The sequence below is a fragment of the Papaver somniferum genome, chromosome 8, assembly GCF_003573695.1.
Source record: "Papaver somniferum cultivar HN1 chromosome 8, ASM357369v1, whole genome shotgun sequence".
In the NCBI taxonomy this organism is placed as follows: Eukaryota; Viridiplantae; Streptophyta; class Magnoliopsida; order Ranunculales; family Papaveraceae; genus Papaver; species Papaver somniferum.
Window position 1 is genome coordinate 169,736,417 of NC_039365.1, and position 71,838 is coordinate 169,808,254.

The following is a 71,838-nucleotide window of genomic DNA, read 5'->3' on the forward strand; positions in this document are numbered from 1 at the left end:
GATACGTATTTCGTTTTTGTAATCGGTCCGCGAGTTATAACCCCAAAGGTGTCACTATCCATATACAAAAGCTCCAACAAAACAAATTGTTCACAAAAACCCCATTTAATATAAACTGTCTATATTACCCTTCTAGTTTAAATCACCCCAACAAAAACAAAAATCAACCACACTTTAATTCTTATTATATTGTCACCCCCAACAAGAAATAAACAACCACCAATAAGCACCGCCGCCACCGATAACCACCGCCACCACTTCCGACCACCGCCGCCACCGCCACCACCTTCGACTACCGCCAACGCCACCTTCCGCCACCGTCGCCACCGACCACCGCCGCCACCTCCGACCACCACCTCCGCCACTGAACGCTACCGCCGCCGCCGCCACCGACCACCACCGCTCGCCGTCGCCGCCGCCGCCGCCACCGACCACCACCGACCGCCACCGCCGCCACCACCACCGCCGCCACCATTGACCACTGCCGCCACCACCGCTCCGCCACCGATCACCACCGCTTCGCCACCGACCACCGCCGCCCGCCGCCGCCACCGATACTGCGCAATTGCACCACCACTGCCAGCCACCCTACCATCCAGCACCACCATTGTCGACCACCACCGCCACCACCTCCGACCACCACCACCACCACCGATACTACGTAATTGCACCACCAATACCAGCCACCCTACCATCCAGCACCACCACTGTCGACCACCGCCGACCAAAACCAGCACCACGACCGCCCACCACCACCACCTCCCAAAAATACGATGAAACCAATTTTGGTTTCATCATAAATAAGATGAAACCGATTTTGGTTTCATCATAAATACGATGAAACCGATTTTGGTTTCATCTTGGTTTCGTGAGAAATCACCTGCAAGAATTTTTTTAAGAGGTATTATACATCTTCATGGATAGAAATACATTGTTGAAATACGATGAAACCGATTTTGGCTTCATCATAAATAAGATGAAACCATAATTGGTTTCTGCGCTTCAACAGCAATACCACCAGTCATGTCTCAAGACCCATTACTCAGCTTCACCTGGTATATCTTTCCATCTAGGTTTACAGGAAATTCCTCATTGTATTGCAGCACTTCATTGCACCTGCAACTACAAATTCACTTCAAATCCTATACCCACTGCATTACTGCCTTCCATTTCAGTTCAAGCTCATACCTGAACACCACAAATGCTCCATCTCAGGCTCAGTTTGATCTTCAACTGGACCTGCAATATCCATATTAATTCAACCAGAGCAACACCAGTTCCTCCATGGATTCTGATTATCACCAGTTGCAGTTCATAATCACCACCAACATAGGCATCTCAGTTCTTCTCTACACTCTCAACCTGCAACTGTACTTAAAAACCATTCTCAAGCATCATCTCAAGCCATTCTTCATAGAAACCAACTCAAAGCCAACACCAGTACCACCTTCTCTATAATATTAACTTCAGCTGCAACCGGAGCTTACTAGCAGCATCAAATGAAACTCGTCACAAGACCCTGTCACTGCAATAACCATATCAAACCCATCACTGCAATAACCATATCAACAATACCAGCAGCTACACTTGCACACTGCCAATCTCAAAGCAGCGGCAGCAACATCTCCTAGCTGACTCTACTCAGCTCCACAATCCAATTCACCACCTGCAATTGCTTCCCATTTCAATTCTAGCCATCATTTTTCTCTATAATCCAATCCAAAATTATAAGATGAAACCATTTCAGTTCCTGCAACTTATTTTTCTCTCGGCAATAGCGGCATCTCCCATCTGCATCTTGTTCAATTTAAGAATCTATTACAGCTCGATACACTGCATCCACTATGTATTTCACAACTGCTCCAGCTAACTGCATCCAACCCTTGAATCTCAAACCATACTTCCCTTCCAGTCTATCATCTGCAATTCAGACCTTTTTCTGCGCTTCAACAGCAATACCACCAGTTATGTCTCAAGACCCATTACTCAGCTTCACCTGGTACATCTTTCCATCTAGGTTTACAGGCAATTCCTCATTGTATTGCAACACTTCATTGCACCTGCAACTACAGATTCACTTCAATCTCATCCTTGGATTCACTGCAAACACACAAGTTCCACTCATTACATCTTCAGTTAACTCAACTGACTGAAACCATTACTCCATAGTTGTAGCTTCTGCAACAGTCACCAACTCCAGTTCCATTGCAACTGCAGCCAGGTCCTGTAGTTCAATTCTTGCAACTTTACATCTCCTGCCACAAACAAAACCACCTGCGATGCTTCCATTAAACTCTCCACCAGAAACTGCAATTGAACTTCAGGCCTGCACTTCTTTCTATCTCGCAATCCCTTCTAAACAACAACAACATGACAGACTATCCCGGCCTCCAAATTCTGCACATACTAACTTCCATTACATCCATTCTGCAACCACACTTCTTTAATTCAGTTCGACTGCTCGTCTAATGTAGCACTACCTCCATTTCAGACTCCATCAGCAACAACTTCAGTTTCAATTCAACCACTTGTAGCAGCAACTCCAACTGCCTGCACTTGAACATCGAACATATCCAGTTAAATGCAAGGATAACATCTCCTCCTTGAGATGTACCTACAACTTCACAACTGCCCCACCTCAGTCACAGATTCAACACCACCATCATCTGCCAATTCTTGTTATATGCCCAACCATCATCTCTGTAACATCACTGGTTCATTTCAGCTGCAGTTCTCTTTGCAGTTCAAAACCCATTAGATCCTGTAATTTTTACCTATCCTAACATACATTTAGGTTCAGGCCTTTCAAAGCACAACTCCTCCTTCTTGCAGTTCCATCAGTAACTCCAGTTCATCTGTGACTTCATTCATTCTGCTACTTCAGTTCAGCATCAGTTACACAATTTGCAAACCTTCTATTCCCTGTAGCTCATAACCATTACTCCATCTCAGTTTCTAGCTTCAGTCTCCGCCATCATTAGCAACATTATCTTCACCTTACTGTCGCCGCTGCTATCTCCATGTATTGTTCTCAAAAGCAACAGCATAAAAAAATCAAACCCATCTACAATTCTTCTCAATTGCAGCATTTCCAGTTTCAAATCTCAGTTCAAGGAAACCCTAATACGACCCCATCTTCTCTGAATCGAACCAAAATTTCCTTTGTTCAACTGGAAATCAAATCCAAGTTAAACCTATCTTCTAAATCTTCACAAACTCTTCGAATCGAATACCCATCTTTAACAAACCCATTTTCTCCTTTTCATTTTCTGATTTCTTCTCTGATATCCACAACAACAGAATCATCTTCTCAATCCCTTGAATTTCTCGGTTCAGAACTCAATAGTTCCTTCCATCCTCTCTCAAGATCGGACTCAATTTCATCTTCAATTTTCTCCTGCTTCAATTGTACTCATCAGCAGCAGAATCAATTCGTCACCAACCCATATATGTTCTTCTTGTTCTTCAATTGTAATTACAGTTGCAACCCTAATTTCACCAATTTCTTCATCCGATCTTACAAAATCATCAAAACATCACCAGATCCACCTGTGTTTCTTTCTGATTTTTAAAATGAAACTATGGTTAGGGTTTTGATTATGGTTGATGTGACGTGAAGAGGAGTTGGGGATGGTGATGTTTACGGTGGTGGAAATGGTGTTGGTGGTGAAGGAATTGAAGGAGGCGGAGGAGGGTGGTGGTAGTGGTGAGATACGGACGTGTAGTGGTGTGTCGGGGGAGAATAAAATTATTGTTGGTGTTCGTGGAGATCCGTTGTTGCTGCTGGTGATGATGGTGGTGGGAGAAGGAGACGGAAGAAAGAAGAAAAAAGAAATCAGAGAAGAAGAAGAAGAAAAGGTCAAAAGGGCATGTTTGGCTTTTTTTAAAGTAACAAAAACTAAATTTACTCATTATTATTTGACTTGGGGTTTTTGTCCCAGTTTTATTTGAAACGGTTTTTATTTGGTAGAAATAATATGACCTGTTTTTTCTTATCACTAATTTGTTCACCTAGGGGTTTTGTCACTAGTTTTGTTTTGTAATTTCAAATAAAGATTACTTTCTTGTTTCTGTCAGTGTACTATAATTTTAAAAGATGTCTCTCTTTTTTGCCTTTTTATGCACTAAGGCATTAGGTGGATCTCCTGATATATTGGACAGTCGGCCACTAGAGTTTTATCATCTACGGATTCTGAAGCTTTCGGGGCGGTCTTCAAGGGACTCTCTGCGTACAATATTCTACATGCTGAAGATTTCTCCTAATATAAAGGCTCTTTACCTAAGCTTAGGACCACAGGTTTCAACTGAACTTATCAACTTGATATTAGTTTTATTTTCCCGTGTCATTAAATTTGCTTGTTTTCACCTTAGAGTCTTTCCTTAACATTCAATAATGCTCTGCAGGATTCTTCCGATCCAGTGTGTCCATTTTATCATGAGGTATTCGTTAAGCACTTCATATGTTGTTTTTATCATTATCTGATTACTTGGTTAATTCTAACATCATTAATTGGTTATTATCTCGGTAAAGTTAAATTCAGAAGACATACAAGCTTTGCCATGCTGCATGATATATCACCTGAAGTTTGTGAAGATTAAATATCTAAGAGGAAGTGTCAATGAACTAAAGTTGCTTGCGAGTTTGTTGAAGCATGCCATGGTCTTGGAGAAAGTCATGCTGTACAGCCTTTGTATTAATAAGAATTTTATAGAAGGAAAAAAGAAAGAAATGGAGAAATTTTGTGAGATGCTGCTAACATTTCCTAGAGCTTCTAGAAATGCCGTGATAAAGTACTCGGTTACTCCATGTTTCCCCAAAAAGTGACGGAGTCTTGTAAACCGTTTGTATCTTAATTTCTTTGCCTTATCTTTGTTAATTTCTCAATTAAGCTCGTTCGTGTTTCTGTAAACCTCTTGAAGTTCTATAACTGTTTGTTTCTTTGTCTATTTTGACATAAATTAGCAATCCTTCTATAAACTGAAAATTTGTATCACTAGCTTCAACTGTGTCATAAATTTCTGCAGGTTCTGCTTCAAGCTTCCAGGATCTTCTGAAATTTAAAAATACATAGGACGGCTGCAAAACTTAGCAACTTCTAATTCTGCGAGTATTTGAGTATCAAAACTAGTGACATAACCCCTAGGTGAACAAACTAGTGATAAAAAACCGGTCATATTATTTCTACCAAATAAAAACCGTTTCAAATAAAACTGGGACAAAAACCCCAAATCAAATGATAATGAGCAAATTTAACTTTTTTTATTTTAAAAAACCCAAATGTACCCTTTCATCTTTTCTTCTTCTTCTTCTTCTCTGATTTCTTTTTTCTTTTTTCTTCCTACTCCTTATCCCACCACCATCATCACCAGCAGCAACAATGGATCTCCACGAACACCAACAACAATTTTATTCTCCCCCGACACACCACTTCCCTGTAAATTTAGTTTGTTCATTGAGAAACGGTTGTTGTTATTAAAGCCGAGAGATCTAAATCGAGAAATTCTTTTCTCAATCGTTCATTTCAAGTCCCTAAAACTGAGAAAGGAAGAAGCAGCAGCTGCCGCTGTTATCACCTGAAATTAGATCGAGATAGAGATGAAGAAGCAGAAAAGAACGGCGCTGATTCAAGAGATGAAGAATTCGAGAGACGTTTTCTCTCAATCATTAGTTCATTCATTTCCCTAAAACTGAGAAAAGAAGAAGCAGCAGATGCCGCTGTTTTATCACCTGAAATTGAGAGTAAATCTCGTTGTTGTTGATCGAGAAATAGATCGAGAATTGGGAGATGTGAAAAGGGTAAGATAGAGATGATGGATTTGAAACCGATTTAAGATGGGTTGAATCTGAGATTGCAGGAAATTGGATCTGCATCTCGTCTAGGGTTGATTCAGAAATTGAAACTCAGAGTTGAGTTAGATTGATGTGAAGATGTGAATTAGGTTGTTGCTGGTGAAATTGAGGTTCTGATGATGGAAATTGGTTAGGGTTTGGTTTCTGCTGCTCCTGTAGATATCTGAGATGAATGGAGAAAAAGATGGGGATTGGAGGAATTTATGGTTGAGAGAAGGCTTACAAGGAAGAAGTAGAAGAACTGAAGTTGTAGCTGGTGGTGATGATGAATTTGCAGAACCAGTTGCTGCTACCACGACGAATTTGATATGAAATCGAGGTCTTGTTGTGATGAATTTATGAACAGGTTTTTCCTGAAATCGAAGTATGGAAGAGGATGATGATTGAATTGAAGTGGGGGTTTCTATAACTGAAGAATTATGTGATGTATGTGAACTGATGGTGCTATGGGTTAGGCTCTTGGATAGAGTTTGTCATAGAGAAGATTCAGTCGATGGAGGATTTAGAGATGGTTTTGGTGCAATGGAGTTGGAGAATGGCAGAAGCTTGAATATGAGATGTTGCAATGAGTAAGTTGTGGATGTTGTGCAATGAGTTTGTGGTTGCTGTGTGATTGTTAACAGGTTTTTGAGGCAGCAAAGAGATGCAGGTGGAAGTGGCCTGAGTTTGAAATGCAATTGGTGTTGTATATGAATGAATTGCAGGTTACTTGGTTACCTGAGCAGCTGCAGGTGGTATATGCAAATGGGGTTGTGCAGGCGACTGAAATGGTGTTGGTCTGTGTTGCAGACAAGGAAATGGAATAGAAGATGGCAATGTTGGTTTGATGGACAAAGGCTGTGACTGAAGAAAGAAATAAATTGAATTGATGGCCTGGTGGTTGAAAGAATAGAATGAGGTTGTTGATACAATGATGTTGGCTTGATTGAATGATTGAGAAGATTCACAAATAGATGAATGCTAGGAAAAGCAGGAAAGTATTGTGGAGTTGTGGATTATAGGGTTGGAATTGGAAGTGCAGGTTAAGATGCAAAGAATAGGGCCTGGTGGATAGTGCAACTGGAGTTGAAGCAATTGAAGGTGGATAGTGCAGCTGGGTTTTGCCTGAAAGTAGAGATGTTTTTATGTAGAGCTGTGTTACAAGAGATGATGCTGTAAATTAGAGAAGAAATGAAGCTTAAATGAAGTGCAACTACTGATGAAACCAATTATGGTTTCATCGTATTTATGATGAAACCAAAATTGGTTTCATCTAATTTTTGGTCAATGGTGGTGGTGGTCGTCGGCGGGTGTTGGCGATGTTGTTGGTTTTAGTCGGTGGTGGTCGGCGGTGGTCGATAGTCGTGGTGCTGACAGTTGATAATATGTGTTTGTAGCATAGAGCATGGATCTGTGTTGTTGCTGTATCCAAGACAACTGCAACATAAGATCCTTGTTGAATTTTTCTTGTAGTTGAATTCTGATGAAACCAATTAGGGTTTCATCTTATTTTATGATGAAACCAAAATCGGTTTCATCGGATTTGTGATGTAACCAAAATCGGTTTCATCTAAATTTTGGTCAGTAGTGGTGGTGGTGGTCGGCGGCGGTGGCGGTCGGAGGTGGTGGCGGCTGTCGGTTGGCGGTGGTGGTCGGTGGCGGCAACGACGGTGGTGGTCGGTGGCGGTGGTAGAAGGTGGCGTTGCTTGTTGGTGGTGACAATATAATAAGAATTAAAGTGGGGTTGATTTTTGTTTTTATTGGGGTGATTTAAACTAAGAGGTTAATATAGACCAATTATATCAAATGGGATTTTTGTGAACAATTTGTTTTGTTGGACTTTTTGTGTATGGATAGTGACACCTTTGGGATTTTAACTCGCGGACCGTTTGGGCATACACTAAAAAACTGGACAAAGCAGTAAGTAAGCAGAAGGGTGAGCAAAAATCTTCCCGAAACCAAGGATGACTCGTTTTGAAAGACAAACAATGGACTGATGGAGTGTATCTGTTAGCTTTTGTCTGCCTTTCTAATAAAGTTGAGATCCTACACATGAAGTATCTCAGTCTCTAAATTGTCACCGAGAACCATCAAGAACAAAATCAATCTACTCATTGATAAATGATAATTTGTACTCTTTGTCTTAGGTTCTAAAATAAAAACGAAATGGAGCCGTCGATAAGGACAATCAATCCCTATGTACGTACTTTCTTGCTGCTTGACTTTAAGGTCTCTAAAAAGACGTTATACCGTCCCGGTATAACCAAAGATAGAAACCACTTGCTTGGGACCGGAGGATTCACATATGGATGCGTTTTTTTGCGGAAGTCTAGATTAGAAAGAAACTTCTGCAGACCGGTTATCTGGTGAGAATTAGCGCATCCTGCAGGCAATGCAAGGTTTGGATTGATACGTATTGATCTATGTACCTTGGTGACTATTATTACAGATGCAGAATTCAGAATAATAATAGACGAAAACTAGAAAACAGAACACACTAGAAATCAGACTCGAAGAAAAATATCTTCTCTAGATTATGAACAAGAAAACTGTTACAATTCTCTCTTTGTTACGTTCACAATTTCTCTAAACAGTAAATAACTTTTAGTTGTTTGCTAAACTTGCTTTTACAATAAAATTATCTCACAAACTTATCTCTAGGTGATTTGTCTCACAAACTTCCCTTCTTTGATCTAGGTGAGTCTGTATCACAAACCACATTCTAGATGTCTTAGTTATGAGCTAAACATCTCTATTTACAGCTTTAACGGTTTCCAAAACCTTCTAGGAATCTATTCCTTATCTAGGAATAATTCCTTTTCTAGGTAAATTTCCTTATCTAAGAATATTACCTTGTTCTAGGAATAATTCCTTTTCTAAGTATATTTCCTTATCTAGAAATATTACGTTGTCGTAATATTTCCTTATCTAAGAATACTATCTAAAAATCAGTATTCCTTCCCAAAATAGAAGTCTATCCTCAATATAATTTGAGGATTGTTAAGTTCCCAAAACACCAAATGAAGACGTAGTCTTTTTCTTCGCCTTCGGCTTGGGTGTATGAGATTGAATACTTTCAGTCAATTCCTTAAAGGTAGTTTGAATCAATTTCATGTCTATTTGTAGCGTAGCCACCTTTTCTTTTGTAGTTTGTGGTTCGCTAGACTTAGGATCGTCATCTGACTTACCCATCTTTTCCCCTTGTTCTCCTAATGTATTCCAATTTTTGAGTAATTCACCAAGTTGTTTGTAGAGAGATCTAGTGAAGACCATAAACCACATGAATCTTTCCTAAAAGAAACGAACCTTGCTTTGACACCAACTTGATAAGTATTGATCTTTGTACCTTGGTGACTATTATTATAGAGACGGAATTCAGAATAATAATAGACAAAAATTAGAAAACAGAACACTCTTTCGAAGAAAAATATCTTCAATAGATTATGAACAAGAAAACTATTACAATTCTCTCTTTGTTACTCTCACAATCTCTCTAAACAGAAAATAATCTTTAACTGTTTGCTAAGGTTGCTTTTACAATAATAATTATCTCACAAACTTATTTCTAGGTGATTTCTTTCACAAACCTCCTTACTTTGATCTAGGTGAGTCTGTATCACAAACCACGCTCTAGATGTCTTAGCTATGAGCTAAACATCTCTATTTACAGCTTTAACAGTTTCCCAAACCTTCTAGGAATCTATTTCCTTACTTAGGAATAATTCATTTTCTAGGTAAATTTTTGTATCTAAGAATATTACCTTGTTCTAGGAATAATTCCTTTTCTAAGTTTATATTTCCTTATCTATAAATATTATCTTGTCCAGGAAATATTCCTTTTCTGGGTATATTTCCTAATCTAGGAATATTACCTTGTGTAGGAATATTTCCTTATCTAAGAATATTGCCTAAAAATCAGTATTACTTCCCAAAGTATAAGTCTAACCTCAATATAACTTGAGGATTGCTAATTTCCCAGAAGAGGAAAGATACACCTGTATCACGGATTCAGATGTCAGCAAGAGTTCATTTTTCGACAAATCTCTTTGAATTTTTTCTAAAGAAAAATGAAATCAAATTTAATTTCTTACTAATTTTATTTTCAAAAGGGAATATGACCCTGGGCATGAAATTTTTTCTTACCAATTTTTTTCTCCACAAACATAATGTGCGTCGAATTTATACTGTGACCATTTTCTGTTGTTTGACTCATTATTTACGCCTGTCACGTCATCTGTGGTATTAATTCACCATTTACTCCACCTCCTCATTTAGGCTATATATACCATTCTTCCACAGACATATCTCTTCATACCAGTGTAGTCTTCTTGCTGCATTTCACTATGTGCATTTTTGAGTATTTTTTTCTTTTGAATTTTTTGCTTCCAATCTTGAAGGTAAATTTTGTTCGTGCTACATACATTCTGTGACAACAGTTCTATCCTAGACAAGCGCTCCGTGAGTTATTAATAACATCACACTTTTGAAGTATCCCAGAGCAATATTATATTAGGGACATTTTGTACAAAAGTGGGTTTATATTTCCGGGCTTTTATTCATCTAGTTCTGCAGTGATTAGTTTTTAATGATTAGAGTCTTATGACAACCCATGGATTCCTTCTAACAACTATTTCGTAACAACAGACATTGTGATCCAATTTTTCTACTATGGGTTTTGTCTAATCTTTATGGGTTATTCCAACCTAGTGAAGTATGTAATTTTTCTTTATGTTTTGCTCGACAGTCTTTTTTTTTTTAATCTTTATCTGCAAAAGACTTTGTTAAATCGGTGAATGACACCTTTTCTTGGAGGGTTGGATGGGTCTAATATGGATGGTTGTTCATTTGGTAATCCGGAAAGTAATTGCATAACATTTAGTTTTCATTCTCTGTTCTCTAATGTCTTTGTCTATTGGTCCACGTTTGTGGTTGTAATTGCGCCAGCCTGTTAGTCTTGCTAGTCTGTCACTGCCTCTCTATCTCTGTGTAATAAATAGAGCTCTTGTCTCTATTCTCTGTAATAACTTTATCCATTCAATATATGTGATTGTTTTCATTGTCATTATGGTATCAGATGATAGTGCTTTCGTAATATTTTTCAGATCTTGATTCTTCATCTTCATCAATTTTTTTGTTTTTCAATTGTTTCAACAATTCATCTATTCTTCAATCTCACAGATTTTTTTCATCATTATGAATCATTACGAATCAAGAATTTCACATGTTCATATTAATCAAATTTTTGTTATTACTTCTTACAAGCTTAAGGAGGATAACTTCTTAACCTGGAAATTACTTCTTCCTCCTCTTCTCAAACGCTACAAAGTTTCTGGATTTATTGATAGATCTATTCCCTATCCTCCATATCTTCTCAACGATGAAGTTAATCCTGCTTATTCTGCTTGGCATGATGATGATAATACGCTTATTTTGTGGATTCAACTATCAATTTCAGATACAGTGATTTCTTATGTTGCTGGTGCTGATAATTCAAAGGAACTTTGGGAAGCAATTGAATCAATATTTGCTCGCAGCTCATCCACACATTCAACCCAACTTCATCTTAAGCTACAATATCTACGATTAGGTTCAGGTACGGTTTCTTCTGAAGAATTTTCAAATATACACCTACTTCTACTACTTTAATCTGAAGAATTTTCTATGGAAAAGGTATGGCTCTATCACTCACATTGGTAATGTTATCAAATATACACCTACTTCTACTTTTAATCTGAAGAATTTTCTTCTAGTGCCAAAGTCTGCACATAATTTTCTCTTTGTGCATAAATTTACAAGTGAGAACCGTTGTTCAATTACTTTTGATTCAATTGGTTTTTGCGTAAAGGATCTCTTATCTGGGTAGATCACTTTACAAGGGTAGCATAAGAATCGTTTATATCATATGCAGTTTCTCAACAAGACAACTCAGCATACAAATTTATCAAGCATTTCCTTTACAACTTCTGGTAGTTCTCCTTTTACAGCTGTGTGTACATCAACATCTACTTGGCACCAAATATTAGCACATTAATTTTTTCAGGTTCTGCAAAAAGTTTGTAATGTCTTGAATAAACCTCAAATTGTTAAGTCTCCGAGTTGGGAAGAATTCACAAGTTAGCTTTTAGTCTCCTGTAACCTATGTTAATGGCTTCAAGTATTATGTCAATATAATTGATGATTTCTCAAGATTTTGTTGGATTTATCCATTATATGACAAAGCTAAATTCTGAACAATTTTTTTTATTTCAAGAACGTAATTGAGAATCAGTTACAATGTCCAATTCTTACAATTAGAACATATCGAGGTGGAGAATTTTTTTAAACTGAACTCAAGATCATTCTAAGCACTTATGGTACTTCACATGAAGTAACCTGTCCTCATACTCCTGAGCAGAATGGCTTATCAGAGTCTAAACACATATACGTAGTAAATGTAGGTAGGACTTTTCTTATACAATCAGGATTATCAGATGCTTTCTGGGTGGATGCTTTTCAGACAACTAACTTTGTGATTAATATACTATCTAAGAGAAGTCTCAATTTTATTTCTCCATATCATACTCTTTTTCATCAAATTCCATATTACATTTTTGTAAGATCCTTTGGTGCTTCTTGCTTACCATGGCTCAGTCCTTATGCTTCTAACAAACTTCAACCCAAAAGCATTCATTGTGTGTTTATTGGATACAATTCTGCTCATAAAGGTTACAAATGTATTGATCCTAAAATTGGAAGGGTCTATATCTCAAGACATGTGATATTCAATGAGACTGAATTTCCTTTAAAAAATCTTCCCAGGTTATCTTCTTCGGTTTCAAACTCTACGTCTGATACATTATGGGCACCTTCAGCTTCTACAACAGTATTTAAAGTTTCTGCCACACCATTTGCATCTCCTACTTTTATTATTGAGTCAGTGCCAACTATTTCAGCTATTACTTCAGATATTATTATCTCAAATGCACATCAAATGCAAACAAGAGGCGAGTCAGGTATTTTCAAACCTAAAGTATTCAATACTCAACATGCTTTGTCTGCTGACTTAGTTAGTAAAATTCCAGAATCCGCTCCCTCTTGTTTTTTTAAAAAGCAATTAAAATTCTAAAATAGAAAGTCTCAATGACTTATGAACATTATGCTCTTAAAGAAGCTGGCATATGGATACTAGTAGATTTTGATCCTTCTTACAACATAGTTGGTTGCAAATGGGTTTTAAGGATCAAATACAATGAAGATGGAAAAGTTTCAAGATATAAATCTGGATTAGTTGCAAAGGGTTTTCACCAACAGGAAGGGGTTGATTACTCAGAAACATTTAGTATTGTTGCCAAACCAACAACCATTAGACTGTTTCTTCTTTGGCAGTCAACTTTGGATGAGAGATTAATCAATTGGATGTGAGTAATTCCTTCTTAAATGGTGATTTAACTGAAGAAGTTTATATGCAACAACCTCCTGGTTTTGTGATGAGTCTAAGCCCAATCATGTATACAAACTTCACAAGTCTATTTATGGATTAAAGCAAGCTCCTAGAGCATGGTATGACAAGCTCCACACTTTTCTTGTTTCTTATGGTTTTAAAGCTTTTATGGATGATTTTTCATTATTTGTTCAGAAAGGTGGCTTAAGAATAAAAATTATATTAGTATATGTTGATGATATTTTACTAACTGGGAATTCTGCACTATTCTGCAATGAGCTTGTTAGTCAACTTTAAGGTCATCTTCCTTTGAGGAATTTGAGTTCCTGGCACTACTTCTTGGGGATAGAGGTTATAAGAAATGCTAAACATTTTTTTCTCATTCAGACAAGGTATGCTATGGATTTATTGGAAAAATACAATATGACAGGTGAAAATCCATGTTCAACTCCAGTTTCTCCTTCATCTTGAATGTCCACTACAGATGGTACTCCTCTTAGTGATCCAACTGAATTTAGATCTCTAGTGGGTGCTTTGCAATATCTCACCTAGACAAGGCCTGAAATTGGCCATGCTGTTGATCAAGTTTGCTTACGTATGCATTCACCAACTTATGTTCACTTTATTGCAGCAAAAAAAATACTGAGATACATCAAACACACTGTCAACTATGGCATACTTTTTCTCTTAAGGACTTTTAGCTATTAATGTTATGGTGATGCTTATTGGGCTGGTTCCATTGATACAAGAAGGTCTACTGGTGGGTTTTACATATTTTTTGGTACTAATCCTATTTCTTGGTCAAGTAAAAGGCATAATGGGGTAGCTAGAAGCTCTACTGAAGAAGAATACAGATCATTGGCAAACACTGCTGTTGAGGTTGTTTGGGTATGTCAGCTTCTCAGGGATTTGCACTTATTTATTCCAATACCACCTATTATTTCCTGTGATAACATTAGTGCAATATCTATCACTTCAAATCCAGTTTTTCACAGTAAAATGAAGCATTTAGCCATTGATTTCCATTTTGTGAGGGAATTGGTTCAAAACAAGACTTTACAGATCAAAAACTTATCAACTATAGATCAGGTTGCTGTTATTTTTAACAAAAGGACTAGCATGACCCAGATTCTCTTTTCTCAGAGACAAGCTAAAGATTGTTCCTTGTACCACCCTTCAGCTTGAGGGTGGATAATTCATAGCATTTAGTTTCCATTCTCGGTCCTATAATGTCTCTGTCTATTGGTCCACTTGTGTGGTTGTAATTGTGCTAGCCTGTTAGTCTTTCCATTCTGTCACTTCCTCTCTATTTATGTGTAATGAATAAAGCTCGTGTCTCTATTCTCTGTAACAAAATTCATTCAATACATGTGATTGTTTTCATTGTCACTAGACAGGTCTGCGTACGTAGTGGTTCTTTAAAATCATTTGGAGTTGATTATGGAATGTTTTGCTTTACATTTGAGATTGATACTTCAGGGATAAATGGATTTTCGAGTTTGATTCATGTTTTTCAGGAATGCTATGAGTATAACATGAGGCACATTTAGATTGAGTAATAGACATCTTGCAATTGGTTACAAGAATTCAGTGCTGTCGCGTTTTGAATTTTGTGGGAAATTCTCTTTACTTTCTTAGTACAGTTTAGTTTAGATACTCCATATTTATGGAGAATGTACTGCATGTGCTGAAATATTGGAGAAGTGGAGAGCATACTCAGAGGGTGGTACTCGTCTCCAAATTCTTTTACCCGGTACTCGTCTCCAGATTTTTTTTACATTCCATAGCGGGAGCTGATAAAAATGATTGCCAACAAATCATTTTACATAAAACATTATTATATTTTTATTCTTTATTCATTTCCCATTTGTTTTTGCTCTATATTCTTCATTTTCACAATTTTCAGCTTTATTAATAATCTGGCTAGTTTGGGGCCTAGTCCAGTTATTTGAGGCCTATCAAATTCCTCTCCCACCTTTCACAAATGGCTATGGGGTATCAAATTTGATAAAAAGACTAATTTAGCTCCAAATTAATTCCTAAAACTAACACATAAATACTAATTCATTACCATTTTCAGAAAAAAAAACCAAAAAACCAAAACGAAGTTTGTGTTTGCTCAAAATTCTGTTTTGAAATTACAGGCAAACAATCGGGCTATAAAACTTCTGACATACCGATTGTCTAGGTTCCATCATGTAATTGGTTTATGCGGGGGTCAGTATAATCCGATTCCTCGTGCCTCATATTTTCTTTTCTGTATCTTTTTCTAGTGAGAATCGGATTACATGTGCAAATATATAAACTGATTACCTTCGGTGGAAATTTAAATTTTGTACATGCGCATAATCGGTTTATGTTACCAATTATAAAGACCGATTCTAATTGGCATGAAAGCATAATCGATTGTTATGGAAATTCGGTAAGACCGATTGTTCCAAATTATTTCACTTTTTTTCGAAAAAACTAGCAGTTGGGGTCTTCCTCTATATATAGAGACTTCATCCTTGGACCCATTTTGCCCCAAAATTGCTCATTTTATCCCCTCTCACTCCATATACTCCACAACAACTCATTTCATACCTCCACATACAAGAAATGGTACCGTTTGACTCCGCCAAAGATTTGGAAATCACCAAAGCATGGTTCTCCGAAAGTCGAGTTGATCACTCCTCGCCCGAGACCTTTTGGGCGAAGATATATAACAAAATTTAGGCAAGATTATGGGAACCCGAATAGAAGAAGTCTTCAACAATTCCATGATATGCACCAAGTCATCCTAGATGTGATAGTTGCTTTTATAGCTATCCAACAACAGATTTTGAACGCTAGCCACTTTAGCATGTCCCTCCAACAATTTGTGAGTTTTTTTAATGTTTTTTTTTCTACATAATCTACTTTTATCAATTTGTATATAACAAAGTAAGTTTGCATGGTGTTTTTGTAGCATGAAGCTGTGAAAGCGCGCTACCTGGAAGAAAAAGGGGAAGCATTCACATTTGATGCAAACGATAACTTCATGGGATCCAAAATTTAGTAATACGGGCCAGACTTTATGGTGGGTGAGTCGGACTCGGATTCCTCGGACGAAGATTGATGATTTTAGAGGTTTTTGTGTATGTTTTGTGGGTATATCTCTATGGAAACCCTCACGAGACTATAACTCGTCCACTAGGATCACCTAGGGGTTCAAAGGCTTGATGCATGTGCTAAGTGCATTCGTGATTCCTGCGAAAAGGAGTAGATTTGAAATGAATGAATTTTTATTTCTTACGAATATGAAACAATCAGTTTATATATGACGCCAACAAAGACCTATTATGAGAATCGAATATTATCTACACTACCATCAAACGATTCCTGGTGTCCTCCATGAATACCAAAGAACACTACCATGAATCGGTTTACAAGTGCATGAACTTAAACAGATTCTGGGTAGTGTTTTCAAAATTTTCGGTTGTTCAGCGTTTTGAAAGGTCGATTTGTATTAGTTGATCTTACATCTAACATGATTAATTAACCCTAATACAATTAATTAACGCTAATTAATCAGGGGTAAAATAGGTAGTAAGAGAATAGTTGGATAAGGGGTTGTGTAAAATTTATTTCTAATGACCTTTTTTGTCATCTAGTAACAGACCCCAAATAACTGTACTAGGCCCAAACTAGCCAGGATTAATAAACTTTCCTTGAATGTGGAGGCAAAAAACACGTTAACGCCGCCCTCCAAGACAGCTAATAGGGCGTATCAAACTCCAGGGGTTAATACCAATCCTATACTCAAAGATACTTTGATTTATTTGGAATTTGGTATTGTCATATCCTCTCCTTGTGTAATATGACATAGCTTATCTGGAGAGTTCCCTTAGTAAAGTCTAGAGTTGTACTTAGCCCTTTCCAGTGTAAATCGTGTGGTTGACACGATGGCTTGGCAAATGTCGTCCATATACTAGTCTTGTGGTTGTTGGTGAGAGAGGGAGAAATGAATGGATGAATTCTAGTTTTCTTCTGAACCCCTCCTCTCTTTCCTAGCTTCTCTTCTCGACCTAATACTCTTGTTCTTCTAATTATTCTTAACCTAATTCAACCCTTGAGATGTTCTGTGAATCTGTTGTAGCCTAATCTCTACAAGTGGTACCAGAGCACTCGATTCTGAGTGACCTTAACCATGGTGAGTAAAACTGAATTTGAAGCTTTAGCCAAACAATTGCAATCAGTTATTCAATCTAATGAGAATCTTGCAAAAGAAGTGTTAGAGATTAAGGAGAAGCAAGATATACGTTCTACGGTAATGATGTCTACTTTGATGGAGTGTTTTAAATAAGAATCAAGGAAGCTACTAGAGGAATATCGTGAGAAAAACCCTAGAAGTGGGGATGGAATACTTGAGACACCAGTTCAATCAACTCGTATGGATCGATCTATTGGAGGTAATTTTATACAGGGTGAGAATTCTAATTTTGCTCATACACATAAACTTAAAGTCGACTTTCCAAGATTTGATGGGGTGAATCCTAGGTCATGGGTGCGTAAATGTACCAAATACTTCCAATTACATCCTATGAATGAAGAACAAAAAGTATATGTTTTTTCAATGTATTTAGATGGGAAGGTAGATGTATGATTCCAAGATTACCACGTGAATAAGGATATTATCAGATGGGAGAAGTTTCTGAAGGATGTTTGTGCTAGATTTCAAGAGCTTGGGCATGATGACATTGTGGCAGAGTTTAATAAGCTTAGTCAAATGGGTACAGTTTTGTAGAACCAAGAGATATTTGAAGAAATAAAAGCATTGATGCTAGCTAAGAACATGCATCTTACTGAGGGGTACTTCACATCCAGTTTTATCAGTGGGTTAAAGGAGGAATTAAGGATTGTTGTGCAGATGTTTTCCCTAGATACACTAGAAAAGTTCATGTACTTGGCCAGAATGCAAGAAGTACTTCTAGAAAGCACTATTAAGAAGGCTAAGGCCAACAGACCACCACCATTGTTCATTCCTCAAGGCCACAGAAGTGTTACAACAAGTCCAAAATCCACCACTCCATCTCCAAGAAGTAGTTTGTCTTCCAGCCCAAAGTTACCCCCCATAAGAAGACTTACTTGTGCTGAAATGAAGGCTAGGAAGGATAAAGGGCTTTGTTACATCTGTGATGAAGAGTTTAAGGCTGGACATAAATGCCTCAAACAACAATTATTCATGTTGGTAGCAGATGAAGAAGAAGTTATTGTTCCTGAAGAAGATTCATCCTCCAATGCAACTGCAGTACAAGAGGTGTTTGATGAGGAGGTTGAAATATCAGTTCATGCCCTGACAGGTAACACTTCCCCAAGCACTATTAAAATTCATGGCATGACCTTAAACAAGCATCCCATTACTATTTTGGTGGACAGTGGTAGTACACACAGTTTTTTAGACCCTGAAATAGCAAAATTTAGTGGGTGTTACATTGAGCCTACAACCACCTTCCAAGTTGTTGTAGCTGATGGAAACAAACTTGTGAGTTCTTCTAAGTGTCCTGGCTTCAAATGGGAAATGCAGAGTAATAAATTTCAATTTGATATGAGGGTCTCACCCCTGAGGGGTTGTGACATGGTGTTAGGAGCAGACTGGATGAAGGGAATCAGTCCAGTACAGTTTGATTTCAAAAAGTTGACCATTACCTTTGATAAGGGTGGAAAAAAAGTAGTGTTGCAGGGCAATACTGATGCTGCCAGTATATCCCTTATGACAAGAAAGGATTGTAATAAGTATATGAGGAAACATAAGCATGGGTTAATTGGACATCTTTATGCTGTTTCTGGAGAAGATAAACAGACCTGAACACCTCCCTCCCTACAACCTCTTTTGAGTTCCTTTCAATCCATATTTCAAGAACCAACTACCTTACCTCCCACAAGAAACCATGACCATCACATTCCACTACAACCACTATCAAATCCTCCTAATCAAAGACCCAACAGAATTCCTTACATTCAAAAAGATATTGTAGAGAAATTGGTGCAAGAAATGTTAGCCGCTAGAGTTATCATACCAATCCATAACCCATTTTCATCCACAATTTTACTTGTTAAGAAGAAAGATGGGAGCTGGAGGTTCTGTGTGGATTACAGGAGGCTAAATGAGATCAATATCAATAACAAATATCGAATACCAGTCATTGATGAGATACTGGATGAGCTCAAGGGTGCCAAGTTTTTTTTCAAAAATAGACTTAAGAGTTGGATACCATCAGATAGGGGTATACCCAACTTACATTTATACGACAGCCTTCAAAACACATCAAGGTCACTATGAGTTTTTAGTGATGCCATTTGAGATAACCAATGCCCCTGCAAGTTTCCAGGCTTTAATGAATGATATATTCTAGCCTTATCTAAGAAAATTTATACTTGTATTTTTTGATGATATACTCATCTATAGTCCTGATATGGCCACTCATATGAAGCATCTTTCTATCACCTTGGAGTTACTTAAAGAGCATTCCATCTTTGCTAAGATTAGCAAGTTCTCTTTTGGTCAGTCACAAATTGATTATTTATGGCACATTATATCTGGAGATGGTGTTCTGCTGACCCAGAGAAGATTGCTTGTATGACCAAATGGCCAGTACCTGCTACCTTGAAGGATCTCAGGGGTTTCTTGGGTCTTACTGGGTATTATAGGAAGTTTGTCAAAGATTATGGCCTCATCTGTAAGCCTCTGACTGAGCTACTGAAGAAGAAAAAATTTCAATGGAATGACTCTGCACAAGCAGCTTTCCAGCAATTGAAGGAAGTTGTTACCACCACCCCTGTATTGGCATTACTTGACTTTACAAAACCCTTTGAATTAGCCACATATGCATGTGACATGAGTGCTGGAGCTGCATTGATGCAAAACAGGAGACCAATAGCCTTCTTCAGCAAAGGTATGGGGATTAGATTCTTAGATCTATCTACTTATGAAAAAGAAATGATGGTCATAGTCTTAGCCGTCTCAAAGTGGAGGACCTATTTATTGGGCGCTAAATTTACTATATACACTGACCATCAGAGTATTAAGTATTTCATGGATCAAAAGGTTCACTCAGTCTTGCAACAAAAATGGCTATCAAAACTACTGGACTACACTTATGAACTCAAATACAGAAAAGGGGCTGAAAACTTAGTAACAGATGCCTTGTCAAGAGTCAAGCTGGGTGAAGACTTATCATGCCAATCAATCAGTTAAGTACAACCATCATGGCTACAAGAAGTGCAGGACATCTACATGAATGATCCCACTGCTCATAGGTGGATACCACAGCTTACTGTCAGCAGTCAAGAGTTAGAGGGCTATACTTATTAGTCTGGAATTTTGAGGTACAAGAACAGAATATACATTGGGCTGAATGGTGACCTAAGGAGGACAATAATGACTGCCTTACATTCTTCTCCTACTAGGGGCATTCAGGAGGACAAGCTACATACCAGAGAGCTAAGCTTTATTTCTACTGGGTTGAAATGAAACAACAGATTCTAACTTGGGTTAGGGAATGTGATATCTGCCAGCAACACAAGAACTTCAACACCCTACCAGCAGGGTTATTGCAACCACTAACCATCCCAAATCAAGCATGGGAACACATTTGTATGGACTTTGTCACAGGACTACCCAAATCAGAAGGAAGAGAAGTTATACTGGTAGTGGTAGACATGTTTTCCAAGTACAGCCATTTTATTGCCTTGAGTCACCCTTACACAGCTGCCACAGTGGCCAAAAGATTTATAGATACAGTTTTAAACTACATGGTATTCCTAAATCCATTGTGTCTGACAGGGACAGTGTTTTCATCAGCAACTTTTGGAAAGTGCTTTTTGCTAAAGTGGGAACCTCTCTGCACTTGAGCACATCTTATCATCCCCAGACAGATGGGCAGACAGAGAGGGTAAATGCATGTCTAGAATCCTATTTGAGATGTATGACCAGCTCTAGGCCTACCAAATAGGTATCCTGGTTATCCTTAGCAGAATGGTGGTTCAAAACCTCTTATCGTACAAGCTTGAAGCTAACTCCCTTTAAGGCTTTGTATGGGTATGCACCACCAAATTTTGGCATTCTTTCTTCTCAAGCAGGTATCCATGCCATAGTTGAGGATTATTTACAACAGAGGCAAGAGATGGGGCATGTTCTCAAGGAAGCACTAGAGTCTGCACAACACAGGATCAAACAACAAGCAGATAAGAAGAGGTCTGAGAGATCATTTAATGTTGGTGATTGGGTGTACCTAAGGCTGCAACCTTATAGACAAACAACTGCGCAGCTGAGGAGAAACTTAAAGCTATCTGCCAAATTTTTTGGTCCTTACCAGGTAATTGCTAAGGTTGGTGCTTTTGCTTATCAATTGAAATTACCAGCTGGCTCAAGAATCCATTCCACCTTCCATGTATCTCAACTGAAGCCAAAATTTGGTGTTGGGGTGGTAGCTCAAACTGTCTTACCTGCAACTGACAGCAATGGACATCTCCAAATGGTTCCAGACAAGGTCATAGCTACAAGAGAAATTATTAAAAATCAGCTGGTTATATCTCAAGTGTTGGTGAAATGGAAGTGTCTGACCAATTCTGAAGCTACATGGGAGGACAAACATTTAATGAAGACACATTTTCCAAAGCTGATCCTTGAGGACAAGGATCCTTTGGAGTAGTGGGTATTTGTCATATCCCCTCCTTGTGTAATATGACATAGCTTATCTGGAGAGTGCCCTTAGTAAAGTCTAGAGTTGTACTTAGCCCTTTCCAGTGTAAATCCACACGATGGCTTGGCAAATATCGTCCATATACTTGTCTTGTGGTTGTTGGTGAGAGAGGGAGAAATGAATGGATGAATTCTAGTTTTCTTCTGAACCTCTCCTCTCTTTCCTGGCTTATCTTCTCGACCTAATCCTCTTGTTCTTCTAATTATTCTTAACCTAATTCAACCCTTGAGATGTTGTGCGAATCTATTGTAGCCTAATCTCTGCAGGTACACACCCCTAAGCAATCTGGTACGGTTATTAGCAATAATGCCGCCCTCGAGGCTTGTCGAGGGACCAAAGGTATCAACCAGGTGGTGTAGGCTCTGGCTCCTATCTAAGACCGAGCCCCAGGCTTAACCAGTTTTGTTACAATTTTGTACTCAACCACTGCACACTACCTTTTTACCGAAAAACAATCGAAAATGAAACCAGTGTACTGAGGTTTTTCCCTTTACCCCAAAGCACAAATCCTTCAATTCAGATTCCGGTCAGGCTCAGGTTTAGGTTTCATTCTCTCTCTCTCAGTCTCTTCAACTATTCAATTTCGATTTTCACATAAAATTTGAAAACCCTAACTTAGGGTTTCTCTATAATCATCATTTCACATTCAAATTTCTTCATCAGGGCATAAAATCGAGTCAATATTATCGATTCTTTACTGCCCTAATTCAAAATGAACAGTGGGGAAAACTCAAGTTGTTCTGTAAATGAAGATAGAATCAGCAATTTACCAGATGCCTTAATTCATGAAATCCTAGCTTTCATAGATATGAAATATGTTGTTAAGACTTGTGTTTTGTCTAAAAGATGGAGATATATCTGGACTTCTCTCCCAAAACTACGCTTCGTCTTCTACGAAGAAACAGACGAAGAGGAAGAGGAACAGGATGAGGAAGATATTGATTCGGACCTGGTTCAAATGCGCTTTGTAAATCTTGTCAACAAGGTACTCAGTCTTCATGACAACTCTGATATACATACGTTTTATCTTGATGCTTACCGAAATTGGGAGATTACACTTAGTGATATGTATAGATGGATCGCCACTGTTGTCAGCCATAATGTTCAGGAGTTATCTATTGATAAAGGCATTGACAAAGATTTTGAGATTCCTGCTTGTTTATGTGCTTGTAAATCGTTGACAAAGCTGGAGCTGAGATTGGAGAATGGTTCGGATTTGGACCACAAGGTTATTCTACCTAGTGCAGTGAGTTTACCTCGGCTTAAATCATTGAGACTGAACTTCGGAGGATTCTGGTTTGATGATGAAAAATTAACAAATAAGTTCTTTTCAAGTTTACCTACCTTAGAGTCGCTGGTAATAAGACAGGGTGGACTTAATAACATGAACCTCAATATGTCTTTCCCTAACCTTACATATTTTGAATTTTATCATCCAGTTGACCAGAGTAATAATGTTGAGGTCAAGCTGTATGTTCCAAGTCTTACATCCATCATTTTAAAAGGTTACATGCCAGCAATTTTCTTTCTAGAGGATCTTTCATCTTCAGTCAGTGCTGATATGCACATATGGATTAAGAGAAAAAATAATGGGAAAGGGGTATTTTTAGAGATTCATGCAGAGAGGAAAGAAAGTTATACACAGCTTGTGTTGAGATTTTTGAGAGGGCTTCATAACGCTCGCGTCTTAAAATTAAACAGTTCCTTCTTTGAGGTATGAAATCTAACCTTATTTTCTGTGTAAATAGATGAAACACAATGTATGTGGTCATCAGGGAATGGCTTTTGACACAGTAATCATCATTGTAAACCCATTTTCCTATGCGCCTGTTCTATGTTAGTGCCAGGGTGCAGGGCAGGATGCCCAGCCCATGGATCTGCATATGCTTATGAATATATATAATGAAGCTTTATTTGGACACGGCAGATTGCATCAGTATAATCCAAGAAGAAAAATATGTGACATAAAGCAGCATAGACAATCCACGCTTTTTATTTTTTACCATATTGGTTGTGTTTTTATTTTGTTTTGAATCTTATGATACTTATATGGGTTGCTTACTTGCTTTAGTATCTCCCAATTCACCCGTGCTGCCCCGTAGACGAGTGCCTAGGCGCACAATGCTTTAACTCAAGAAGGGTTGCCTGAGCACATTGGCGCCGCCTAGGCAAGCCCTTTGATAACATAGCGCCTGCATTTCTAGAACCCCTGTCTTATTTAGTTGCTACTGATGTTAGCCTACTAGTTCAACCTCTCCTCTGTACCTGCTAAAAAAGATGATAACTGGATTCATTGCTATCTAACTGAACCAACATATTAGAAGAGGGTGGCTACTGCAAAATCAAGTCACAATTGCATATCTCAATTTAGCATGGAATTAGCTTATATCGTGCTATTTTTCATTATTGTTTAGGTCTTTGCTATGTTTCTATGTAATTAGTTACCAAGATGCTTGGTAAGTAACTTATAAAGGCATCTTTTATAATAGATGTTTTAGATTGTCCCCCAGTAGATAGATGCTTAAAGGAGGGCATCAGCCCCACAGGATCACCATAAGATTTCCTTTCTGTTTTTTTAACAAATTTCCTGTTTCCTCTTTGTGGCAGTGTTTGTATAATCTAAAAGATGCATCTTTTATTTTCCTTTATATGCACTAAGGCGGCATCATCATAAGATACATATTTCCTTTTTGTTATTTTAAGTAAAATATTAGTTTTTTGTTTTTGGCTGTGTACCTATGATCTTACAGATGTCTCTCTCTTATTTGCCTCTCTATGCACCAAGGCATTAGGTGGATCTCCTGATATATTGAAGAGTCGGAAACTTCAGTTCCGTTATCTAAAACTTTTGAAGCTCTCGGTGGGCCTCTCAAGGGACTCCATGCGCACAATATTTTACATGTTAAAGATTTCTCCTAATATAGAGTCTCTCTACATGAGATTAGGACCAGAGGTTTCAACTAAACTTTCACATGACATTATTTTATCTTCTCTTGGTATTAAAATTGCTTATTTTCACCTTAGTGCCCATCTTTAACGTTCAATGTTTCTATAGGATTCCCTCGATATTTCAGTGCATCCATTTTACGATGAGGTAATCCGCGAGCACTCCATGTGTAGTTTTCATCATTTTTTGATTACTTGGTTAGTTCTAACATCATTAGTTGGTTATTGTCTAGGTAAAGTTAAATTCGGAAAACGTAGGAGGGTTGGGTTTGCCAGACATGGCATATTACCTAAAGTTTGTCGAGATTAAATATCTCAAAGGAAGTGTCAATGAACTGAAGTTGCTAGCAGACTTGTTGAAGCATGCCACGGTCTTGGAGAGAGTGGTATTGTGCAGCTTTTCTACCAAGGAAGAACTGAAACAGAAAGAGAAAGAAATGGAGAAATTTTACGAGCTGCTTCTAACATTTCCTAAAGCTTCTACAAACGTCATGATATCATACTCAGTTTCTGAGGTCACGACTTTTTCCACTGCTTGATGACTGACCACGAAATGAGACCCTAAAAATACCAGATTCCAGATTTTTATATAGATGATATCTCTTAATTTCTTTGCCTTGGCTCTGGTAATTTCTCAATTAAGGCGATTCGTGTTTCGATATACCTTCTGAAGTTCTAGTGCTGGTTGTTTATTTGTCTATGTCCATATAAATCAGCAATTCTATAAACTGAAAAAGTGTATCACTAGCTTCAATTGTGTCTCGTACGTTTTCTGCAAAAATGAAAATTCTTATTATGTCAGTTCACATAGATTTAGCAACTTTAGCAGAATGCAGCCTCCACTACATATTTTTGCGATCTGATAAGTTGTTTCCCTGACTAAACCCCAAGAAGTGATCCCCTTGACCAGAACAAGGGAAGGGAACAACTGCTGCCAAGAGTGTTGTGGCTTCAACAAAGAAAGACGGCAGGAAGACCCAAAATGACATCAGAAACAGACATAGTGACACAAGCTTCCACTAGAAGATCAACATTGAAAAATTTTAAGCATCATATTGAGTCGGTAATAAGAATTCAGAAGATTATTCACATAAATTTTCAATCTCCTTGCACTGAATATACTCAGCAATTACAACCTATAAGAAAGACATCCTTTACTCAGTGTATGATTACAAGTGGAATCTGTGCCACTTTCTTTACTTTCCATTCACAAAATTGTTAACACATTCTACTTTCTAAGACTAGCTTTCTGGTCTCCCCCAGTTGTATGTGGTAACAAACATTTGGCAAATACCAGTAAAAGGTTACAGGGAAGAAGTCATTCACCCAACTAAGAGAAATATATAGGTCATACACGTTGTCGGCTGCCAGAGTTGGTTCGGGTTGGATAAGCCACCTCCAGATAATCGTCAGGCCCATCTTCATCGTCGGAAGATAAAAGGGATGAACCCATCCATGTCTTGAAGCCTTCATTCACGCGCCTCTCCACTTCTGGAGTCACCTCCTGAGGGGCTGCCTCCAACATCTCCAATCCAAAATTTCGACCTGCAAAGTCGCCCTCGTCAAGAATAGTAGCTGCCTTTCTTCTCAACAAGAATGCAGTTCCTCCATAGAAAATGACCAGACCCCATGAAGCAATCTCGTAACACCAGAACAGGGGAAGGGTACAACTGCTGCCAAGTGTGAGGAGGCTTGAACCAAGAAACACAGCGAGAAGACCGAAGATGATGGCAAATACAATGTTGAGAATAGATAGACAGCGAACTCCACCTGTTAAATGTACTAAGCCAATTAGCATATCTATGTAAGTAAATATATGAACAGATTAAATAATCCTGTTCCAGATCAAACTAAATTGAAAAACAATAACGCCAACATCCACGACTACTTGGGAGGCCCTAGGCCAGAGTTCAACTTTATAACTTTTCATACGAAGGACTAAGAAGGGGCAGACTTAAAGACAGAAACGACAACCTAGGAACTTCATATGAATGACTATGTTAGGTTTATTGACTCTCACAGGACATGAATCCCACAGACAAATGAATTGAATAGGCCAAAACACAAAAATATTTATTCCGAGGGACAAAAAAGGATGTGGCTTTCCACTGAGATAAATCGTTCCTTTCGTCATTTTGGACATCAGTAGACAGTAGATTCCTGAATCCAGTTGATTTAAATTTGAAAGTACAAGTAAACCTATACGCTAGAGATTTCCTATTCAACATGTGTTGAGGAATAAAGGAAATTTAAATTTTCGTACAAATAATAATAATAACTCGAGGTGTTTTAATTGGACTATAAATCCAAAGGGGTAAAAATATTAAGTGATGATCAAAGTCCCATCTAACAAAGTCTAAAACCGATGGGCATATGGGTTGTTTAGTCATTGCGTTCCCTGACAGTGCATAATTTATAAATTCTTGATTTCCCTATTGATAGTATCTTATTCAACACTATGTTAGTTAGATGGAACAACAGGTGCAGACAGCTAATGACGTATACCCGGTAACTTGTTGATGAATAATATACACTACAGAGTGAGTCACATAATTACTTCATCACAACAAAAAGATAGAACAACAAGTAAGCAGAAACAATGATCCTTTTAGGTATAGAAAATTGAAATGATATAGTTATAAAAGGCGGGGCATAGGCTCGCCATATTTTTCAGATGTTTGGGCGCCTATTCCCCAATTTTGGACGGATTTTGTAAAAATCTGCTAAAAATCGGCCTGCGTCAGGGCGCCGCCTTAACCCAATAAGTAACCTTAGCCAAGGTTTTAAGAAAACACAGGAGTCAGGACTAAATATTTCTTATACCCCTAGAGTTTTCTAATCTAACTTTCCTTATTCTTCTCCCATTTCTTTTCATGCAACCATTTCTTCTCCTCTACTTTCTTTTCTGTTTTTTATCTCCTCTTCTTTCTTTTCTGTTCTTCTACTACCAACACATCAAGCACGGTACCAATACCAGAGATGGTAAAGATACAGCATGGGAGTTGGGGGTGAACATAGAAGCTAAGCTTCTAGTTACAAAGTTTGGTGTAAAGTTTGTAACTAGAAGCTGTCAGGGGGAATTAATAGGTTGAAAAAACATCTTGCTCAGAACTGCCATGTTGTTGTTTTAGGTATTTAGAAACTTAAAAGTAATGAGTAACATAAGTATGAGTCTAAGTAGCAAAACTTATGTATTATTGAATGCTATAGATTTTAGTACATGGTTTATTTACCCCTCTATCTTTTGCTAATATCATGTGTGCGTAATATTTGAATGCTATAGTTTCTAGGCCTTACCCAGCCGCCTGACACCAGCCTAACGACTTATTATTCTCTAAGTAGATTCCTACCTTTAGTCCTCTGGAGGACAAGAAAACAGAGCCCACCAGAGAGGTTCACTGAGTTTCCTACTTGCTTTAAAGTTCACAATATATTGGAAAGTGACATATATCTGTTTGGGGAGTCATTAGGGATCCTCACCGAGCAAAATTATCATAAACAAGCACAACAAGAGGTGCTGCCTTTCCTCCTTGCTTTAAAGTTCACAAATAATTGGAAAGTGACATTTTTCTTATTTGGGAATCATTGGTCATCCTACTGGATAGAAAAGGAAACATATAAAGGGACATATTTTTCCTGATTGCAAGAAGGTACAAGATCTAACAGATCACTTATGAAAGCATGAAAAGAAAGAAAATCAAACTGAAACTACAGGTGCTAACATGTCGAAGATAGTTGTATGTATAAAATTGATAGATCCTTAAATGGGTGAAACACCAGACAAAGTTGTACTATGATGTTTTCATTTTTGGAGTATGTATATTAGGAGTTAAGCTAAGATGCGAAAATATGAGTAAGTCACACGTACCCCTTTTTGAGGCGCAATAGTTGTTTTCCACAACCCTTAAGCATCCGTTTCTTGTTGGTGCAGAATATGCAACAGCCATTCCTGTGAAAAAAACATAATTACATTAAAAACATAAGTATCAGTGACTAGTGACAATAGTAACTTTAAATCATGGTAACTGGAGTAATGCTGTTCTTTTCTTTGTAACTTCTGTATGATGAGCCTACAGCAATCAAACAAAGGCTTGTGACTTAAAAACTTAGTAGCAAGTCCCATTTTATCTAGATTACCATAGCATAATGGTGATGTGAAACCTGGGTTATAGTATACTATTTTCAGGCTTATAAACTCGGTGATTAGTCACTTCAATAATTATGATGGATGGCACTTGTTCCCATACCCATAACCAACACATCGATCTAAAATACAAATTAAGCTTTCACTTTACAATTCTTTTCTTATTCGTTTATTGTGACTAGTAAAAAGTTGGTTTATTGGAAAAGATTGATCAGTAGACTAATTCTAGAAGTGCAGGCCGTCGTTGCAGAATACACTTTTATATTTCACACGACATATCAAGACATTTTATAATAACAGGTCGACACTTTTTGGTAATAACAGCTAATTTTTGGTGAATCATTTTCACTAATGAGAGATGATAGATAGCAAAACCACACTAAACTACAGAGATATGACACAGTTTCATTTGCAATAACTATGAGGTGCAATTATTTTCCTATTGCATTCTCAGAAATGTTATAAAAAAACTTACGCAAGCATAGTTGGTGAAAGAAATGCTTACAAATGCCACAATTGAATTACATAGCAAACTCTAAGCAGGTGAGAGTTGAAACAACAGCTCATTGATAAACAGGGATGCCGGTGTTTTCTTCATCTACCCACTGTTTACATCTAAAACTAATCATGACTCCCTTTATGAAGTTGAAAACTCCCGAACTCAATTAACACAAGTCACGGTGTCCACAACGTTAGAACACATGTCACAGGTCAACCATACAGTTCCCCTGTACATCAAGTTGAAACAGTCCAAACTCAATTAACACTAAGGGGCATCCACAAAGCTAAAACACATGTTATAAATCAGCTATAAAGTTCTTCCTGTATATGGGGTTGAATCATTGCAAACTCAATTAACACAACTCAGGGTGTGCACATAGTATAAAAAATCAACTGTAGCGTTCAACATTCCGTAAGATATCACTGTTCAAAGTGAATTTGCTGCACGCAAGGTCATACGCTGAACAAATTAGAAGTTACAATCTTACTAACTTCCCTTATCCCTACCACACCCACGATACCCATCTAAATCACAAACTTAAAGAGAACCCTTGCACAGGACAAGGAACCCAAGCAGCATTAAACTTATGGTTAAAAACAGAAGTAGCAGTTGAACAACATCTTACTCTCACGAACAACTAAGGCTTGAAAGAAAAAGCCAAACAAAAATCAATGTCAACTGAATCAAATAATTACCCCGACAAACTAAACTAAATCAAACCAGGTATAAAGGTAAGATATTTCAGCTGCAATAATTATCCTAAGTTCTTAGCTTTATAGATTCCAACCAAATTGCACAGCTTTGTTAGGCATCACATAACACTTAAAAACTTAATTAACATAGTTTCATACCAATTCAGGGAGTTCAATCTCGCAGTTAGGATTCGTACAGATAAGGGAAACTAAAAACAAGACTCATCAGACAAATCCATACTAAAAATGAATCTACAATCTGAATGTACACTACTAGACAATGTCAATTACAATTAAGAAAAAAACACCTCCCTTTTCCTCCCAGTCACTCCTCAACCACACTTTTCTATCCTACTTCCCTTTGTTTACTGTTAGCCCAACTTCCCTGGTTTCCATAAAAGTAGTCCTAAACAGCCCTCATAAGCACAACCGAATAGAAGAAAGAACTTGGTTATATTAACTATATCTACAGTTCTCAGCACTAAATCAATAGCCAATTTCACAAAATGTGTTGTTACTAAATCAAACTAGGAACCAGAGTCCGATATTTAGTAAAAGAACTGCCTGATGTTCGGCACTATAGTTACAGATCACACTACCAAATAACACAACTTGGTCAATTAATAATAACCCTCAAAACCCCCAATCGACAAAATTGCAAATTAATTAGTGGAGCTTCATTTCACAACTAAGATTCAAATGGAGTCCAAAACAACACTCATAGCCACACAGACACTAGGATGAACTAATTTAGCAAACACAAGCTAACGATTATCTCAGCATTCCATAAAACAACCAAATTTCACAATGTTTCATACAATTCACATCATTCAATGTCCTAATTAGGTCATCTACAAAACTAATTAGCACAAAAAACACAAAATCAATACAAAAATTTGCAAAATTACCTGCGAGAAGATAAACCAAAGACACAACGAAAATAATCGCAGAAGGTATAAACACAACCATCCAATAATAATCAACAGCTTCTTGTTCAGTCAAATAAAAAGCCCCAGGAAACAAATCTGATTCTCCACTCCCTTCTCCTATTACTCCATTATCAGTAATCTGAACCCTTTGATGACAAAAGGGTCTATTCCCAATATCAGATGGAAACACAATATTTAAACTAATTGTAACTGAGGTTAACACCATTAAACCTAAAATCACTACAATAACTAATACAATAGGTCTCTGTATACGACTCCATGCTTTTTCTTCTTCTCTTAAACTTTCGTATTCATGTTTTGGCATAAATGCTTGTCGTAGTGCATCACTAATTATCGCCATTTGTCTGGGGTTTGTGATCAGATCTGTGTCTAGCCCATGAAATCTAGGGTTTGTTGGGAAAGGTAAAATGAAGAATCTAGGGTTTGCTTCTTGATTGAGATTAGAATGATAAGTAAGAACCCTGATTGAATCAGTTTAGTAGGGACTACTACTTGGATTCGCTCAATTTTTTTTATGGATTTGGTTTTTGTTTTGTTTGGGGGTTAAGAAGAAAGAGAGCATTATCTGATTTGGCGGGTATTTCACGTTTTGTTAGTGGTTTTAACGTGCATAGTTGGCGATGTAAAACGGACTTTCCAACTTTTGTTGTTGTGTCCCATTGTTTTTTTTTTTTTTTTCGAAACAAAATAATTTTAATTCACAAAAAGTTTACATTTTTTTTTTGTTTTTAAAAATGATTTCGAAATTCGATACGTGAACTGACGTGTTGTTTTTTGACTCTTAAAAATAGAAAAGTAACTTCTAAGTGCACGTCCTCTATTATTTCTTCGATGACTTAAAAAAAGATTTAAGTTCTGAAAAATGATGTCATCCTATTTCGTACGGAATAAATTTTGGGATTTAGTTTTGGCCGAATGCAGAGAAAAAAAACAACGGCCATTTCGACTTCCGAAAAAACTCTTTCAATCTAGCATTTCCGGATTCTTTTAGTTCAACGCATGGAATTAATGTATGCCGTCAACGAGTCCAATACTGGCCGGTTATGGAACCCGAACCGAGTCAGCCGATTCTGGTTTATTTTGGTAATTGGGTATCTATCGACAGACCTACCCAAACCTCTTGGACCAGTAGGTTAGATTCCCGGGTTATTTTTTTTTTCTTTTTCTTTTACGTTGTCCAGTAACTTTGCTATGTACTAGTTCCCTTCAGCTTTGATATCCGTCTCAAGATAAATGATTTCTCTGTGTCGCCAAGAAGAAACATTTGATAGCTCGTGCTAAATGTTATCGCAGCAACGTAACACCATTGGTACAGTCGCAACGTTCTTGTGTTCGGGAGACATTTTTAATAGTTGAGACCCAAACAGATCAACGGACAAGCATTGAAAGACCCATAAGCAACATTGCTAATAGGGTGCCAGATTATTGTTTTTTTTTATATAAATTTTGGTACCTCTCCAATAAATTGGTACCCCGTACCCGTGCCCAGAAGAAGCAGTATCAAACTTAGGGCCCTAATGCATATATATATATATATAGTATACTATCCTGAAATAAGTCACTCCACCATAAAGCCTCAGAAAGCAGCATCGCCCGTGTTGGTACATGCAGTGATGCATGTGTAATAAGTTTCAAGAGCTTGTTCTACTGTCAAACCTTGCCGCTCCGCGCCTACCAGTCCTAAAACCCTAGACAGTACATTCAAAGGGGGTTTTGAAGAAAACGCGGTGGAGTTGCAGTAGCTCGTAGGCGGTAGAAGATTTAGGTATTGATTTTATATTGTTTAGGGTTTTTCACCCACCACTGTGTAGGCTTTGTACTTTTTTAGATTAGATGGTGGTTAAAGTTAAAGACACAGGTTAAATTTAGTTGGCGTACTTTCGTTGCAAGCTCTTTGTATCCGTAACTTTGCGTTCACTTTCCACAAACCTTTTTTTTTTCTTTTCAATTTAATTTTACCGATCAAAAAAAAAAAAAAAAATTAAAAGACACAGGTTCTTCTCGCGAAATCCTCCGCTGTAAAATGAAAGCTTTAAAAGCTGAGAGACAGAAGCAAACATCTACAAAAATTGTTAAAAGAGCTTCAAAACAGCCACGGACAAGTTATAATCTGCATGAGGATTGCTCATCTTCTACGGCTGATGGAGATGATTGCTTGAGGGAAATTCTCAGGGACAATTACAAAAAACTTCCGAAGAAGGGGGAGGATTTAGAAGATACAAACATGAAAGTTGAAGTCGAAAATAAACCAAAGAAGAATACGAAAAAAGGAACAGGGAAGGAGAGTGTATCGAAGAGTGTCATCACCACAGATGGAGGACTGAAAAGTAATGGTGATGATGTGAAAGTGAAGAAAAGACCCAGGTTTGAGGATATCGGAGGAATAGAAGTGGTTTTAGATAGGATCCATGATGAAGTGATTGATCCGCTTCGTTATGGACATCCAGTATTGGACAAGAGGCTGGGAATTAAACCCTCGGGTGGGATTTTGCTGCATGGACCACCTGGATGTGGGAAAACCAAGCTTGCTCATGCCATTGCTAATGAAGCTGGAGTTCCTTTTTACAAGTTAACTCCTGCTCAAATGTTTTCTGGAATCCCAGGTATGAAATTCATTCCCTACGTTTTTTTGTTTCGCTATTCATGACTGAGACGGCTGTTCCAGTTTGCAGTAATATGCATGTGTACAATAGGAAAACATGGAATACCACCTAAACAAACCAAAAGAAAGACTCTGATAGTTAATCATCAACCGCACTGTTGCCAATGCGAGGCTAGGCACCCCACATTAGGAGTCTAGAAAGTGCATCTTGCACATGGATGCTGTACGAAATATGACTTAATCAAGCTAAATACATGTAGTTGTTTAATATGAAATAAACAAGCAATGCATCCAGACGGCAAAAGGAAAATAAAATAGGAATTAAGCAAGCTGGTGGATGTCTGGATTTAATTTGGTTTTGGGACTGCTTCATAGAGAAGTGGATCTCATTCTCTTAATGTATGTAATAATTCAGGTAAACCTGAAAGGACGATACAAAATCTGTTCTCAGAAGCATACAAGACGGCTCCTTCAATCATATTCATCGATGAGATTGATGCTATTGCTCCCAGCAGGGGAAGAAGTTCACACGGGGATATGGAAACACGAATTGTGACACAACTTTTGACATGCATGGACGAGCCCCAAATCTTTGGCACGTCAAATGTACATTCAAGCTCAACAACATCCGAAAAAACAGCTGGTTATGTTCTTGTAATTGGAGCAACAAATCGACCTGAGGCTCTAGATTCGGCTCTCAGGAGGCCTGGACGATTTGATCAAGAAATTGCTTTGGGTATTCCTAATGAAAATGCACGAGCCGAAATCCTATCTCTTTTAACACGTAATCTGGAACTTCTCGAGGACTGTAATTTAGCGAAAATTGCCAGAGGTACACCAGGCTTTGTTGGAGCCGACTTGTCGGAATTGGTTAATAAGGCTGGTAAGATTGCAAAGAAAAGGATAATTGCTATTACAAAATGCAATAATGAAGTGCCCAATGTGCAACCGCTGGAAGCATGGGAAATGGAAGGACTTGGCATTAGCATGACTGATTTTGAGGTAATTTTGACTTGAACAACCTTGTAGTGCTTAATGGGAACATTTTGTGTATGCTACCTATATATTCAAGCTTGTCCAATTCTACTAGGGTTACGAAGCTACTAACATCATGTAGCTACTTTCTTAAAAGCATATCTGCCAGTGATAGGATTCATGACGTTACTAGCTTTCTTTTGTTATTTTTCATCTCTCTGCCAAGATTTAGACATGCTTTTTCGTTTATCGAGAGGTCCTGTTTCCTATTTTGTATTCTCTGCAATATTTTATGTATCAGTTTTCTTGTAAATATGCAGGACGCATGTAAAATGGTTCAACCATCTTTAAGAAGAGAAGGATTTTCACCTATCCCCAATATCAAGTGGGAAGATGTCGGTGGTCTTGACTTCCTGAGGAGGGAATTTGAAGAATATATTGTCAATCGTATAAAGTACCCCGAGGATTATGAGGTAATTAAGTCATCAGTGACGCTCTATATTTCATCCTAGAATTGATTTGTACACGTTAAAATGTAACGTAACTTCTACTTGTGATATGCTTTGGTTCTCCAGGAATTTGGTGTAGGTTTTGAGCAAGGTTTTTTGCTATACGGGCCTCCTGGTTGTGGTAAAACTACAATTGCAAAGGCTATAGCAAATGAGGCAGGAGCGAATTTCATACACATTAAGGTCTTGGTCTCTCGTACTCTCTGGTTTTCCTTTTGTTCCTGCAGTGTTCACTATTCAGTGTTTGACTGTAAATAGTCACTTAATAGCTATGGTCACCATATAGGGCCCTGAACTTCTGAATAAGTACGTGGGAGAGACTGAGAGGGCAATCCGGGAATTGTTTACTCGTGCTAGGTCATGTTCTCCCTGCATTCTTTTCTTTGATGAGGTACGTGGTCTCTTCTTACACCTTGTCATTCTGCTTTTATATCTTTAATGCACAACTCCATCTCGCTGCACCATTTTATCATTACATTGGAAACTTTTAGAAGGTGTTGTCTTGCTTCCCAGGTGGAAGCAATAACATCAAAGCGAAGATATGAAGGGAGCACCGGGTCGCGGGGTGTTGAGAAACTTTTGACCCAGGTCACGTACATTTTGCAGAAAGCTCTGTTACTGCGTTCCCCTATTTTATTTCATAATTTCTAGAACTTTGTATGGTGTTTGAATTGGATGTTTCTCTTGCAATTGTAGTTACTCATAGAGCTAGATGGGGGTGACAAGCGGAATTGTGTTTTTGTGATTGGTGCTACAAACAGGTGCGCATTATTCCCTGTTTCTTGATCTAGAAAATCAAAAAATAATTAACCAATCCATAAGAGAAGGAGAGGGAGAACGAAACCCTCCTCTGCTGATTTAGGATCTAAGAAGCTGCTATATATGTCATGTATTGGTAGGCCAGAGGTTATGGATGAAGCTGTCAAAAGACCTGGTCGGCTAGGGAAACACATTTACGTCCCCTTGCCAAGTCCAGAAGAACGTGGGTTGATATTAAAAGCCCTTACCAAGAACAAACCTATATCCGAGGATGTAGATATAGTTGCCATCGGTAGGAAGAAAGCTTACAAGAATCTAAGTGGAGCTGATCTTGCTAAAGTGGTATGTATCCACGGCTTTAAAGAAACGCAGCCTATTATATCTTCCACCAGTTCTGAGCTTCAGAGATATGACTTTGCGTTTACAGGCTGACAAAGCTGCCATGATCGCCCTAAAGGAGAAGCGGGTGTGGCGAATGTCAGGTGAGTGCAGTCACGAAACAAAGAAATGGACGATCAATGAAACACACTTTGATCGAGCAGTGGAGACGGTCTCACCATCTGTTACAGACGAGGTTTTTATTTCAAATTTTGTTGTTATTAATGTTATTGCTTAATTATGCGCGTGTTAAGTGAATCTAATTCGTCTTTTGTTTTCATGAAAGCGCAGCAGCGGAGATTTTACAAGAGACTACATGCAAGTTATTCAGCTTAGGAGAATATTTCCACGGAATCCATCGCTGCCATCACCAATCAAACCTTTTTCAACTCTTTGTATTAAAAAAAAATCACCAACCACATGCGGTTTAGTTCCTTTGCCACATCATGTGTATTAATATGGGATGTAATATCTATACGTATTAATGACATTACGATGACATTTCACCATATTTACTCTCTGCAACGTTTAAAATTTTAGGTTACGAAAACTGCAAATTAGTAGGTTTGGGGCCTTAAAAGCTTAACCACCCTGCACCTACTAAATTTCACTATATATGTGCAGACATCATTAGACTTCTTGTTAACAATTTCTTCCACTTCGAATTAACTTTGTACCTCTTCTGGGTTCTGTCCTCAAAAATGTTGGTCACTGTGCGTTCTCATTGTAGCAAAACACATAACATGCAATTATATTTCAAAGAAAATTAAAAGTTCGGTGTAGCAATAAATTTTCTCTCCTAACGCGTCAACTACCTTTTCATTAAAATGCATATATCAGTTTCCAGTACTAGTACTACTTGAATCATATCATACAACTCACAATCTTCTCAAACTCTAGCTATAGCTATAACTTCATATTATCAGTGGTATGGAGGACTTGGAGTTGGTCGAAAAACATGTCATTGTACCTGAGACATTGTTGAATGGTCGCCGTCTTTTCTTATCAAACATAGACCTCACCCTTGTCACTTACTTAGAAACTGTATCATTCATCGAACCGACATCAAATGATATCAGTTTTGCTGAAATTTGTTCTAGTTTTTACCGTTCGCTCAGACGGATTTTAGTTTCTTACGATTTCATGGCTGGAAGGCTTATTCATCAAGCTGGTGAGGGAGAGAATGCTGGTCGGTTTGAGATTGATTGTAATGGTGAAGGTGTTGTAGTTGTCGCAGCAACTACTAGTACTAGTAAAATGAGTCAACTCGGTGAGTTAAGGTGTCCAAATAAGCCTGAATTCAAAAAGCTGGTTTCTTTCTTGCATAATGAGGAATGGATGAATTTGGAGATCAAAGATAAACCTCTGTTGCTTTTACAGGTACAGTAGCTATAGCTAGTACTTTATATGTGCATGCCTCCACTTAACTTCATGTATATCTGATAAAATCGAATTTATCTTTGCAGCTAACTCGGTTTCAATGTGGAGGTGTAGCTCTAGCTTCTCTATCCAATCATTGTACCCTAGACGGCACCGCAATTCAAGAATTCATCGTGAATCTAGCTTCGTTGACACGCGGAGATGATCTTGTTATCCAGCCAAACTCAGATCGTAGCATCTTTAAAGCACGTAACCCACCAAGAATCAGTCACCCACACTTTGAATACTCAATACCCAAAGTATCAGACACATCCTTTAGTATCCCTGGGAGTATTCTCATTCCAGCCATAATCAAACAACCCTTTCTAAAGACTACCACCAAGCTCGTTTACTTATCTGAAAGTTGGATTTCCAACTTAAAATCTTTAGCACAGAGAGACGGAAAATTTATGAAGTACACGACATTCCATGTTTTAGCTGCAAAGTTATGGAAAGCAAGAAGCATTGCAACACAAGTACCAGATGAATGCATTTCGACCGTATTATTTCCCATTGATGTTCGCCGCAAGATAGTTCCACGTGCACCGAAAGGGTTTGCAGGAAATGCACTAATTCCTGGCTTTGCTCGTTCGGACATGAACCGGATTAAAACCGAGAAGTTTTCTGCTCTTGTTGATGAAGTTCACAAAGGAGTTGAGAGAGTTGATGATGAATATGTCAAGTCTAATATTGATTGGTTAGAAATGAACCGAGGAGTTCCATGCAGAGAGAATAGTTTCTCTGTGGTTGTTTGGTCTAAACTTGGATTTGAAGGGGTGGATTTCGGATGGGGTCGTATTACAAATGTTGTTCCGGTTGAGATTAAGCCTGGTTTGGTTATTGTTTTGCCTGGTGATAAAGAGGGAGGGGGGATTTACGTTTGCCTCGAATTGCCCTCGGAACAAATGGAAGACTTCTATAAATTAATGATGGCCAAGGAAGAAGAATGATTTAAGAGATAATTATCTGTGCTTTTACATTTTCCTCTTACCACAGATAAGCAATATATGGGTTGGTTATGCTCCACCAACTAGTTTAATCATATTTCTACAGTGATTTTCATCCTATAATGTAATGTCAACAACAAACTACTGATTAAACTTCAAGGTTAACAGGTTACTGTTTATTTTGTAATCAAATACTCGAAAACCGTTGTACCAACTTAGCCAAACTTTAATGGGAATCAAATGCTATCAAACAGTGAAAAGTCTCCGGCCCTTCTTGTATTTAGATACTGAAATCGCAAATACAAGCAAACGACCAACTTTATATTCGTACCTTCTCCAAGAACTACGAAAAAGAAAATAAGGATGTGCATGATTTATGAAAGTAGGAATTACCGGCTAGTCCAGTTCTAGCAGACCTAGTTAATGGCTAGTCCACCCGTGGAAAAAATTTACTCTCTAATCCAAAAACATGTTTTTGGACTAGATTATTTACTCTCTAGTCCAAAAACTTCGTGGAGACTGTAAAGTGTATTTTATAAATTCCTAAAACACCCTTTCAGATCTAATTAGTATCAACACATGTAAATGTTACTAGTATTATGTTACTAAATACTAGTAGTATCAATACGGTGATACTGCATATTAATATGTACTGTACTAGTAGTAACAAAAATATCTTATTGTCACTAGTAAATTATGTAACTACTTTACTATACTAAACTAGTATACTACTATAGTATAGTATACTAGTAAACTAGTAGTAACTAGTACTAGTAGTAAAATATGTAGTATCAATACATAACAATTCTTTTTGATATGTAGTATCAATATATAACATACTACATATCAATATGTAGTATCAATATATAACATACTACATATCAAACATACTAAAAATATCTTATTGTTACTAGTAAATTATGTAACTACTTTACTATACTAAACTAGTATACTACTATAGTATTGTATACTAGTAAACTAGTATACTAGTAGTAACTAGTACTAGTAGTAAAATATGTAGTATCAATACATAACAATTTTTTTTGATATGTAGTATCAATACATAACATACTACATATCAATATGTAGTATCAATATATAACATACAACATATCAAACATACTAAAAATATCTTATTGTTACTGGTAAATTATGTAACTACTTTACTATACTAAACTAGTATACTACTATAGTATAGTATACTAGTAAACTAGTAGTAACTAGTACTAGTAGTAAAATATGTAGTATCAATACATAACAATTTTTTTTGATATGTAGTATCAATACATAACATATGTAGTATCAATATATAACATACTACATATCACATAACATACTACATATTGACATGTAGTATCAATACATAACATATTACTACTAGTATACTAGTTACTACTAGTGTACTAAATATGTTATTACTACATACTAGTTACTACTAGTATATTACATACTACATAATGTTATTACTACATACTAGTTACTACTAATTACTACTAGTATATATACTAGTAGTAACTATTATACTACATATGTAATATGTAGTAACATATGTAATATGTAGTAACATATGTATTATTATACTTAATGTTATATACTAGGGTTAGTAGAGTAATTCTATTCTTTTCAAAACTTTTTTGGACTAACGAGTAAATATTTTTTGGCGCTGGACTAGCCAGTAACCCGGATCGGATTTTCTGGACTAAACAGTAAATCCCTCTTTATGAAAACTGGCGAGATCGTTCAAATAGTATCAGCTGAGTAAATTTAAATTTTGGACAATGGAAATGTGGCCCTGTGGACTTGCAGGGGACCACTTGTTGAAAAGTAAAGTTTGAAAAACACAACCATTTTACACCGTGAAATGCACAACGAGGGCAATGGACGGTCCCGATGCGCGTGCTTAGCATCGGGATAGGTGCGTACAGAAGTGGTCCCCACCAACCCCTCTCACATGCAATGCTTCGGTGCGCCTCGCGGTATAAAATCACGGTGTGTTAATCATTTCTGTTTGAAAAGCCTCAGAAAATCCATGTTTGGTGCAAATGGCCGTGAGAGGTTCTTTTCTTTTAAGCTTTTTTGATAGTTTTGATAGTTAATTTTGGTCAAAACTCTATTGAGTAATCAATCTGTAATAGTAAAATGTCTGCAGGTGAAGGTGATATCATCTCAGGGTAAGATGTATCCAAAGATTGATTAGAGAGAAGTATCTGTTGGAAATATATTTTTAAAACAATATTTTATTTCTATTTATCATTCTTATTAAAATTATTTTTAATAGTTATAATTGTCTTAATTAAAAAAATTTATTATGTTATTAATCCCTTGACCTTTTTTATTTAGGAAAGTTAATGGTGTTAATTTTGTGATAATTAAGTGTCATTAATTATTGAAATTTTGAGTACAAAAATCCGATTTTGGTAGGAAAACAAAGAAAGAGTTTTTCTTAATGTTTTTGAGTTTAAAAGAAAAAAAAATTTGAAAGAAAGAAAACTAGTGTATCATTATCACTTGTTTTCTACAATTTTGATTATGAGCAAGAATATAAGTGTACAAAGTATCACGTACTCTCAAAGTGCAAGAGTGATTGTGAAAGAGATTTATTCGACTGTTTTATCCTGGGGACGACGCAACATGGAAGAACTGCTTGCACAATCTTGGGCAGAGCCACGAAACGTCTTAAAGAGAGCGACCTGGTCGTGACTCAGCCATAACAATTTTTATTTGTTTGGTTTTTTATTTTGCGGGCTATGTTCAGCAATTGTTCCAACAATTTCAAGACGGTTTCTTCTGCCATTGAGATCAAATGAGAAACTATTGCTGAAAAGATGATAAGTATTATCGTTTATTTTTTTTTATTGAATTACTATGGTCTAATCTTTCATTAACGATTTAACATGATGTTTGGATTTTAGATTTCTTGATAACTATAAAATTGAGTTTTGACGTCAAATCTTAATAGACGATAGTTGTAACATGTTATAGAGTTTTGTGGATCTCTTAAAGTAAAATGAATTTGGTCTAAATTTATACCATATATATTAGATATCATGAAGATAATTCCTGTAAAATTTCAGAATTTTTGGAATCCGAAAAGTATTTTTAAGGTATTTTACAAAACCACATAAAGTTGCTGAAAATTTTCGACGAGTAGAAATTTAGTTCTGAATAATTTCATTTTTTTCTGATCTTTATGTTGTTATTTTGAATTCGTGTATAACATGAAACTTGAAGATCATGAACTTATATTCAAAACCCATTTTGAAATTTTCTATTTAGATTTTCGGTTTGAAAGATGTTGTGATTTTAAAAACGTTGTGTTTGTATGTCCAATATATGAGTCGTGATACTTGAGAATAGAGTTAGAGATGTAAGAAATTGCTTTAAAGATCATGTTTTGATTTTAGTACTTCATACTCTTATTTTACTAATGAAAATAAATAAATAAGATCATCTATTGGAAATCAAATCAGTGCACACCATATGTTTGATAATATGCTTAGTAGAAAGTTATAATCTATCACGTTATAACTATAAAACTTTATTTCTGTTTGATAGTTGGATTACTAATTTTCATTTGACTTTTAAGTAATTATATATGTGCATACCTTACTTATTTTTGGTTACAAATGCTCACATTTAAATGATTGTGACAGGTGATAATTTCACTTACTTGAGCAAGTTTTTTGTTTCCCAATGAAGACAAAAATTGCGAGTAAATACTAGAGACTAATCGACGTATGGAGCAATGGTTTGCTGATTTCTTTGTTGGTGTGGAAAGAGTGGACGTTGGTTTATGACCAGTTGAGATTTCAAAGCAAATGAGGTACGTTTGATGAACTATTTTTAGTTATTGTGGTGATCAAATAATTGCATTCTAGATTGAAATAAATTGATTGTTCAATCTTAAAATGAGTTGTACGGAAACTAGATATTGAGGATTATTGTTTATGACAATAAATGTGTGACTCATACAAGTTTGGAACGTATGAGATAAAATTTGATACCAAACCAAAACCGAAAGAATAAGAAACCTAGTCAAAACAAATACGAATACCAACTCTCACCAAGAAATGAACATAATTTTAATTATGAAGTTATTTGATATGTTTGCATTCGGCATTGCAAGAGTATCAAATGTTATTAACAATGCTTTTCAAGCTTAGTTAATGTGAAATGTGGATACAGTGAGAGGTTGGTATACATTGGTGTTTTACACCGTGTTTGTTTTGATGGGTTATGGTTCAAAAGTTGAACCAAATCGTTTAAAAAGAAAGTGATGTTGAGTTATACTCAAATCTCTAGGATTCTTGGTATTGATATGGTCTCAAAAGTTTGCTTCGGATAGAACTATCTTGTTAAAGATGTTCATACCACCAAAATGAGAAAGGATCTAGTTTCCCCATATCTTGTTTTTAACAAGATTAAGATTAAAATTTTGTCGAAATTGATCATTGCACTACTACAATAAGTTATCAATGGAATGTTTGAACCAAATATTATATTATTTATATGATATGATAGAAGCTTTGAATGCTTGAAATATGTGATTTTATCTTAGTTCTATGAAATTTTGAAGTTAATGATGAGTATGAGCATGTTGTGTTTCCCCTAAAATTTCTAAGGATTTTTCAAGTAACATGTATAAAATTTAACCTAACACACCAAAGCATGCAGAATCTCAATCTTGCTAGTTTTTAGAAGCGTCGGATAAAATAAAATGTTTGAGACTTTTATAAGATATTTTTGGTGTTTCACGTAGTCTAACTTGGTGACTAAAACTGATCTTTTTAGTAGTGAATTTTACAATGTTGTCTTCACGAAAAATATTTATTTGGTCGTTCACTTATTGTGCCAAAAGTATTTTGAAATTGGATCATTACTTTATTAGTTAGATGAGCAAGAACGCATAACGCGTCAAATGTGAATTTAGAGAAATTATTTGCGCTTAAAAAAATTATTTCTAATTTTTGTAAGAATGAGGAAAAGTTTTTCAATTGGTATTAAACACCAAAATCCGACGTCTAACGAAGTCTATAGAAATTTAATAATGAACGTGTGTAGAAATGCAATTTGCATAAGTAACTTCTCAATTTTAGATATTTTGGTTTTAATTTGAAATTTCATTTTGAGTCGAAAATAGTCGGGGTTGTTTACCCTATGGTTGTTTGAACACTAAAGCTAGATTAAATAACATTGCTAGAAATGGAGACCATAAGGTCATTGAGAATGAATTTATACCTATGTAAGTAGTAAGACTAAAAAGAATTTTAGTCATAATTAATTATTACCTTGTTTGAGATACTTAGCTCCTCATAATTTTTAATCTTTGAGAATAAAAGGTTTTAAGAACCAAATGTTTGAGTTTGACAAATAGAGAAAGGGTAACTAATTTTGATACTTGGTTTCATGTCGCTGGATTTACATTCTTGATTGGTGATATTGTTTCTACGATGCGTAATTTGTTGTATATCATATGTAGAAAAAAAGAAAAATTATTGAATGAATTATATGTCGAATCTATGTAAATCAAGCATGAAAAACTTTGTAGTTCCCATAAGAATGAAATGCATATAAATTTGATAAGTCATTATTTATTTTGACACAAGCTCTGAAGCAATTGAATTAAATGGTTTCAAAAATTGACTGACGTGACAAACGTATAAGATTGTTTGCTATATATGCATAAGTGGATTCGTTGAATTTGTATTCTAACTCGCACGATGTTAATGAAACTGAGAACATGCTTAGTTTATTATTTGACATGAAAGACTTGGATGAAGACAGTGTAAATTTTGAATTGAAACATTTCTTTTAGATCTATTCCACTACATTGAAAAAGATTTATAAAGAAATAAAAAAATATAGTCTTTATGATCACTAGTTTTCACTCATTTCGTTCTAGTATTATAGTACTTGTGATTGTGTGTGATTGAACTAGAAAAAGAAAATGAGTATGGTAGCATGGCATTGCTTCTTGCTACATGATGGACTATATGTATATTACTTCTATAGTGGGGTTACATATATGCATATTTACTAATAATCCATGTATGGATAATTAGTAAAACATTGAGAAGGTTATGAGGTGCTTGAAAAGAACCTTAAACCTAGAAATACACTATCTAAAAATGTTTACCGCAATCCTTTAAGGATATTATTGCGATGATGATTGAGATATCCTCTCAAATGAATCATTTAAGGAATAGAATGATTCACTCCTCTACTATATAGAGGAAGAACAGACATATTAATCCAATGCGATAGTACCGCGGCTATTACAAGAGTTGAGAACCGTTAATTACAATGGTAGAGTCGACATATAAGGTGATAGAAAGCATTTTTGATGCTATGAGAATGGATTATATATAGTTTGAAAATAGTTATCGTTGATCCTTTGACGAAAAGATTAATAAGGTGTGAATACATCTTATGGGATGATGTTGATGCCCATTGAGAATTGAGTCATTTGTGATGGATACCCACCTAGAAATAGATTCAAAGGGAATAACGATTCACAAATGATATGAACATAGTTGTTCGTGATGGACACCCAACCTATAACTCAAGGTTCCAGAAGTAGGTTCAAAAGGTAATCCCTACCTATGAATGGAGATCCCAAAATGTAGGTTCAAATGAGGTTAAATCACGAGTAATATGTAGAGACACATAATCATGCTTTTGAGAATTTATCCCATGCATGATATCCTGAAGCGAGTTAAGGTTGAGTTTTTTGTTTCTAAAAACTCTTAATGATGTATATATCTCTATTTAGAGTGGGGTACTTAGATACAGGAGTACTCTTGATAAATTCACCTATATGGATGTGAAAGTGTGGCCGCTTTCTATGAGAATATGGGCAGTTCTCTAGATCATTTATTAAACCGGGATTTTAGCACAAGGCCGTAATGTGTTGAGTTTATACTTTACACTAGTATAGTTTTGTGTGTGTTAGACAATCTTCTTATCTCCTAGAGTTCAAAGACTTGTGTTCACTCTATGGTTAGATTTTTCGAGAGCCTAACACTATGTAAAGGTTCAAAAACGAAAGATACCTTTACTTATGCACATCACTATATAGATCTTGCTCAATGTTTTAAAAAAATATAAGTGGGGGATTGTTGGAAATATATTTTTTAAAATAATATTTTATTTCCATTTATCATTCTTATTAAAATTATTTTTAATAGTCATAATCGTCTTAATTAAAGAAATTTATTATGTTATTAATCCCTTGACCGTTTTTATTTAGAAAAGTTAATGGTGTTAATTTTGTGATAATTAAATGTCATTAGTTATTGAAATTTTGAGTACAAAAATCAGATTTTGGTAGGAAAACAAAGAGAGTGTTTTTCTTAATGTTTTTGAGTTTAAAAGAAAAAGAATTTTGAGAGAAAGAAAACCAGTGTATCATTATCACTTGTTTTCTACAATTTTGATTATAAGCAAGAAAGAAGTGTACAAGTATCACGTACTCTCAAAGTGCAAGAGTGATCGTGAAAGAGATTTATTCGGCTGTTTTATCCTGGGGATGACGCGACATGGAAGAACTGCTTGCACAATCTTGGGCAGAGCCGCGAAATGTCTTAAAGAAAGCGACCTGGTCGTGACTCAGCCATAAAATTTTTTATTTATTTGGTTTTTGTTTGTTTTGCAGGCTATTTTCAGCAATTGTTCCAATAGTATCAAATCAATCCTTAGTCTCAAACGGTAAAGAGATATCTATCGCACCCAAGTGAGAAGTAAACACGTGTAAGCTTGGGTCGCATCTAGAGGTGTAGCGTGAATCGGGAGATAAGGCACTAAACGCCACTGACAGAGCACGCGCGAGGAACATAAGGGTCAAGTCAAGACACGGGGTTGGCAGGTTCGGCTCGGATGTGATATTTGTATCGAACCAAGATACATCAGAAGCATACTCATCGGGTGAAAGAAGGATCGGGCATTTTGTATTGGGATAAGTTATCAGCATCCATCTAACACGATCATCAACATTTATAGAATAAAGTAACATTGTAGTCTTGTTGTATGTGCATCTTTGCCTATAAATACACACCCATGTATTTGAGAGGAGCGCAATTCTGTAAGTGAGTAAGTAAGGAGATAGACTAAGTGTATTGATCTTCGGGTAGTTCACCTAGTATCACCACACTTTTAGTCTTTGAAAAGTAACAAGATTCATCATTTCACCTCCGTGGACGTAAGTAATCATATCGAACCATGTAAATATTGTATTCTCGTGTTCTTGTGTTTCTCTTTATTACTTATATTGTAATTACTTCATTTTAAATGTTAGTTGTAGGATGTGTCATATATTGAAACTACATTTTGGAGCCTACTAAGGGGACCGAGTAACATCTTTTAAGATACCTTGAGAAGTACTTGATAAGAGAAAAATCTTAAGCTCCTAATCATCTATGATGATAGTTGAAGCTAATAAATACCTCTTATGGTTTGCTCCTAAGGTTGTTTTGTCAAAATGGTTTGGATTTCTATTGATAAAGTGTTGATTTCAAACGTTTCAAAACTTTAAAATTGTTATTGTCACGGGCACTTTAAACGGTTTTTAGGTTTTGTGAGTTGTTATAAAGACTCTTAATGCTCCCAAATGACATCCATGATATCTGATTGATGCTAGAAGAAGCTTCATCTCACCGAGATTACATAACTTAGATTTGATAGTTTGCTTTTTAGTCTATGAAAGCGACAGCGCCAGATTAGAGTTGGAAAACCAGCCAAAAACCCGCAAGTTGACCCGGCCCGGCCCGTGAAAACCCGCGCCTGTCCCGACTGGGTCCTAAACAAGCCGGCCGCGGGATGGAGAAATAGCGGCTTGTGAGAAAACGGGCTAACCCGTCCCGGCCCGTAATACTGCGGGTTCAACCCGTTAACCCGCAATTCCCTTTACCCACAGATTATTACGCGTGTCCCCTGACTCACCTTCGTATAACCCACAATAGATTACGCGTGTCCCCATAATTCCCCTTCGTATAAAAACGAGAAAAACCCTAGCAGCTGTCCTTCTTCTTATCTTTCTTCCTTTCTTCTTCTTCGTCCGCCTCCGCCACCACACTGTAGACTGCAGTTGTTACCTTCTTCTTTTCTTTCTTCATTTCTTTTTGTTCTACAATCTCCACAGTCCACACTCCACAGATCTAAGGTAGTTCCATCTAATTTATATTCTCTGAATTTGTTGATTTTTAAATTCTTCAGCTAATTTGTATTCTCTGATGAAGTTTTGGTGTTTCTCAATGATACAATCGTGATTATTTAAGTTCAGTTGAGTGTACTTTTTGTTGGGTTTTGGATTCTTGTTGACTGAGGGTTTCAAGTTTCAACTTCTGATCTTTGTCATAAACTCATAATCTTCATTTTATTTTTCACTTTTGCAGGTTAGTAATAATTGATATAACTTCTACTGGAATTGACGACAATCAGATTCTCAGATAGTAAGTAAAACCCTAAATTTACTTGAAATGATATGGAGTCTGGACTCTGGATCAGTAGATGTACACAATTTACCCTATTACGAAGTACCCCATCTTTCTGCAACTTTTAATAGGTTCTTCTAGCAGAAAGAACTTCAATATCCAATAATATTTTCTGTAGAGCGAGTCTTTTTTGTGTTTCAATTCTGATCGAGTTATTATAGATTCAATGATGAAGCTATTATTGTTTGTAATGAATGAAAAGCTATGTGTGTGTTTGGTTGCAGTGGTCGGTGCTACATGGTTTTCAAATGGTGTTGATGTTGGATGTTGTTTGAATGAAATGGTTTGAGCTGAACTGTAGAAGGTATGGCTTATGTTGTCTTTGATGAATGGAATATTTGCTCAATCTTTCCACAAAAATAAAAAAAGAAAGGGTTTTTTTACTTGGATTTTTTATGTTTTTTGTTTCATATTTGTATCACTACTCATTAGTATTCTTTACAGAGATTTAGGGGATTTGTTTGTTAGATGCAACTTGCAAGAATGATACTTGTTTCTGTTTGTAATAAATGTTAAACTTGTTGAATTTTGAATCTGGCACTTAGAGTGAATTGGATACTAGCAAATTAGGGGTGCAGAAGCATTGGTATTTGGTGATTTTCAATTAGCTCTAATTAGTCACTCTCTCTGATGTGTTTAGCTCTAATTTTGTGCTATTATTTTTAGGTTACTTGCAAATACATGTACTGTAATAGTTTTGTTGGAATTTCTTTACATGTATGATATACCTTGTTACTTGTAATTTGCAAATGAGATGTTTTGCTTATATTTTTTGTTTATGCATTTTTCACGTTTCTGAATGACTCTTTGACCTGTTCTTTGTGGCTCCATCCATTCCAGTATGTCAAGTGTACAAGAACAAGAGTTACAAGACCATTATAATGATGTTATGAGTAGTGATGGTGAGGATGATGATGTTGGGATGCTAGATTCTGTGAATGAGGATCCAACTGTTGGTTGTGCACCTGCCTGTCCTTCACCAGTTTCACGTGGAAAGCAAAATAAACTTAGATCCCAAGTTTGGGAATTTTTTAAACTTGTTAAATATAAAGATGGAACAAAGAAGGGAGTGTGCAAGGCTTTTAATGTAGGATATAAATATGAAAGCCAAAAAGGTGGAACCTCAGCCATGAAAAGGAATAAGTGCCCTAACCGTCAGTCTATGGACGTAGGGAAGATGATATTATCTGCAAACAATGGCCAGTTGTCTACCCGCGTACGCAAAGTTGATCAGATGAAATTACGAGATCTGTTTTCAGCATTACTCATTGCAAGAAATGTTCCATTTTCTTTGGTGGAGTGGAAAGAATTTAGGGATATATGTACTTATTTAAATGAGGATGCTAAACCAATATCAAGGAATACTGGGAAAGCCGATGTAGTAAAGAAACATAAAGCACAAAAAGAAGTTATTCGCAACAGATTGAAACTTGCTCCAGGTATGATTCAAAATTTCAAATCCTAATGACCCATATGTCTTGTTTATACTTTTATGTATGAGTAATTGATTAATATGATGTGCTAATGTGTATGACTCACCCTTACAGGTAGGATATGTCTAACATCAGACATGTGGACTTCTGTAACAACTACTGGATATATAAGCTTAACTGTGCACTATCTTGATCAAGATTGGGTGTTGCAAAAGAAGCCTCTGAATTTATGTCCTCTTCCACCACCTCATACAATTAAAGCACTTACTTTTATTTCTTTATCTTCAACATAAATTCATGTTAACTTTTCTCCTTTCTACTACCTCAAAACAGGTGAACACCTTTCTGCTAAGTTATTTGCTATGATAGAAGATTGGGGAATTGAAGACAAGGTATCCAACATCACCTTGGATAATGCTGCAAATAACGGAGCTTGTGATGGAATTATGAAGAGTAGACTTGTTGCAAAGAAGATCTTGTTGAACGATGGAAAATTCTTTCATGTGCGTTGTTGTGCTCATATCTTAGCTCTTATTGTAAAAGAAGGACTTAAGAAGATTGATCCAGCCGTGCTTAAGATAAGAGCGTCAGTGAAGTCCCTTAAAAAGTCCCAAGTAAGAAAACAAAAGTTCTTGGACATTGTTGATACTTTAGGAATGTCTGGAATAAAAGGGGTATTCGTCAAGACGTAAAGATAAGGTGGGATTCCACTTCTATTCTGTTATAACTTATAAAGTTAGATAATTGTATTAATGTTTATTATATACTCACTGAATGTTTGTTTTATACAGGTGGAATTCAACTTATCTTATGTTAGATAGTTGTATCCTGTATAAGCCAGTTTTCTCTCATTTGAAGTTGGTAGATTCAGACTATGAAGACTGTCCGACTGATGAAGAATGGGAACAAATTGAAGTAGTCACAAAGTTTCTCAAGGTGTTTCATGGTCTCACAAAGATATTTTCTGGTAGTAAGTATCCTACTTCTAATCTTGATTTTGAAAGAATTTGTCAAGTTCAGGTGTTACTAAAGAAAGAAAGAAGAAATGATATTGAATTCATTAGGAACATGGTAAAAGAGATGCAAGCAAAATTTGATAGTTATTGGAAGGAGTTGAGTCCTATATTGGCTATGGAAGTTGTGTTAGATCCTAGATCGAAAATGAATTTTGTGAAATTTACTTACTCCAAGTTGTATCCTGAGGTGAGAGAATTAGAACGTGAAGTTAATAAAGTGCGTAGTAATATGACAACACTTTTTAATGAGTATTACACCTTTTCAAGTTCAAGAGCTTCCAATAGTTATTCAACTCAGAATTTGGGTATTCAAAATGGTGGGAATTCTGCTGCCGAAGAAGGGAGTGATTTTTTTTCAGGTAATTTTAAAGCTTACTTAACTCTAATTCATGTTAGTGGTGCCCAGTTATGTTGCGAAGATTTTAGTCTTTTGAATTATTGCTTTTCATCTTAAAAACCTTGTAGTAGAATACTGTTTGTCTTTTGAATTACTGTAAACTGTGGATGTAGTATGTGATGGTGTTAGCTTGTTTCTAAGACTTTTAAGACTCATATATTCATAGTTCACTCACTTATAGGTTGTTTCATGCAGGAATATGTTGCAACACAGGAACGTGGTGGTGATGTACTTACTGACTTGTCAGAGTTAGATGAATATCTTGGCGAGTCGTACAGGGGTTGTCTAAATTCACCACTCGACATCCTAAACTATTGGAAGAACCATGAACAACGATTTTCGGTACTTTCAAGAATGGCAGGGGATATTTTGTCAATTCCTATTTCAACTGTCGCTTCAGAATCTGCATTTAGCATTGGAGGAAGGGTAATTGATCGATTTCGCAGTTCCTTATTACCTGAAAATGCTGAGGCGTTGATAACAACTCGTGATTGGGAATATGGAATTGGTAAGCAAATCAGTAATATTTTTTTAGTTGAATGTCTAAATCTTATATATAACATTGGTTGTTTTTATCCATGTAGGAAAAGAAGATATGGATGAGAACAATGGGATTATTGAAGAAGATGTATTAGGATTTGAACCTGATGCAGTGGAGGATGGGGCAGTGGAGGATGGGGCAGTGGAGGAAGTTCTTATGCGTCTAATTAGTATGCGTACTTCTTCAATATAAAGCGGGGTAATTATGCAAATTCCATGTTTTTGACTCGAATCTTTTCTTTTTTTGGTGTATTTTTTCTTGAAATTACAGATTCATATTGAATAGTTGGAACAACTCAAACATAGACATGGAATATGAGAATGTTTTTTGGACAGACAGTTATTTATCACTTACCAATGTCTCCAAATATTGATTAGAAAAGAGATTGGAGATGGTTTTTTGGACAGTTAACACTTTTTTTGATTAACCACACAATATATATTTTGTGCAGGAAGTGGTTATTAATATCTTTATTGTCGCACTTGGTGATACAAATTACAAACAATGGTATTGCTACAATCTCGGAGGATTTTTTTCTTTGTTGAAAATATCATCATGAACTGATGAAGTACTGTAACTAAAGTATTAAACTACTAATGACTAGTATTTGTGTTCCTTTAATCCTTTAAATGCAAAAGTAGTTTAGTTTTGCAATTTTGAGTTTTTGAATCGAAATATCAAATGAATTAGATGAAATGATGAATGTTAAGTTAAGTACTTAGGTTGGGAAGGAGCTTTAGATGGCCTGAATGTGGCCAGAAATAGCCCAGAAATCGATTTCTGGCGAGTTGACTCAACAAAAACCAGCTAACCCGTGAGCCCCCGTGAACCCGCAAGCTTTACCCGGGACGGGCGCGGGTTGGAGAAATGACCACCCGTGAAGAATTTCAACCCGCAAGCTTAGGCTTGTATTATCCCGTAACCCGCGGGTTGGTCACAAGCCAGCCCGGCCCGCCCGTTTGCCAGCTCTACGCCAGATCACATTGCATCCATAGAAATTCGACTCGGAATTAATGGGTCGGAGTTATAAGGACTTCAAGTTTTAATCGTTTTTGAAAAATCAATAGGGGTATCCTTTCTCTTGAGAAAGGTTGGGTGAGTTATGAGTAAAAACGAATATTTAGAGTTCAGAGGTAAAATTATCCTTGTGGAACTTGAAATAAAATCATTAAAAGAAACAGTTGGGCATCGTATTTGTCTACAAAAACTACGGCCTCAGTAATTCTGACGTGAAAGCAGTGATTTCTTCAAAAGAATTAATCTCATTGAAGGAAGAACAAAGCTTTCAAGCATCGTTATTTAAGTTGAGATGACTTTTCCGGTCATCTATACGGATGAGTTGAGTCACCTGACAAAAAGAATATCAGGAAAAATAAAGGGGAAGTACAAATAATAATAAATAATAATGGGACGTGGGTCATATGCGAAAAGGTTTTGAAAATCATATAAACGAATTTGCTTAGAGCAGTTCCTATGGTAATGGCCAAATGCAAAAATTTATTCAGTTAGTTGGATGGTCAAATTGGGTTTTCCACTATGGAAAAGCATAGGGCGGTGGACCACCAGACACGCGACAGGACCTCAGACTCGGGCGTCAGTAGATCTGATGCGGGCGCTCGGTGTGCTGACTCGGGCGTTAGAAACAAAGTCGCCAACGGTCAGCTCTCTAACAGCCATATTTCCAACGATCGAATTTCAATCCCTATAAATTCCTTCTATTGATTTCATTTTTAGTCACACCACTTCCATTTCCTTCTTCTAAAACTCTTCTAAAATCAAAAATTTCTAATACAATATATGAACATAGCGAGAAGAGCGATGAATAGTATAAAGAAGAAAAGAGATCGAAAAAGTGAATCGACACCGTTGCCTCACACATATGTAGATTTTTCTCAAAATCGAGAAGAAGAGTTTGCTAACCCAAATATAGTTGCTGCTCCATTATTAGTCCAGGTCATGTGTCGGGACATCATGAACGATCTGAGGATTATCATGTCACGAGAGATGGATTTTCAGAATTAAATGTTGTTTATGTTGGTCTACTAGCTACTGTCCGAGCAATGGTTGACATATATCCTTGGCGCGCGCTTTATAGAATACATCCTAGAAAACATAACAAAAAAAGTCCTAAAACAGTGGTAGAAAGGTGGTGGATGACGACGCACACATTCCATTTTATGGATTTTGAAATTAGTAAGTCTTTTTTAACTTAAATTAAATTAAATTTTTTAAATAATTATTAAATAATCAAAAGAATTAACCATAGTTAATATTATACTTGTAATAGGAATTAGCTTGATTTGTATTTCATTTGTGGGATCCCAAGTGGAATCGGAGACCCGCCACCATTCAACCAAGACAAATGGATCTTAAATAGTAAATGGGAGACGCTTTGTCCTTCGTTTGTGGAATCAGATATCCCTCTTAAAGATGTGAAAGGAGGTGGGATTAGATGTTCGGCCTTGAAGATTTACCTAGCCAAATCTAGAAACCCACAACATGTAAATGACTATCCTGAACTCGAAAGGATGTTTATCTTATGGGTACTGGGTCAGGCATTCTTTCCAAACTCAACTTATGTTGCTCATGTTGGTTGGTTAGAGTCGTTAGAAGATCTCGACAAAGCACCAGATTATGACTGGGGATCTGCAATTTTAGCAGAATTGTACTGTGAGCTGGATAACGCGTCCATGGGCGATCCAAACTTCACTGGTTTCTGGAAAATGATAGAGGTAAATATCAAAATTATTATTTTTAAATTTATTGTTATTACTAAATACTAAAATTATGGAGTACTTTGCAGTATTGGTGGTATACCTACTTCTGTTTTGGTAAACCAATCCTAAAAGACGGGACAATTAGATTTCCAATGTTGGACATGTATATGAAGACCAACATACAGAAGAACACTGGCAGCGACGTCTTTGGTTCTAGCTTTGTGAAGAGGTTACAACAGATGACTCGGAGCCACAACAACGTAGTTGTTCACCCTTACACTGGTTTACCTCAGTATAATGAAGCGATTGGAGCAGGTATTCTTGATTATTCTTCTCATAGAGTTGTTTTTTACAGTCCGGAATCACAAAGATGGGTGATGTGTTTTCAATGTTGTTGTAGTAATAAGATTCGTCCAAGACTTGTGAAAGCATATTTTAGACTTAATTTTAAATAAAAAATATAGGAAACTTAAATAAAAGTGATATGAAAAATATGGAGAAGACTGGGGCTATGGATTCCACTAATTACCAATATCAAAGTGATTTATATTCTCTAATTATAATTATGCAAATCCTTCATTCAAATTGATTCTTAATATTGCAAAAGTTGATTTTTTTAGAAATAACAATTGTAAATCGAAAGTATGGGACATCAAAACCCTAGGCTAGCATGCTCCATCAATTGAAATAACAATTGTTTAACAAAAACCATTTTATCTTTATTTATCAAGGCAAATAATCATATAATAATTTCATAAATTAAATAAAATAGAGATTACCACATTTCATTGGCGAAATAGCTTCCTCCGTCGCCCAGAGGATGGGTTTAGCTCATCATTGTGTAAACTTGCTCAAAATATTGATTCATGCTCAAAATTTGTTTACAAAGATGAAATGGAGAGAAAAAAATGAAAATCGGGTGTTTGCAACGTTAATAATTGTTGCAAAACAGTGTTACAAAGAACGATAAAATTGAATTGTTGATGTTGTTGTATCTCTGCGACCCTCGTGTGACTTTCGTTGTCACTGTAGCATGAAGGACTGCCTCTGGTGGTATTTTGTTCTTCGTTTTCTTCAGCAGCAGCAGAAATGGTGGTTCTCTGGTGCGATTTTTTCTCTTCTGTTGTTGCTCTCTGCCTCTCCCAAACTCCCCGTTCCTCTTCAGTGATACCCTAATAGGCTATTTATACTCAACAGGGACAAGAATATTCGCTCATTACTCCGGAAAATCCTTCCAATACTCGGCAGTAAAAGAAAATATTCTCGGGAATATTTTCTCCCTTTTTTCTTCTCCTGCACGCGTTAAATCTCTGCAAACACGTTCCAACACGTCTCTGCATGACTCAGAACATGGTGTAGTCTCACGAAACTCTCCAAATCCCGTGAATATCTCCATCCAGGTCGTGTTCGCATGTATCTTCGCTGTTTCACTTCAACACGGGTTCTATCCAAATTTAATCGAACAGATGACCCATACCAATACTGTTAGGCTCAGTCAAGTCTTCCCATGCAATTCCAGCTATTGAGTCCGGCTAAATCATCACCAAAAACTCGAACCAGAAATGTGTTCTTGCTGCCATTGTTTCCCGCCAAAACCAGAGTTTTGAAACGATGAAGATGGGTAGCCCTTATCCAACGTCTTGGGTGCCAAATAACCAGTGGGTGCTATAGACAAATGGGATACACATGGCCGTGGGTGCTCCTTAGCAAAAGTGGGGGTCCGTATAGCAAATGTCCTCCAGGGGTACTCCGAGCAACTTTTCGAGCCGAATTTTCCAATAATATTTATTTCCAAAAAATACCTACAAACACACAAAACACCATAATAAGTACGAAATCGAGTATTAACAATACAGAACATTGAGGACAAATTAGACACAAAAATGCGTCTATCAAATACCCCCAAACTTATTATTTGCTAGTCCTCGAGCAAATCTAATCTAGAAATAAAAATAACTACACTTAGCATGTGCAGCAAGCCGTTAAACCACTAGGTGACCCTAGTGGCGGAGTGTTGTCTCCGGAGGGTTTACTAGAGGTGTACCCGCAAAACCTTTACTCCAGACCCTATCTATCTCCGCAGAACCTTGGAAAGCACTAAAGAATCTCCTTGGTTGGCATACTCTCATTGACTACAGGAGGAAGTACCCTGATGCGAAATTCCAATTGTTGTACACGAGTTTGCACTCAGCATACTAAAATTCATATATAAGTGACAGAGCTCTACTCAGATAGTTTATGTACATCATAACCGGAGTCAACCAATCACATGGAAAGATTAAGAAGATGGATAAAGAGATGGTTAAAAGTGAACGGTGTTTCCCATATCTGTCTGAAGGCCTCTGCCAAGGTGAACCTATCCTAATGGACTGAGATACCGGTCTGACTAATATCAACACAACTGGCATATACAAGGGGACCAGTGGTCGATAAACCTAACTCTAGGTCAACACAACTGGAATATACAAGGGCACCAGTGGTCGACTTTATTGAATTTATTCCGGTTGGTCTAATGGTCTGGTCTCATTTTTTTATTTTATTTTATTTTTTACTTTTTTTGGTATCTCAATCACTCTATTCCACCCTAGCAAAGGTAACAACTTGAATCGTGTGCCCCACCAAATCACTTAAAAAAAATAAAAACAGAAGGATTAGGATTCAACGAGATATGGCGAAACTACCATGTTTTTTTTAATTCTAACACCTGAGCTCTGTGCTTTTATGAATAGACTCTTTAGATGTTTCCATCTAATAAGATTGGTTCCTCAACTCCTACAACCAAGATGTTCCCATCCACTTAGATTGGTTAGTGCCAACCTTAATAAGCATAAATTTCTAGGCTCTGGAGTTTATTTATTGCAACTAAAAGCTAACAAAAAGTTTCTTCCCCACCCCCAAACTTAAATATAACATTGTCCTCAATGTTTCTAATGAAATATCAATACCAAACAGTAAAGTAACATGAGGAATTAGTAAAGAGAGAAGTCGGAAAGATAGTACCTGTGTGAAGAGAGAAATCAAAAACTAATATACAACATACAATCGCCTCGATGGTCAATCAAGGGTAAACAGGGTCCTCCAGAGGGACCTCCTCAGTATCACTTGTAGGAAAGGGATCTAAAAAGGGTTTCAATCTCTGACTGTTAACCTTCGAAAAACTACTACCATCCGGTGTCTCGATTTCAACATCTCCATGAGGAAAGACAGTGCGAACAATAAAAAGGACCCGTCCACCGAGAACGTAACTTCCCAGGGAAAAGATGCAAGCAGGTATCATACAGAAGAACTTTTTGACCTGGAGAAAATGACTTTATTAAGATATTTCTATCATGCACAAGTTTCATTTTGTTCTTATACTCCTTAGCACTATCGTATGCATCTCTACGAATCTCTTCCAACTCATTGAGCTGGAGTTTCCTATGGGCTCCTGCCTTGTCGAGTGAAAAATTTAGCTGCTTAACAGCCCAATAAGCTCTATGTTCTAACTCAACAGGTAAGTGACATGCCTTTCCATAAACAAGACGATAAGGTGACATTACAACGGGGGTCTTAAACGCAGTACGGTAAGCCCATAAGGCATCAGTAAGACTAGACGACCAGTCTTTCCGATTAGGATTAACTGTTTTCTTTAATATACGTTTTATCTCCCTATTGGAAACTTCTACCTGACCACTAGTCTATGGATGATACGGGGTAGCTACCTTATGTGTAATACCATATTTCTTCATCAAAAGCCTAAAAGGTCCATTACAAAAGTTGACCCTCCATCACTAATTATAGCACGCGGTGTACCAAAATTTGTAAGTATATTATTTTTCAAGAACTCAATCACAACCCTATGGTCATTGGTTTTACAAGCAGCCACCTCAATCCACTTAGAGACATAGTCTACAGCGACAAGGATGTATAAGTTACAAAAACAATTAGGAAACGGACCCATAAAGTCAATACCCCACACGTCAAAGACCTCCACAACTAAAATAAGATTCAAGGGCATCATGTTCCTACGGGAAATGGTTCCTAATTTCTGGCAACGTTTACAAGTCACACAATAACTGTGGGAGTATTTAAACAACGAAGGATAATAGAATCCACACTGCAATATCTTAACAGCAGTTTTCTTAGCACTGAAGTGACCCCCACAAGCATAATCATGACAAAAGGAAATAATAATGGACTGGTCACTCTCAGTATACATCTGCTAATAATCTGGTCTGGACAATACTTAAACAAATAAGGATCATCCCAAAAGAAGTGCTTAACCTCAGCTAGAAACCTAGAACGATCTTGTTTACCCCAATGTTGGGGCATTCGACCAGTAACAAGATAGTTCACTATATTCGCATACCAAGGTAATTGGGTAACAAAGAACAATTGTTCATCAGGAAAACAATCCCTTATATGAAGGGAATCATCAGGGGAGCTAACAACTAGCCTAGACAAGTGGTCTGCTATAACATTTCCGGCACCCTTTTTGTCTCTAATGTCTAGAGAAAACTCTTGCAACAAAAGGATACACCTAATCAATCTAGGTTTTGTATCCTTCTTAGACAAAAGATATTTCAAAGCAGCATGATCAGTATATATGATGATCTTAGAACCTAAGAGACAGGGTCTAAACTTGTCTAAGGCAAACACAATGGCTAACAGTTCCTTCTCGGTAGTGGTATAGTTCAACTGGGCATCACTCAGAGTTTTGCTAGCATAGTAAATCACATGAAGTAATTTGTTTTCTCGCTGACCTAGCACAACACCAATAGCATAATCTGAAGCATCACACATGATCTCAAAGGGTAGGTTCCAGTTGGGTGCCTGGACTATGGGGGCAGTAGTGAGTAAATTCTTAAGCTTCTCAAAAGCCTCTAAACAAGCATAATCAAAGACAAACTTAACATCTTTTGCAAGCAAATTTCAAAGAGGTCTAGAAATTAGGCTAAAATCCTTAATGAATCAACGATAAAAACCTGCATGCCCTAAGAATGACCTAATATCTCTTACGGTTTTTGGGACCTGTAAAGTCTTAATAAGGTCAATTTTGGCTTTATCTACCTCTATACCCTTAGAAGATACGATATGCCCTAAAACAATTCCTGAACGAACCATGAAGTGACATTTCTCCCAATTAAGCACTAAATTTTTTTCCTTATACCTAGTCAACACTAGTGACAAATGATGCAAGCACTCATCGAAAGACGAACCAAACACTGAAAAATCATCCATAAAGACCTCTAAGAACCGTTCTACCATGTCAGAAAATATGCTCATCATGCAACGCTGAAAAGTCGCAGGGGCATTACAAAGCCCGAAAGGCATGCGTCTATACGCAAAGGTACCAAAGGGACAGGTAAAAGTGGTTTTCTCCTGGTCTTCTGGGGCAATAACGATCTGATTATATCCAGAGTAGCCATCTAAAAAGCAGTAGTGACTATGTCCAGCTAATCTCTCTAGCATCTGGTCGATGAAGGGAAGGGGAAAGTGGTCCTTCCTAGTGACCTTGTTCAATTTCCTATAGTCAATACAAACACGCCAACCCGTGGTCACTCGGGTCGGGATTAACTCATTGTTATCATTCTGGACTACAGTAATACCGGATTTCTTGGGTACAACCTGAACGGGGCTGACCCACTTACTGTCTGAAATGGGGTATAATGCCTGCATCTAACAACTTAAGGACCTCGTTTCGAACTACCTCTTTCATATTAGGGTTTAGTCGACGTTGCATCTCCCTAGAAGGTTTGGTATCACTCTCTAAATAGATCTGATGCATACAAACAGTGGGACTTATACCCTTAATGTCAGCTATGGTCCACCCTAAAGCTTCCTTGTTGTTTTGAAGGACGGTTACTAGCCTACTTTCCTGGTCACTATCCAAGACGGAAGAAATAATCACAGGTAAAGTCTCAGACGGGCCTAAAAACATATTTCAGGGAATCTGGCAATGGTTTTAGGTCCAACTTAGGAGGCTCTTCTAATGAAGGAACTAGGGTAGACTTAGAACTGGTAGTGGTTCAACTTAGGTTTCCATCCATTACTAGTCTAACAAAGGGGTTGAATCTAACAAAGCATTCACCTCATTAATCACATTATCATCATCAAAATCAATCCCAAAGTGAGCTAGGCATTTCTCTAATGGATCTTCTAACAAAGTGTTTGGTAATGACTCCTCGACTAATGTTCCTATCATGTTCACCTCTTCTATGTTCGAGTCATCTAGTTCAGAGGGTAGCTAATATTAAAAATGTTCAGCTCAATAGTCATATTACCAAAAGACAATTTCATAATACCATTTCGACAGTTAATGATCGCATTGGATGTAGCTAAAAACGGGCGACCTAAAATTACCGGTATCTGGTTCTCTGGGTCAGGGACAGGTTGGGTATCTAGGATAACAAAATCCACTGGATAAATAAACTTGTCAACCTCTATGAGAACATCCTCGATCACACCACGAGGAATTTTAACGGACCTATCAGCTAACTGAAGTGTCATCTGGGTAGGTTTCATCTCACCAAGTCCTAGCTTAAGGTACACATGATATGGTAGTAAGTTCACACTAGCTCCTAAGTCAAGCAACGCTTTCTCAACACGGTATTTACCTATTGTGCAAGAAATGGTAGGGGACCCTGGGTCTTTATACTTAGGAGTAGTGGTATTCTGAATAATAGAACTCACCTGACTAGCTAGAAAGGCTTTCTTCTGGACATTAAGCTTTCGCTTTCGCGTACACATATCCTTGAGAAACTTGGCATAAGAGGGAATCTGCTTAATTGCATCTAGTAGTGGAAGGTTGATAGTTACCTGCTTAAAAACCTCCAATATATCATTAAAATTGGACTCCCTCTTAGTTGGAACTAGCAGCTGTGGGAATGGGGCTCTAGGGACAAAGTCGGGCTCAATATGACCCTCATTGGTCTCTTTAGAGACTCTATCAGTCTCCTCAGTTTCTGGTTCAGAAGGGTGAACTACAACATGTTCACTATCAGGCATGGAAACCTTGTTGTCTATCACTCTACCACTCCTAAGGGTTTTAATAGCATTCACATGATCAGATGGTCTTTCACCTATTTCATTAATTCCTCTAGGGTTGGGTTGAGTCTGACTAGGAAACTTACCTCTTTCTCTTAAAGACTCATTTATCTGACTAACCTGGGTTTTCAACTCGGAAATAGCCTGAGAGTTAGCCTGACCTATTCTCTTATTTTCTTCTAAACCTTGAGCAACAGATTGCTGAAACTGCACAGTGTTACGAGTTAACAGCAAGAGACTCTTCTAAACTCATAATCTTCTTATCGAAGGGTTCTGAAACTGTGCCGGAGCTGAAGGATTCTTAGTATAGCCAAAACCTGGGGGAACCTGAGCATTACTAGACTGACCTTGATTCTGGCCCTTGGACCAAAAGGTTTGGATGGTTTCTCCAGCCAGGGTTATAGGTTTCTGAATATGGGTCAAACTTCTGTCGGTTATCAAACCTAGTGTTGTTATAAAGAGCATTGGCTTGCTCTTCAACACATGGCCTTCCCAAAAAGGCTCATTTCTTCCACTACTACCACAATGACCTAATTCTAAGGCTTCTAACCTTTTGGCTATAGCTGCTATTTTGGCATCTGACTCATGAGATCCTTCTACCCTATTAACATTTCCTCTACTTAGAAGAATTTTTTCTGGGGTTCCCTACTATTTTCCCATTGTTGGGTCTTATCGGCGATTTCATTCAAAAATGTCATCGCTTCATCAACAGTTTTATTCTCAAACCCACCTGTGCATAAGGACTCAACCATGGTTGTTGTTGAATAATCTAAACCCTCGTAGAGGATCTGAACTAACCTAACCTTCTCCAAACCATGATGAGGACATTGAGATATCAAGTCATTGAACCTTTCTAAGTACCTATATAAAGATTCTCCCTCTTGTTGGGAAAAGTATATTTGTGTCCTAATAGACGATGTTTTATGCCTTGGGAAAAACTTATGTATAAAGGCAGAAGTAAGTTGGTCATAGGTTTCAATTGACTCAGAGTCCAAACTATACAGCCAAGATTTGGCTTTATCTTTTAAGGAAAAGGGGAATAACCTAAGTTTCAACGCATCATCACTTAGGTTTTTAATTTTCAGAGTACTACAAACTTCCTCAAATTCCCTAACATGAAAATAGAGGTTCTCATTCTCCTTCCCTAAAAACATTGGGAGCATATGTAAAGTCCCAGGTTTCAGTTCATAATTTGCCTCGGTTTCAACTAACTTGATACAAGACGGACGATAGGTCCTAGTTGGGTTTAGCAAAGCTTTCAAAGTTGCCATTTCTGGCACTACCAAAGGACTAGGAGTACTAGGGGTACTTTCCTCACGAATAGATAGATTCTCAAAACTGAAGTTTCCAAGAACGGGGCTCTCAAAATAAGAGTCTTCGATCTCCCCGCCTTCACAAGAAGAACTACTAGGTTTGTCACTAATCAAAGGACCTAGAGTGTTTCTTTTCCAAGCCCGTTTAAAAACTTCGGGCATACACTAGAAAAACAGAATTAAAAAGAAAAGTCCTAAAAAAGAAGGGATGTTCTATGCAAACACAAACAAGGCTGACTCCACCACAGCAAACCTACTGATTTCTAGCAAACAAAAAGCATGATGGCTCCACTTAGATTTTTTCTAGACCAGCTTCTAATCCTTTGAACGGGAATTCGTTACAATTTAAGCAAACCCCTCTGGAATCAATCCGAGTTAAAGTAAGTTGAATAGAGGCGAGGGAAGCTCGGTGGAGCTTTGATACCCAAGGCCTCACCGGTATTACAAGGCAGCGCAGTCACGCATTCAACTTACAGAAATCGTAAAGAACTTCGAAATATGCTTAAAAGAGTAACCAATATTTTTCGAATGACTTTCTTGTTAAGCTCGTTACCCTATCGGTCTCATTCTAGTCAAAATTTTAGGCTTAGGTTCGCGTTTGGTGTCGTTTTCCTAAGGCGGGCAAGAAGAGAACGGTAATGAAATCCGAACCCTTATCTTGTATGGCCAGTCCTTGCCCTTTACTAGGAAATTAAAGCAGCCGTTTTCAAGTCCTCAACATATATGCATACGAAGGAAGACAGTAACTCGCTGACATGGGATTCACGAGTGTTTCGACAAACTTACCTCCCATACCAGACGGGGGATGAACCTTTGTAGTCGACTCGGGCCACGACTCCTATGTCATGTACGAACCCGAGGGGCCGAGGTGATATCGTAAGCACCGTCCTTCTCTGCAAACAGTTTATATTTAAACTACCCTTCCGTAGGGTTTAAAAATAACGTCCCAAAATTTAAAGTCCAAAGTCCAAAAATATAAAGTGCAAAAGAAAAATAAAGTCTAAAAAAATAAAAATCTACAAAAATAAAAATGTCTCTCATTTTTTTTTCTTTTTCTTTTTATAAAATAAAAAAATCTTCTTCTTTCGCTCCTTTCGCTTTTCCCTTTACTCGAAGTCTTTAAGTATTCACCAAAAGCTTTGGCAAAATTTTCCTTCGCTCCAAATTCCGAATTCTGTAAGAAAAAGACAAAAACCCAAAAACGTAAAGAAGAACAAATAAAATCCTAAAAAAAATAAAATCTAAGAACTCTAGCCTAAAGACAAGTCCGCATCGGCGGCGCCAAAAATTGATGTGTTTTCAATGTTGTTGTAGTAATAAGATTCGTTCAAGACTTGTGAAAGCATATTTTAGACTTAATTTTAAATAAAAAATATAGGAAACTTAAATAAAAGTGATATGAAAAATATGGAGAACACTGGGGATATGGATTCCACTAATTATCAATATCAAAGTGATTTATATTCTCTAATTATAATTATGCAAATCCTTCATTCAAATTGATTCTTAATATTGCAAAAGTTGATTTTTTAGAAATAACAATTGTAAATCGAAAGTATGGGACATCAAAACCCTAGGCTAGCATGCTCCATCAATTGAAATAACAATTGTTTTACAAAAACCATTTTATCTATTTATTTATCAAGGCAAATAATCATATAATAATTGCATAAATTAAATAAAATAGAGATTACCATATTTCATTTGCGAAATAGCTTCCTCCGTCGCCCCAGAGGATGGGTTTATCTCATCATTGTGTAAACTTGCTCAAAATATTGATTCATTCTCAAAATTTGTTTACAAAGATGAAATGGAGAGAAAATAATGAAAATCGGGTGTTTGCAACGTTTATAATTATTGCAAAACACTGTTACAAAGAACGATAAGATTGAACTGTTGTTGTTGCTGTATCTCTGCCACCCTCGTGTGACTGTCGTTGTCACCGTAGCACGAACGACTGCGTCTGGTGGTATTTTGTTCTTCGTGTTCTTCAGCAGCAGCAGAAATGGTGGTTCTCTGGTGCGATTTTTTCTCTTCTGTTGTTGCTCTCCGCCTCTCCCAAACTCTCTGTTCCTCTTCAGTGATACCCTAATAGGATATTTATACTCAACAGGGACAAGAATATTCGCTCATTACTCCGGAAAATCCTTCCAATACTCGGCAGTAAAAGAAAATGTTCTCTGGAATATTTTCTTCCCTTTTTCTTCTCCTGCACACGTTAAATCTTTGCAAACACGTTCCAACATGTCTCTGCATGACTCAGAACATGGTGTAGTCTCACGAAACTCTCCAAATCCCGTGAATATATCCATCCAGGTCGTGTTCGCATGTATCTTCGCTGCTTCACTTCAACAAGGGTTCTAGCCAAATTTAATCGAACCGATGACCCATACCAATCCTGTTAGGCTCAGTCAAGTCTTCCCATGCAATTCCATCTAATGAGTCTGGCTAAATCATCACCGAAAACTCGAACCAGAAATGTGTTCTTGCTGCCATTGTTTCCCGCCAAAACCAGAGTTTTGAAACGATGAATATGGGTAGCCCTTATCCAACGTCTTGGGTGCCAAATAACCAGTGGGTGCTATAGACAAATGGGCTACACATAGCCGACGGTGCTCCTTAGCAAAAGTTGGGGTCCGTATAGCAAATGTCCTCCAGGGGTACTCCGAGCAACTTTTCGAGCCGAATTTTCCAACAATATTTATTTCCAAAAAATACCTACAAACACACAAAACACCATAATAAGTACGAAATCGAGTACTAACAATACGGAACATTGAGGACAAATTAGACACAAAAATGTGTCTATCAATGGGTTTGGTGTATGGGAGAAAGAGTGTAGTACCAAATACAAGGATATTTGCAATTGCAATTAACCCGCTACAACAGATCCAAACCTCTACATCAGATTTTTATCGGCTGAGAAGAACCGGTTGGGAGAGGTATGAACTAAATACAAGGTTGGTTTTAGATGAAGCGCAGTATGTCAATTGGTACCAGTCAATTACGAAGCATGTGATTGGGATACGAAACATGCACGTCTATGGGGTTGATTTCCCAGGGTTATCAAACATGTCCCATAGTCCAAATATCGTTCCTATCCAACCACCTCCAGAAGAGCCAGGCTTTATGACTTATCCCAGGATGGGTGCAAGTTCTTTATCATCCTCGTCAAATATGCCCGAAATTCGTTGGGAGCTGCAAAGTATTACTTCACAAGATGAGCCAACCACGATACCCATTGTTTCCCAAGGTATGGACCGTGATTATACTTACGACAATGTCACTGCCAGTGAGGAAGATTTGTGGATTCGAATCAACGATTTTCATTGGCGGAATCGGCAAGTAGAGGCGATGCATTTGGAACAACTACGACAATGACAGACAATCTCAATGTTTGGATTGACTCCAACTCCAATTCCAACTGCAAATGATGATGGGCGGCGATCACATTCTTCAAACTCCACCAGGAGCAACAGATCATGGCACGAAAGTGAAGAATCCTACAGATCATGGCACGAAAGTAAAGAAATAGTGGTGCTAGAAACACAACACAATACTACTTCACCAAAAATGGTGACAGTATCTCAACCTCAGGCATTTCGGATTGCACCTAGGCGCATTTCATCATCATTCTCTCCCTACAACCCAAATGTGCCCTACAACCCAAATGAATGCTACACACTAACACCACCACAACAACAAACCTCTTATATGCTTGGAGGACCGAGTACACAGACTGCTTACCAATCGCCTAATTTTGTTCAGCCAGGTCTATCAAGCTTATCCCCACTTGGAAATTTACAAACTATGTTGGCTTTGGGTGATTTCCCAGGTCATCTCTAGGACTTTCTGAATTATTGGCTCCAGAAAATAACAATGGGGGAGCTAGAGATGAGCGACGTTAGAGAGATTATTGTAATTTTTAATTCTGCTAGATTAATGTAACCTTTAATTCTGCTATATTTATAGTTTTAGTGTTAAAAGTACGACAATCTTAATTAAATAAAATTACATATGTTTAAAAGTAAAACATTTTACATTGGCTTCACTAAATTACGACGGACTACACATTACATTAGCTTCACTAATGAGAAGAAGTACTAGGTGAAACAACAACACCAAAGAAGGGGTTGAAACTGTTCAACACCTTAAGGATTTCGAAACATTTGTCGAAAGGAAAAGCCACATTTTTCCATCTTCGCTATTCATCCAAAGATCTTGTTACCATCTCAGCATCAGTTTCACCTCTCAGTCGATATTGATTTATTTGTATGGTTAAAGCTACAAACTCGCTTACTTCTTTCTTAATTGTACCAAAACGATGTTCTATGTCAGATATAGAAAGACGACTCGGATTACGAGTGTCACTGCAGAACCCATCGTGAATAACCGCCCAGAAATTCACCCATGGATAGTTTGCCGAAGAAAGCTGAGTAGATAAAAAAAACATAGTTTCTGCAAATAGATTCCTTTTCTTCTTTAGCATACGGAACTCGCCGAACTAACCGGGGTCGAGACATGTTCAATCAAGAATTGAGAGTGAAGAGAAGACTGTGTAGAAGAGAAGAATGTGTGAATTTAGAGTTGAAATGAGGAGTATTTATAGAATTCAAAAAATGTAGCCATTGGATCACAACATTTTTCATCCGTTCAGATTGAGCCGTTGGGAAAGACGCTGGCGCTTTAGCTGAAAGCGCCCACTGGACATAGAAACACTGGCGTTTTACCTTCGGACTCCCGCGTTGGTAGAAATGTCGCCCGTCCTTACCACATACGCGCGATGGTTGTTCCGACTCCATGTTCAAATCAAAAAATCCGTTGATTTGAACATCCATTTTCCATGTTTGTTCATTCCATAGTGGGAGAAAAATGAACAAACTCTGAGTTTGTTCATCCCATAGGAACTGCTCTTACTTTATCATGAAAAAAGTAGAAGAATAGTTGATGATATGGACTATGAGGCTTAAACACTTTTATTTAAACTTATTAGAAATTTTCAAGACAATTAGAAGTCAGTTGTTGTTTATATTTGGACATAGGTACACCCATCGGAGTGAAGGACGGGCGAGACCCGATGACAAGTACCTCGGGAACGGTCCTAATTCTGCGAAATCAAATTGTAGCAGAGACAAACATGCTTAAGGAGGGATACATGAAAGACGTGATGAATTCGCGATCTTGTCGGCAGATTAAGTTTGTAAGCAATAATACCATTGTATTCTAAAACCTTGAAAGGACCGTAATACCTCGCTAAAAGTTTCGTACTCTTCCCCAATGCCAAATAAAGTTTCCTATATGGCTGTAATTTCAAATAAACCTTATCACATACATAAAATTATCTCTTTGTATGCTTTAAATCATATAATTTCTTCATTCTTGCATGAGCTTCTTTAATATTTTTTTCTAATTTACCTGACTATGGAGTCCCTAACCAAGAGTTATTTCTCCACAGACTTTAACTTAGCAGTTCCAGGAATATAAGTCAACATTAGAGAAGGGGGTTGGCGACCATAAACCACCTCAAATCGTGTGGGACCAATTGTAGTATGCCAGCTTGTGTTACATCAATACTCTTCCTAGGTTAACCACTTAGCCTACTGTTTAGGCTGAGAACTAGTAAAACAGCGTAAATACATTTCCACTGTGTGATTAACTACCTCACTTTGGCCGTCCGTCTGCGGATGATAGGTTAAACTAAAGTAGAATGCAGTACCATTCAGCTGAAATAATTCTCTCCAAAAGGCACTTGTAAAGTTCGGATCCATATCGCAGAAAATTGATCGAGGCATTCCATGCAACCGAAATACACTATTGAAGAAAATTCTATCTATACAACTACTGTATAAAGATAAGAATAAGTAGTAAAATGCGCATACTTAGATAATCGATCTACTACAACAAAAATAATATTCTTACCATTGCATGTAGGTAACCCATCTATGAAATCCATGGATATGTTTTCCCATATTTGACAAGGAATGGGCAGAGGCTAGAGAAGTCTAGCAAGTACAAGTAGTTCTGTCTTATGATGCTGGAATTGTTAGAGCATTGGTCGGTCGAACTCGCATGCGTTGCTATCTCAAGCATGTTTGTCAATGTTAGTGATCAAAACTATAAGTCTTGATTTCTAGTCTATTATAGCTAAGTCTCGGACTAGGATAGAAAGTGTAGTTGAGATCAAGGACGTCATGGAGATTCATCATACAAGTTGAAGAACTACTCAAGGAACCAAGGGAACTTCTCGACAAAAAGGTATGTGAAGACTTGAACTTATGTATCACTCAAAAGTCTATCTACTCTATCTCCTACTATTTGAGACAAGAAGTCGTATGCTATATATATAGACTTGGATTATACACATTTGGTATTTCGAGCCGAGTATACCCCGCCTACATATATCTCGAAATATGTGTTGGTAAGATTTTCGCTTCGATCAAGTTTATCTTTACCATGTGACGAAAGTCATGATATGTTTCAATCATCTTGAAAATTGCTTTGACGAGAAATGGTGTAACAACTGTATAACGTCCTCTAAGAATGTTTCAATGATCGAAATGAGAGTTTGGATTAGATAACCAATGGTGCAAATAAGAATTATTGTGGAAACACATTTATGTATAAGTCCTATTCCTTGAACCAAAGTTTGTGAACTTTGTTGATCAAGAGAACCGGAAGAATGGCGTGAGCCAAGTCCGCGAACTGACGAAGTTCTCAAACCCGAGAATTTCTGCTGGAGTTGACAAACTACTTGCGTGAAACTAAGTCCGCGAACCGGCGAAGTTCTCATACCCGAGAATTTCTGCTGGAGTTTGTAAACTCTGCCCGGTAACTTAAGTCCTCGAAACTAGTTTGAGAACTTGAGAAGGTTATATATTTGAAGATGATTTCTGAACTTAAACTTAAAAAGACTAAGGAATGCAGTTTACAAACCATGGCTATAAAAGTTCATGAACCGATTCGAGTGAATCAAATCATCTTTGCTTCAATTGTGTCTTGTGTAGTACATGAGATTTCCTTGCAATTGAACAACTCTCTAACTAGTTCATTTGAAATCATTTGAACTAGTTATGGTGAAGAAGAACGTGGTTGATATGGAATGCTCATATGGCTAACCATTTGGTTAACTATTGTCAACAAGTGCATACGTTTGAGTACGGTTAACAAACCTAGAAGCGTGCATTGTCAAGTGTGTGTAACAAGCTAAGTTTTCGATCTAACGGTTGAGAAATATTAGCTTGAATCTAAATCAGGTTTTCATCTGACGGTGGATATTGATTGCTTTGTTACCAAGGTAACTTAAATGCAAACCCTGATTTGAAAGACTATATAAGGGGAACTCTAGTATCTGTGCAAAACTAATCCCTACACCTTACGTGTGATACTAGTTTGCATACTAGAGTCGGTTCTCCTTTAAGCTTTGGTTTTATTCTTCTAAAACTAGGTTAACGACTTAAAGACTTCATTGGGATTGTGAAGCCAGACCTATACTACTTTTATCGTAGTTGTGTGATCAGATCTTGTATCTTCTACCGTACGATATCTCCGATAGGAAAGATATAAAAAGTAATCACAAATATCTTCGTCTCATTTTTTGTGATTCTGCAACATCTTGTTTTGCTTCCATACGATTAAGATTGTTGTGAGGTGATTGATAACTCTAGGTTGTTCTTCGGGAATATAAGACCGGATTATTAATTGGTTCCTGTTCACCTTGATTATTATCAAAAGACGGAACAAAACCTTTTTGGGTTTAACTGTGGAGACATATTGATCCTTTTATAGACTTGTCCGTGTGAGACAGATTTTTTTATTGTCAAGTCTTCGACTTTGGGTCGTAGCAACTCTTAGTTGTGGGTGAGATCAGCTAAGAATCAAGTGCGCAGTATCTTGCTGGGATCATAGGCGTAGGGAGTACAACTGTACCTTGGATCAGTGGGAGACTGATTGGGGTTCAACTACAGTCCAGTCCGAAGTTAGCTTGGAGTAGGCTAGTGTCTGTAGCGGCTTAATACAATGTGTGTTCAATCTGGACTAGGTCCCGGGGTTTTTCTGCATTTGCGATTTCCTCGTTAACAACATTTCTGGTGTCTGTGTTATTTCTATTTCGGTATTATATTGTTTTATCTTTAGAATTGAAATAATACAGGTTGTGCGTTTAGATCATCAAGTAGAATAATTCAACCTTTGGTTGTTGATTTTCATTGATTGATCCTTGGATATTGGTCTTTGGTACCATCCAAGTTATTCCTTGTATTTGATTAGAACTCGCAGTTCCTCCTTGAGTAAATCAAATCAAGAGAGAGATATAAACTCGTTGATACACTTTTAATTTATTGAGTCTTGTTGATTCTCTTAAAAGTATATTCGAGTTTGTCCATACAGATTGCTAAGCAAAATATTGAGTGTTGTTGTTAAACCCCCGCTTTTCAGGCATGTATCACAGTTCTTTATATAGTCTTTGATCATTTTCCTCATTCCTGTCAAGTAGAAATTTGAGCGAATTCTCTGAAAAGTCTTGACGAAACCTTCATGAGTGCTTCCATGAAACTGATCTACTATATCTGTAATGAGTAGTGGGTGTTCTGCCAAGTAAATTTTATCCTTGAAGAACAAAATGGTATTCACTAATTTCCAAGGACCTGTAGCTTCACCTACTTGAACTAGATGGACAAGCTTTTTAAGGGAAGTATGTGATCTGGTTTCATCTTTCACAATCTCAATCCAATTAGGTGACGGAAGGGATAATGACATAATTTGCTCCGTTGACTAGTTGACTCCTCCGAGAAAGTACATCTGCGACGATGTTTTCCTTCCCCTTTTTGTATATAATGGAAAAATCATACCACACTAACTTGTAAAGCCACTTCTCCTGAGCTGGTGTAGTAATCTTTTGGGACGAAAGATTCTTTAAGATTTGATGATCAGTCATTACACTGAAATGTCTTCACAAAACATAAGGCCGCCACTTTTGAACCGCTAACACCAAAGCAAGAATATCTTTTTCATATGTCGGCAACAATAATTGTTGGCCTTGCAAAGCATGGTTGTAAAATGCTATGGGTATGTATTGCTTTAAAACAGCTCAAACTCCTGAACCCGGAGCATCAC

General features: G+C 37.1%; 6 protein-coding genes across 6 annotated transcripts; 5 read left to right on the forward strand and 1 right to left on the reverse strand.

Moving 5' to 3' along the window:
* The first annotated feature begins 4,166 nt into the window (after positions 1-4,166).
* On the forward strand, positions 4,167-4,983 carry LOC113303569. Its single transcript, XM_026552614.1, has 3 exons — positions 4,167-4,297; positions 4,405-4,440; positions 4,532-4,983. The coding sequence occupies exons 1-3, from the start codon at positions 4,244-4,246 to the stop codon at positions 4,823-4,825; spliced, it is 384 nt and encodes a 127-aa protein (XP_026408399.1). The 5' UTR covers positions 4,167-4,243; the 3' UTR covers positions 4,826-4,983.
* Positions 4,984-19,794: 14,811 nt separating this feature from the next.
* On the forward strand, positions 19,795-21,922 carry LOC113306442. Its single transcript, XM_026555379.1, has 5 exons — positions 19,795-20,424; positions 20,529-20,597; positions 20,679-20,941; positions 21,055-21,163; positions 21,284-21,922. Exons 1-5 carry the CDS (start codon positions 19,795-19,797, stop codon positions 21,920-21,922), a joined length of 1,710 nt encoding a protein of 569 aa, XP_026411164.1.
* A 196-nt stretch (positions 21,923-22,118) lies between these two features.
* On the forward strand, positions 22,119-25,729 carry LOC113303932 (putative F-box/FBD/LRR-repeat protein At1g78760). The gene is made up of 4 exons (XM_026553010.1): positions 22,119-23,687; positions 24,759-24,926; positions 25,029-25,067; positions 25,153-25,729. Exons 1-4 carry the CDS (start codon positions 22,686-22,688, stop codon positions 25,456-25,458), a joined length of 1,515 nt encoding a protein of 504 aa, XP_026408795.1. The 5' UTR covers positions 22,119-22,685; the 3' UTR covers positions 25,459-25,729.
* A 223-nt stretch (positions 25,730-25,952) lies between these two features.
* LOC113303933 lies at positions 25,953-31,791 on the reverse strand. The gene is made up of 3 exons (XM_026553011.1): positions 31,166-31,791; positions 28,788-28,868; positions 25,953-26,689 (listed from the first exon to the last, which is right to left on the reverse strand). The coding sequence occupies exons 1-3, from the start codon at positions 31,545-31,547 to the stop codon at positions 26,268-26,270; spliced, it is 885 nt and encodes a 294-aa protein (XP_026408796.1). The 5' UTR covers positions 31,548-31,791; the 3' UTR covers positions 25,953-26,267.
* Positions 31,792-33,230: 1,439 nt separating this feature from the next.
* Positions 33,231-36,998, forward strand: LOC113306443 (cell division control protein 48 homolog C-like). Its single transcript, XM_026555380.1, has 10 exons — positions 33,231-33,810; positions 34,225-34,811; positions 35,105-35,257; positions 35,360-35,476; positions 35,580-35,684; positions 35,807-35,881; positions 35,990-36,054; positions 36,193-36,394; positions 36,480-36,626; positions 36,722-36,998. The coding sequence occupies exons 1-10, from the start codon at positions 33,231-33,233 to the stop codon at positions 36,764-36,766; spliced, it is 2,076 nt and encodes a 691-aa protein (XP_026411165.1). The 3' UTR covers positions 36,767-36,998.
* A 301-nt stretch (positions 36,999-37,299) lies between these two features.
* Positions 37,300-39,042, forward strand: LOC113304728 (omega-hydroxypalmitate O-feruloyl transferase-like). Its single transcript, XM_026553871.1, has 2 exons — positions 37,300-37,810; positions 37,897-39,042. Exons 1-2 carry the CDS (start codon positions 37,361-37,363, stop codon positions 38,797-38,799), a joined length of 1,353 nt encoding a protein of 450 aa, XP_026409656.1. The 5' UTR covers positions 37,300-37,360; the 3' UTR covers positions 38,800-39,042.
* The last annotated feature ends 32,796 nt before the right edge of the window (positions 39,043-71,838 follow it).

Coding starts and splice junctions, on each gene's coding strand:
- LOC113303569 (XM_026552614.1), top strand. CDS start 4,244: ATGCTGAAGATTTCTCCTAATATAAAGGCTCTTTACCTAAGCTTAGGA. Junction 4,298..4,404: donor ACCTAAGCTTAGGACCACAG/GTTTCAACTGAA, acceptor AATGCTCTGCAG/GATTCTTCCGATCCAGTGTG. Junction 4,441..4,531: donor TGTGTCCATTTTATCATGAG/GTATTCGTTAAG, acceptor ATCTCGGTAAAG/TTAAATTCAGAAGACATACA.
- LOC113306442 (XM_026555379.1), top strand. CDS start 19,795: ATGGCACATTATATCTGGAGATGGTGTTCTGCTGACCCAGAGAAGATT. Junction 20,425..20,528: donor TAACAGATGCCTTGTCAAGA/GTCAAGCTGGGT, acceptor CACTGCTCATAG/GTGGATACCACAGCTTACTG. Junction 20,598..20,678: donor TATTAGTCTGGAATTTTGAG/GTACAAGAACAG, acceptor TTCTCCTACTAG/GGGCATTCAGGAGGACAAGC.
- LOC113303932 (XM_026553010.1), top strand. CDS start 22,686: ATGAACAGTGGGGAAAACTCAAGTTGTTCTGTAAATGAAGATAGAATC. Junction 23,688..24,758: donor TAAACAGTTCCTTCTTTGAG/GTATGAAATCTA, acceptor CTATGCACCAAG/GCATTAGGTGGATCTCCTGA. Junction 24,927..25,028: donor ACATGAGATTAGGACCAGAG/GTTTCAACTAAA, acceptor ATGTTTCTATAG/GATTCCCTCGATATTTCAGT.
- LOC113303933 (XM_026553011.1), bottom strand. CDS start 31,547: ATGGCGATAATTAGTGATGCACTACGACAAGCATTTATGCCAAAACAT. Junction 28,869..31,165: donor TTTGGTTTATCTTCTCGCAG/GTAATTTTGCAA, acceptor TTTTTTTCACAG/GAATGGCTGTTGCATATTCT. Junction 26,690..28,787: donor CTATTGCGCCTCAAAAAGGG/GTACGTGTGACT, acceptor TACATTTAACAG/GTGGAGTTCGCTGTCTATCT.
- LOC113306443 (XM_026555380.1), top strand. CDS start 33,231: ATGAAAGCTTTAAAAGCTGAGAGACAGAAGCAAACATCTACAAAAATT. Junction 35,685..35,806: donor GCATTCTTTTCTTTGATGAG/GTACGTGGTCTC, acceptor CTTGCTTCCCAG/GTGGAAGCAATAACATCAAA. Junction 35,882..35,989: donor TTGAGAAACTTTTGACCCAG/GTCACGTACATT, acceptor TTGCAATTGTAG/TTACTCATAGAGCTAGATGG.
- LOC113304728 (XM_026553871.1), top strand. CDS start 37,361: ATGGAGGACTTGGAGTTGGTCGAAAAACATGTCATTGTACCTGAGACA. Junction 37,811..37,896: donor AACCTCTGTTGCTTTTACAG/GTACAGTAGCTA, acceptor TTATCTTTGCAG/CTAACTCGGTTTCAATGTGG.